This window comes from Euleptes europaea, chromosome 2 (assembly GCF_029931775.1).
Source record: "Euleptes europaea isolate rEulEur1 chromosome 2, rEulEur1.hap1, whole genome shotgun sequence".
In the NCBI taxonomy this organism is placed as follows: Eukaryota; Metazoa; Chordata; class Lepidosauria; order Squamata; family Sphaerodactylidae; genus Euleptes; species Euleptes europaea.
In genome coordinates this window covers 26,517,330-26,589,418 of record NC_079313.1, presented here as the reverse complement: position 1 = coordinate 26,589,418, position 72,089 = coordinate 26,517,330, and the positions used below count along the sequence as shown (strand labels likewise).

General features: G+C 45.3%; 1 protein-coding gene across 1 annotated transcript; it reads left to right on the top strand.

Moving 5' to 3' along the window:
- The first annotated feature begins 16,194 nt into the window (after positions 1–16,194).
- Positions 16,195–70,453, top strand: RGS8 (regulator of G protein signaling 8). Its single transcript, XM_056844335.1, has 6 exons — positions 16,195–16,302; positions 36,422–36,480; positions 53,755–53,856; positions 57,534–57,598; positions 67,094–67,260; positions 70,118–70,453. The coding sequence occupies exons 1-6, from the start codon at positions 16,195–16,197 to the stop codon at positions 70,298–70,300; spliced, it is 684 nt and encodes a 227-aa protein (XP_056700313.1). The 3' UTR covers positions 70,301–70,453.
- Positions 70,454–72,089: the final 1,636 nt, after the last annotated feature.

Below are 72,089 nucleotides of genomic sequence, written 5' to 3'. Positions count from 1 at the left end.
CAGAATTCAGCAATGATACATACAGGAAACACATGCAATTATATACAAATGTACAATTCTTTTTTTGATGCAGTCTTTATGCAATGAGATTTCCTTGTGTAGTTGTATCATATAATCAGTTGCTGGTTCCCGTATAATCAGTTAGCTGGTTCCCATAGGATACTCCCAAGTGTAGTAGCTAAGCTCGTATACGAGCTTAGCTACTACACTTGGGAGTATCCTACGGGAACCAGCTAACTGATATGATACATGATACATTTTGTAAAACTGAATTGAATTGGGGCTGAAGAAATATTCTTGAAACGGCCGTTCCCCTATCTACTGTTATCCTATGAAGATTTGAATATTTATAGAAGTACCTTATGGACTTTTTAAATGAATTTTCCTACAACTACACAAGGAAATCTCATTGCATAAAGACTGCATCAAAAAAGGAATTGTACATTTGTATATAATTGCATGTGTTTCCTGTATGTATCATTGCACTTTGTTTTATTGCATGTTTAAACATAATAATATTGTGTCTACTTTGTACTAATGTCTCTGTGCTGATTACCTGGAGGTTGGCAACCCTAGTGGACTCGGATCTAAGAGGCTCAGGTTCTAATCCCTACTCAGCCATGGAAGGTCACCTGAGTGACCCAGGGCTAGTCACTCCCTCTTAGCATAACCTAGCTCACAGGATTGTTGTTGTGATAATAAAATGGAGGAGGGGAGAATGATGTTGTAAGCCGCTTCAGGTCCTCACTGGGGAGAAAGTGGGGTATAAATATCTAAATTACTGAATTAATTAAGATATTTAAAGGATTACAACATTATGGAATGTGTAGAAAGAACTTCTAGAGGTCACTGGAGCAGCAAAGGAGATCAATCAAGCTGCTTCTGCCACTCTTAAAATCTATCTTTGCTCCTTGGATTGCATTCAATGGGTGAGTAACAACTGTGCATTTATCATGAAGGAAGTCCTTAAAAGAAAGTCATACCCAAATAGATTTTATAGCCTTTTGGAAGGAAAAGATAGTTAAGGAAAGGAAGCCAGCTGTGACTTTAAAAGAAGTAAATTCCGAAGAAACGTCTCTGACCTTTTTGGGAAGATAACATCACTGACTGAACCGACAGGAGCCAATGGAGAAGTGGCACCCTTCCAAGGAGATTTTCTCAAAGGGCCCTTGAAGGACTTCTGCGCATATTTTCCCTGAAGGCGGTGTAATGAAAAGGCGTTTTGCCCGGGAGACATTTCCCAGAAAGACTTTGCATTGGAAGAGGGTTTTTTTTTTTTTTAATCAAAAGGTAATCTTCCATGAAAACATTTATCGCAAGTGGCAGCACTCGCTAAATGAAATCAGGTTATCAGTTTTAAAGCTGGCCAGTTTTCTCAAGAACTGTAAATAATTACCTTATTCCATGAATCCAACTAACTATTGTGAAATATTTATGATTCCCATAATTTCCTGCATTTGCAAACTCCTTCTCACCTTCACTGTTTTCCACTGAATTCCCTCCCACCTTTTCTTTCTGTCCTTCTCAAAACTTGATCATCAAAACATGTCTCCGGCTGAGCCTTAACTAATGCCACATAAATGGGCACTACTTCCACCTGTGGCACCTTAACAACTAACACATTTATTGCGGCGTAAGTATTCATAAGCCAGTGTCCATTTTTGTCAGATGATGGACTCTGACTCATGAATGCTTATGCCATAATAGATTTGTTAGCCTCTGAAGTGGCACAGGCCACTGGCAGGAGGTTTTTGGGGCGGAGCCTGAGGAGGGTGGGGTTTGGGGAGGGGAGGGACTTCAATGCCATAGAGTCCAATTGCCAAAGCGGCCATTTTCTCCAGGTGAACTGATCTCTATCGGCTGGAGATCAGTTGTAAGAGCAGAAGATCTCCAGCTAGTACCTGGAGGTTTATCCAAACAATTCACAGTGCAATGCTAATAGGCTATGCAAAAACAATCCACACAAGGCTCAGTTCTATACATATATGCAAAAGGAGATAGTCTTGTATTGACTATCCCCTCCAGACTACTCTGTAGCATCAAGAAAACAACAAGGCTGAAGAAGCCATCATTGGTGAAAGCGTCTATTACCTGGAAGACGTTTCCATTCTACTATAAGTGCCAGCTTGGTCTCCCTTTGAAACACCTGCAGCACATAGCCAGTGGATATAAAAGTCTGATTTCCCACTTGGACTCTTGGAAAATCTGTAGGAATTCTTTCTACTTTCGGGACCAGCTCTTACAAAGACTGAAATTATACTGGAAAGTCTTTAAGACTCGAAGAGAAACATTGGACATAGATTTGTTGTATATATTGTTCTTTGACTTGTCTTTTGATATTTTTGTATAATGTTCTCTTGTTTGACTGTCGCTCACCTATAGATATTGCTTGCACCACGTTTTGTATTGACTATCTCCTTTTGAATATATGTATAGAACTGAGCCTTGTGTGGATTGTTTTTGCACAGTACCTGGAGGTTGGCAACCCTATAACAACAGCTTTTCATTATTACAATAGTACACAGAAGAACATCCCATGCTCCATCAGGATCTGTTATTTCCAACACGTGTATCCATTCAGAAAAACTGTTATTTGCATAAACACCAGTATGGCTGCTGGTTATCTGCCATTAATTTTCTACATACCAAAATTTAAGATAATCATCCTTATTGTTGAGTTCCCAAATGCATCTAATTAATAGAATCCATATTTTTGCCTATCAGATATGGCTCTCATCTTAAGTCTGTTAGGTTTACATTGATCATGTTGATACATACAATTTACAAGGGAATGCAATGCCATAAAAAAACAGGTTTCCATTGTGGCCTGTCAACATAATGGTGTGTGGGGGGAGAGGCTGCATGGGCTGTATAAATATCATGGATATACTAGGTCTCTTCTCTAGATTTCCTGCTTTCATTAAAAGAAATAAAGAAAGAAGCCAGCCTTTCACCTTTTGGTTTAAAGAGATATAAGGTAAAGGATTCTGCCCAGTGGCTCAGTAAGAAGTAAACCTGCTCCTAGTTTCTAGCATTCTAGCTTAGTGGCCTTCAAACCTTTGGTACCTAGGAACCCCCTTTAACCCCTCAGATGGCAGCATGGGACCCAGAACAAGAAGACAAGTTGGTTTTTATATGCCGACTCAGTTTACAATCACTTTCCCTTCACCTCCCCACAACAGATACCCTGTTGTGGGGCTGAGAGAGCTCTAACAAAGCTGTGACTTGCCCAAGGTCATCCAGCTGGCTTCATGTGGAGGAGTGGGGAAACAAACCCAGTTCACCAGATTAACCTCCGCCACTCATGGAGGAGTGGGGAATCAAACCCGGTTCTCCAGATCAGACTCCACGGCTCTAAACCACCGCTCTTAACCACTACCCCACGCTGGCTCTCATGTTCAGCCCATAACACTAACCAAGTTAGTTTAGTTAAGGGAGCAATCCTAAGCATGTCTACTCAGAGATAAGTTCAATGTAATTCAATGGGGCTTATTCTAGGAAAGTGTCTTTAGGATTGCAACCTAAACCATGGTTTCACATGATGCCTGAACTGAAGATTAAGTGGCCTGTCCTGTAGGTGAGATTCCCGCTCATTGTTCTGAGCTGGTTGAGCTACACTCTTTGAGTGTAGTGAAGCATGCCTCCAATTTTAATCCAGAAAAAAACCCCAGTCTGTGCCACTGCTATCAAGCATTTCGGAAACAATGGTCTACCGCCAATTATCTTGAATTCACCAGCAACCTAGAAGCCAGCAAGCCTCTAAAATGATAATTACAGCCTTGTTTTAATGAAACGAGAAGGGTTGATACAAAAGTTGAATTTACATGCGAGAGGAGATCACAGGAGGCTAACTGGATATTATAGAATTTTTTTTTTTAAGGCAGAACCGGTTCCTTCTGAACATTCTTGGTTCATTTCTATGAGTTGGGGAAGCAAATTGTCTTACCCAAGAGTGATTTCACAGTCAGTTGCTCCAGGATAAACAGCTGTGATCCAGCCGTTAGCTGCAGGGCCAGATCTACATTTTTTTTAAAAGGGAGACAAAAGTACCTAATTGTCATTTATGCATGGTCCTTTAACCTCCTTTATTCCCCCTTTCAGCCAGGTTCAAAGTAACCCGGGTTGGGGAAAACTGTTTGCATTGGCAGGAATGATCAGGGATGAAACTGTGTGCTAATGGAGGCATGAATACAGAAAAGCAGCCTCCCAAGTTCAAATCAAGTCCCACCCCTTTAAATGCTGCTCTGTAATTAGCTGACTTCGCAGTACTCACCCTGAGAGAAGATTTCCTTCCCCCCAGACCCAACTGCCACATAAAAAAGCATTTTAGGAACAAAAAACAAAAAATGGAGCAATCTGAAAGGGGGGGGGGGAAATCCAAGCCTCATTTTAAAAAAAGCCTTTCTTTTGCTCAGAAAGAGCTCCGAGGTAACAGGAAGCACTTGAATCCCTGCCTCTTTACACACTGCTTCGTGATTGGCTGTGAGAGAAGCCAGTCTTCTGTGCTTCCCCTGTTTGGCTATCTGGATGCTGCCATGAAGAGGGGTTTGGAAAAGGGTGGGGTCAAGCTCAACCCGAGAATAGAGTATGCATGCTCTGTGACTCCAGAATAAGCAAGGAAGAACAGTTTAATTTGGGCCAGGAATGGGAAAAGCCGGGTTCGTTTTACATTGAAACAGTGTTGCACTTCCAAGGAATGAGGTAGCGTGCATACTGAAACATTTGATCTTGGCTGAAGCGGGGAATAAAGGAGGGTAAAGCGACCATGCATAAATTACCAATGATTCCCCCCATATTTTAATTTATATATACTTATATAATCAATGTATATAACCTACAACGCTTAAATGACAGAATAAATTATGTTGACCTCTATGAACTATTACAGCCCAATCCTAAGGAGGGGGGGCGGTAGTTGCACAGTGGCCAGGGACAGAGCAGCAACGGCATAGCTGAGCCGCCTCCTGATTGGTTTACTGCACTGCGGCCAGCTCCAGAAAGGCAATATAAAAAATAAAAATATCAGGAGCCAGACACTGGTGCAGCTGCGCCAGAGCAGAGGGAGTGGAACCAGGGACCTGCTGGTCAGGTGGGCTCTAGGGGACTGGAGGGAGACTGCAGTGGAGAGGGGTGGGGAGGGCAAAGGTGGGACTAGACAGAAGAAGAAGAGTTGGTTTTTATATGCCGACTTTCTCTACCACTTAAGGAAGAATCAAACCAGCTTACAATCACCTTCCCTTCCCCATAGCAGACACCCTGTGAGGTAGGTGAGGCTGAGAGAGCTGTGACTAGCCCAAGGTCACCCAGCTGGCTTCATGTATAGGAGTGGGGAAACAAATCCAGTTCGCCAGATTAGCGTCTGCTGCGCATGTGGAGGAGTGGGGAATCAAACCCGGTTCTCCAGATCAGAGTCCACTCCTCCAAACCACCACTGTTAAGCACTACACCACACTGGAGGGCCCGAGGGTGGCCCTACCCCTACTGAGGGAGTGCAACAGAGGCTGGGGGAGGGGTGAGAGAGGGTCAGGGTCTTCCTCCCGTGGCCAAGCACCAGGGACCATGGTGGTCCGACACCAGTAACCCTGCATGCAGTGGCAGCCACTGAGGGAATAGGCCTGTGACTGCACACCACTTGCAGGTTCCGATCCTCCATCCTGCACTGCGGGTGCAACCTCCAACACCCTAGTTGCCCCTGAAACGTCAGACAGCAAAGCAGACTGGGCGGAGGGTGGGGGCAGGGAGGTCTGCAGCTGCAGAGGTGCAGGGGGAGTGGCAGGGTGTAAATGATGACCTCAGCGGTCAGAGGGGTGCCCACCTTGGTGAGGCCAACCCCTCTGGGCAGGTCGAGGCATCGTTGCCGGTGGGGTCGGGGGTGCAGCCAGCACAGGGAATCGCAGAGAGTGGGACAGGTCACCTAAGACCCCTTCTGCATGCATCTGCCCCATAGCAACACCCCGCTCCACTCCGAGCAAAGCCCCAAGGTGCCCAGAAGCCCTCGCCACAGTGGCCAAGTGAGACTCCTACCGGTGCTAGCCCCACAAGATGGACTCAAGCCACTCACGGCAGCTTTCCAGGCCCCAACAACAGTGAGGTGGTCCCACCTAGCTCAGAAAGCACTGAGCCCCAGAGAGAGAGAGAGGTTGCTGGGAATGGGCAGCCCACCAACATGGGCAACTGTTCCCCAGGGTGACAATTGGTGCCCCCATTCTGTTCTAGGTGTCTGCTGCCCTTGATTGGTGGCTACCTCTCATCCAGCACCCCAGCCCCTCCCCGTCTTTGAATGCTTGGGCATCCCCAATGCAATACCCCACCCTCCTGGGGCTTTGGGCAACTCCCACAGTACAGAGGATGAGGTCAGGTGCCAACCCCCAGGTGGTGGCTGGAGTTCTGCCGCTATTACAAGTGATCCCCAGGCGACAGGGATCAGTTCCCTTGGAGCAGAGACACTGGCCGCTTCATAAGGTGGATTCTATGGCATAACCCCCATTGAAGTCCCTCCCCTAATCAGGGGAATGCATACTGCAGAATGAGCCATCTCTTCCAGGCAATTGAGCCTCCCCCACCTCCTGCCACCACCACCCCTCTCTGCCCACCGCCCGGGGCACCGCCCGGGGCACCGCCCGGGGCACCTGGTCCCGTCACCCCCTAGATCCGGCCCTGGTTAGCTGATAAGATGATTTTAAAAACTGTATTGATGGCTAGGTGTCTGGTTTAAAGATCTGTAACAGAGACCTGTCTCCCATGATGATGGTATAGCCATGGAGACCAAAGGAAACCCCCATATTTAGAAGCAGCAAACCTCTGAATACCAGTGCTAGGAGGCAGCGCCAGGAAAGGCTTTGGCCTCTATGTCCTGTTTGTTAGCCTTCCAGAGCAACTTTTATACTACTTTGGCCACTGTGTGAAACAGGATATTGGACTAGGTGGACCACTGGTTTGATCCAGCAGGGCTCTTCTTACTTGTCTGGCAAGTCAGGCATCCCTGAATGTGAACATTGGAACTCTTGTTCAGTTATATCCCTGGCTTTTCAGATGCCAGCACTAGAAATCTGTATTTTCAGATGCCAGCAGTACAGCCAATGTGGTGTAGTGGTTAGAGTATAGGGTTAGGAACTGGGAGATGCAGGTTCAAATCCCCACTCTGCCTTGGAAGCTTGCTGGATTACTTTAGGCCAGTCATACACTCTCGCCATAACCTAACTCATAGGTTGTTGTGAGGATAAAATGGAAGAATAAAGAATGATGTACCGGTAAGCTGCTTTGGGTCCCCATTTGGGATAAAAGTAGGATATAAATAAAATACATGAATAAAATGAAGTGCTTTATTTCCAAACTGAGAGCAGCACAAATTTATTTCTAATTTTCTATCACACTCCTTTAACAAGTTTGAAACAGCTAACAACAAAGTTAAAATACAATGCCATGTAAAAAATCTCACCCCACCAAGTAATTTGTTAGATTTCTCTTTTTGTGTTCCATAACTTTTCCTGTGACTTTTCACAGTTATATAAACACCCTGACTCTCCTTTTTTTAAATGCTGTTCCTGTATCAATGTCTCGCTCTAAATTAATACCTTCACAATTTGGCAAACTGGCGTTTTTGCTGTCAAACAAGGAAGTGTGTTTGGCTTACAGGTTTTTTTAAAAAGTTGTGATGGACAGAAAAGGTGCTGTGGGGCATGAGACCAGCAGGGCATGGAGTGAAATGTGCCTAGGAGATCCTTTCAGAGCATTTTCACATAACTGTGTGCACAAATTAAATACTGTACACCAGAAGATTTATTTAGCCTTCCATCCTGTTCCTATCCAATCTAGAAGAGCATCAACATGATGGGATATTTTAAATTATTGTATTTTAAATTTTGTCATTAGCTGATTTAGGTTTGTTAATCATCTTGAAGGGGGCATGGATTCTTGACTGCTGCCTGTTTTGAATCTCCTGCTTTCCTTTAGCCCAGGGGTGGGGAACCTTTTTCCTGCCAAGGGCCGTTTGCACATTTATAACATCATTCGGGGGCCATACCAGGTGTAGATCTCCCGGCACGGGTGGGGGGGAGGCTAGGGTTGCCAGGTCTCCAGCCACCACCTGGAGGTTGGCAACCCTAGGAAAGGCTATGCAGAGGAGGGAGGGAAGGAAGGAAGGAAAGAGAGGGTGGGAGGCTTCCCCCCCACACACACACCTTCCTGGCTTCCCCCCTCCACACACATACACACACGCACTCACTTCCCAGCTTCCCCACACACGCAAGCGCGCGCGAGGCCCTGCGGCAGCAATGGCAATGGCTTCCGCGGGAGTCTGCAGGCTGCACCAAATGATGTTGCGAGCCTTAAACGGCCCAAGGGCCGGATGTTCCCCACCCCTGCTTTAGCCTCCTGCTTTTCTTTAGTCATCTCTGGCTTGAGAAATTCGTGGAGATTTGTGGGTTGTGCCTGTAGTGTAGAGTTTGTGGGGGGGGGGGGGGGAGGTCAGTAGCAAGGTGATGTCACTCTAGGACATAGAATCATAGAATCTTAGAGTTTGGAGGGACCACCAGGGTCATCTAGTCCAACCCCCTGCACAATGCAGGAAAGTCACATCTACCTCCCCCACACACCCCCAGTGACCCCTACTCCATGCCCAGAAGATGGCCAAGATGCCCTCCCTCTCATGATATACCTAAGGTCATAGAATCAGTATTACTGACAGATGGCCATCTAGCCTCTGCTTAAACCCTCGGGTGTGTGTGTGTGTGGGAGGAGTGCTTACCACCTCCCAAGGAAGCCTGTTCCAGTGAAACATCTGTTTCTTCAAGTCTCTATAGTAAACCCCAGAGTCCTCCCTCTGAAGCTACCATTTCATCCAGGGGAACTGATCTCTGTAGTTTGGAGATTTATTGTAATTCCAGAAGAACTCCAGGACCCACCCAGAGGCTGCCAACCCTACCCTAGAATGCCTTGTGGATTTGGACCTGTTTCCTCACCTTGGCCCCACTTCTACTTAATTTTGATACCTAATGTTTTTCTAGGAGGCCCGTGGTGCAGAGTGGTAAGCTGCAGTATTGCAGCCCCAAGTTCTGCTCACGACCTGAGTTCGATCCCGCCGGAAGTCGGTTTCAGGTAGCCGGCTCAAGGTTGACTCAGCCTTCCATCCTTCCGAGGTCGGTAAAATGAGTACCCAGCTTGCTGGGGATAAAGGGAAGACGACTGGGGAAAGCACTGGCAAACCACCCCACAAACAAAGTCTGCCTAGGAAACGTTGGGATGTGACATCCTCCCATGGGTCAGGAATGACCTGTTGCTTGCACAGGGGACCTTTACCTTTTTACCTTTTAATGTTTTTCTATGGGTTTATCTGGGTTCCTCACTCTGACTTTCAGTCAGACATCATCCGTGAGTTCTTTGCTGGGAACTCAGTTTCCAAGCATGCAGGAGCCTGATTTGGATCAGGACTGCGGTACCTGGGAAGAAACAATCCATGGGGCACTGTTTGTCCCATGGGGAAACCCACCTGTATCCCATCAGTGGACATGCAGGCATGTGCAGCCTCCAACGAATCATATAACATGCTCTCCTTGGGGCCATTTCAGGTTGGGAAAATAGTGCCAGGGAGTGGGCTGTCTGAATCCCCTTCTCAGCCCACACTGCAATCCTGATCTGAACAAGGCCGATGTGCACTTGGGGAATATGTTCCTAGAGGTGAACTCAACTGAAATCTGACTAGAAATCAAGAGTGGGCAGCCCAGATACCAAGTCATGCAAACACACACACACACAATATGTCATGAGGCCACATTGACTGCCCCACATGATCACTGGTCTGATCCTAGTTTAGATTCTGCTGCAACCTACAGATTTTTTGCTGACCTTGGCTTGATTCTGGACCTTTCAGTACTGCCTGAACAGCTGCATGCCTCAGTGCCTGATAACTCCAGGCATCCAAATACGGTTGCCAAGTACCCCCTAGCCACTGATGGGGGATGGAGGGTAGGGTCGCCAACGTTGTGCTGGGAAACTCCTGGAGATTTGAGGATGGAACCAGGGATGGACAGAAACCTCAGTGGGGTACAATGCCATAGCTTACATCCTCCAAAGCATCCGTTTTCTCCAGCGGAACTGACCACTATAGTCTGGAGATGAGCTGTAATCCCAGGCAGATCCCCCGGTCCCACCTGGAGGCTGGCATCCCTACAACCAAATGATGTGCAAATCATGCCATTCAAGTAGCGAGGCAAGAAACGGCATTCATAAGTCAAGATCTGTGCAACAGCCTTTGTTAGTTGTTCCCTCACATCAGCCTTTGCATTATTTATTCGTTTTGTTTTATTTAAGTCATTTATACCTTGCCTTTCTCCCCAGTTGGGGTCCCAAAGGGGCTCACAGCATTCTCCTCATTTTATCCTCACAACAGCCTTGTTAGTAGGGTTGCCAGCTCCAGGCTGGGAAATACCTGGAGGTTTTGGGGACGGAGCCTGAGGAGGGCGGGGTTTGGGTAGGGGAGGGATTCAAATGCCATAGAGTCCAATTGCCAAGGCGGCAATTTTTTCCAGGGGAACTGATCTCTATCGGCTGAAGATCAGTTGTAATAGCAGGAGATCTCCAGCTAGTACCTGGAGGTTGGCAACCCTACCTGTTAGGTTGAGAGTGTGTGACTGGCCCAAGGCCACCCAGTATGGTTCCACAGCAGAGTGGGAACCAGAGAGCAGGAGTTCTTTGTGGAACCTCCTCCGCTGTGGAGCCTGGAGCTGCATGAAATGTGAATGCTTCAGGTCTTTAGAAAGGCCTGTAAAATATGACTTTTTAAAGAAGGACTTTTACTGTACAATGTTGTAATACATATAATCATAGAATCACAAATGGCAAAATTGTGGGTTCCCCCCCACCCTGTGATTGGTATATGGGTAGGGTCGCCAGCCGCCAGGTACTAGCTGGAGATCTCCTGCTATTACAACTGATCTCCAGCCGATAGAGATCAGTTCCCCTGGAGAAAAGTGGACTCTATGGCACTGAAGTCCCTCCCCTCCCCAAACCCCACTGTCCTCAGGCTCTGCCCCCAAAATCTCCAGGTATTTCCCAACCTTGATCTGGCAACCCTAATAACCCTGGTCCTATTGTAAGGTTTACTGGCGCGTGTGTGTGTGTGTGTTGCTATTTGACAGAATTCTTTTACATATTTTGTAATACACCTTGAATCTCGGTGAAAATTGAAATGAAGTTAATAATAATATACCATCAGCAACCAGCCTGAGCGACATGTACCATTACATTTAAAAGTCAGTAAGTTTAGGATTAAGGGGGCCAAGTGCCCCACTTGCAGACATCCATGCTGATAGCATATAAATGGGAATACATCAGACTGGTACATGACCAAAATGTCAAGTGGGGAGGTGGTCCTATACCAGGCTATTGATGGCTAGGTAAGTGTACATGTGAGAAGTGCAAAAAACGATAAAATAAAAAAAATATTGCTTCAATACAGAATCAGGGTTGAATTCATGGCAAGAACATTTAAAATATATTCCCCTCTGAGCACAATTACTGAAATATTAACAATTATATATGCGGGCAGGATGCTGTGGTGACACTTCAAGGCAATCATCGTTCTCACCATGTTTTGGCCTGTTCATAATTGGTTGAAAATTAAAATAAAATTTCAATTAAGCCACGGGAACATAACATGCAAGGCTATTGTGTCATCTATTCAGGCACAGGCAGACCTTATGTGCTCTGCATTTCTGGGTAACCAAGGCAATTTCCCCCATTTGCAGGCATTATCTTTAAATGAAGGATCTGAAAGACACCTGAATGCCCCATCTTCTCAGCACAGTGTCAAAATGAAGGATGCATTTACTGGGAAGGAAGCGTATTGATCGAACTGAGGCTTCCACATACCTGGTAATTTCTTTTTCTTTTTTTTTAAGCTGGGACTCCCAGCTTGTTATCCGTTTGACCCTCCCGCTCCCTCCTGGAAGGAGTAGGAGTGGAAGGGGATGCTTCAGGCAGAATCTCTCCTACCACCGTCAGACTCTCTGCCTCTTCCATGATTAGGGTTGCCAGGTCCCTCTTCGCCACCGGCGGGAGGTTTTGGGGGCAGAGCCTGAGGAGGGCGGGGTTTGGAGAGGGAAGGGACTTCAATGCCATAGAGTCCAATGGCCCAATGCCATAGAGTCCAATGGCCCAAGCAACCATTTTCCCCAGAGGAACTGATCTCTATTGGCTGGAGATCAGTTGTAATAGTGGGAGATCTCCAGCTAGTACCTGGAGGTTGGCAACCCTACCCATGATGAGCAATTGAGCATACCCTATTGGATGCAAGCTGGAAGGCAAGTGCTGGATAGTGCAATCCTAAGCGAAGTCACACACACTTCTAAAGCCTACTGACTTCAGTGGACTTCAAAGGGTGTTATTCTGTTTAGCATTTGCACTGTTAGCTTCAGCCCATTGCAGGATTACCCCTCTCCTGGCCCTGAATTTCATCAGCTCTGTCCCACAGGTTGAGAACCACTGTTTGCGTAATGTTCTAACAATGCAATTCTAAGAACACTTTCCTGGGAGGAAGCCTCATAGAACAGACCTTCTTAGGATTGCTCTCTAAAAGACAAGTGTTTTCACACATGAGGCTCTTTCATACTGTTCATGTTAACTTCTGAGCTGGACCTTTGTTTGTGCTTCAAGGGAGGAAAACAAAGGAGGAGAGGAGTTTTTAATCCAAATAAGCATCCCTGCCTATCTTGGTTTTGCATTGCAAACCTGATTCAAGCAAGAGCCACTTAATGTTAGAAAATCCCTAGTGGTTTACTTTACTGTGGGTCTTGATGGATAAGAACGTACTTCATTGGATGTATGAAGGCTCCTTCTACACAGGGAAACCCCCCCCCCCACATACATACATACAACATGAAACACAGAAAGCCCCCAAATTAAAGGATAACATCCACATGACACTGTGCTCATTCTGAACACAGCTAGTGGGATTCTCAGGGTTTTCCTTTTTAAAGTGGATCCCCCTCCCTCTTTTGATTTGGTTCAAAGGGGGAACTGCAGGGTGGATGCAGGCAGAATGTCCATCCAGAGCCATGCAGGGGAAGGGGCTGGAGCCAAGCTCTGCTTTCAAAACAGTGCAGGGCAGCTCGCTACACCCCTTTGACCCTTTAAAGGACCTTTTTTTTTCACTTTCCCAGTCTAGCTGTGGTATAGCTACAGCTCTGTTTAGCAGGAAAAGTGAAAGTGAGAGGCAGGGAGTGGGGCTCCCAGGCTGTTGTGTGTATGTGTGTGCTGGTGCGTGTGTGTGTGTGTGTGCTGGTGTGATCCCCAATGTGTCTTTTGCTTTTGTGCAGATGCAGCAGGACAAAAAAAGGATGGAGGAGAAGCAGCAGTGAGCAATGCAAGGACAGGATGTGGCCATTCTATCCCCATCCGCTCCCACACTCCGTTGCCGCTGCTGTGTCAAGGAAGCATTTTAACACTCCATGCCTCATGCAAATGCAGCTGAAGTAAAGAGAGAAGGTGACAGATTTACATGTTATGGGATAATGGAGGGAAAAGGAGATTAGCAAGGAGAGGCTTCAAGAAAGTTAAGTTAATGTCATAACACTCCATCGGAAGTCCAATGGTGAAGGGCACCGCGGTGGGGGGGTGGGATTTGGATTCAGGGCACGATGGAATTTAGTGAATTGTATACTGTATTAATGGATAAGTAGTGCGCTGAACATGTATTTCTTTTTTCTTTTTATATGTATTATTATTTTTCTTTTCTTTTTTTCTTTTTTTTTGTATGTTTACGTTTTATTATAAAAACAATAAAAAATTATAAAAAAAGGAAAAAAAGAAAGTTAATATAAATACCAAAACACACACACACACCAGAGCCTCTCTGCAAACCTATCTCAGGCCTTTTATGCATGGCTGTTTCCCTCACAGTACCCCTCCAATTACGGGTCTTTGGTTTGAGTATGCATGCTGTTTCTAACCATCAGAGGTAACCTCCTCCTGTGTTTCTGCACGTTTTTTAAAAAGGTAAAGGTCCCCTGTGCAAGCACCGGGTCATTCCTGACTCATGGGGTGACGTCACATCCCAACATTTCCTAGGCAGACTTTGTTTGCGGGGTGGTTTGCCCGTGCCTTCCCCAGTCGTCTTCCCTTTACCCCCAGCAAGCTGGGTACTCATTAGACCGACCTCGGAAGGATGGAAGGCTGAGTCAACCTTGAGCCGGCTACCTGAAACCCACTTCCCTCGGGATCAAACTCAGGTTGTGAGCAGAGCTTGGACTGCAGTACTGCACATTTTACCCCCCTCGTTTTCAAATTCGTGATAAAACAGGCCCCTGAAAACCAGGGCGAAACACACAGAAACGCAGGGGGAGAGTGAGGTGACCTCTGATGGTCAGAAACGGCATGCATAATAAAAAAAGACCCAAAGTCATCAGAGGAGTGACGGCGAGGGAAACAGCCAAGCATAAAAGGCCACAGTGAGTGCACTGGCATGCCCACAAAGGCTGATAATGTTAACTGGAGGAGGGAGTATAACTTAGTGGTATTCCCAGGTTTATGCTGCTGTCTCTTGTTAAAATGCTCTTATGAAAAAATGTTAGGAAACACCCTGCCCAAGATCCTGGAGAAGTGCTCCCGGTCAAAGTAGAGGACTAGAAGGAGCATTGGATGTAGTACCAGGTAGAGTTATGTGAAACATCATCTTAATAAAATACCCAAGGATGCTGCTGAGAGTGCTCACTGTTTAGGAGCCCTTGCAGGTTGGATTGCCCACCTCCAACAGGGGCCTAGAGGTCTCCTGGAATTACAGCTAGGGTTGCCATCCTCCTGGTGGTGGCTGGAAATCTCCTGCTATTACAACTGATCTCCAGCCGATAGAGATCAATGTACCTGGAGAAAATGGCCACTTTGGCAATTGGACTCTATGGCATTAAAGTCCCTCCCCTCTCAAACTCTGCCCTCCTCAGGCTCCTCCCCCAAAACCTCCCGCTGGTAGCGATGAGGGACCTGGCAACCCCAAGTACAACTAATCTCTAGACAACAGAGATCAGTTCCACTGAAGGAAATGGCAGCTTGGGGGTGGGGCAGCCTAATGGTATTCCTCAGAGTGTCTAAGAGAAATGCAAGTCCTAGAATGATATCACATCCCTACTGAGCTCCCTCCCCTTCCTAAATTCCACCTTCCCAAGGCATTACCCAAGTCAGAGTTGGCAACCCTACACGCAGGCCTCTATAGGTCCAAGGATGAATACGGTTCAGACTCTTCCCTCTGCACTCTTAAAAAGAAAATCCAGCAGTAGCACCCTCAACAAAGATGATCGAGCTGAATCAAACCCCTTCTGTTTACTTGGATCAGATCAAGTTTATTGTATAAGGCCATAGGCTGTTACAATCTACAACAATATAACAACAAGTTAAAATATACAAAACCAGAACCATTAAAAGAATATGAAAATTAAGAAATTAAAATGCTTCCATTTGGCTCTATCCAGCTTTACCAGCTTTCGTGATTTGCTTCGCCCTGGTTTTCTTGGCCGCCAGGCCAAACAGTGCCATTTTTCGGGAAATATAAGGGTCCATATCTGATAACAAATAGATTAACCTGTCAACATCAGATGATAATGGTGACGCTGAAAGAATGTTTGCCAAAAATTTGTTCCAGTATATAAAGGACAGGCGAGAACATAATGGGGGAGATCTACTGAACCACCACATATAACACTTCTGTTTACTCACATATCTTTTGTTTTTGTGGTGGAAGCTTCACACGCACCACATACCCCACCCAGCAAATAGAAAGGTGATCTCACATCCCTTGCCCCTGTTCTCTTAATCCAGTGATTCACAATGGGACCGACCTCCCCTCCCTTTTCTTACTCTCATTACTCTTCAAACAACTGAATTTGAAAGGGAGCCCCCGAGGCGGAAGTCAGCGTGCTGGAATAATGTGGCGCATACTGGAATAATGAGAGCGAGACAGGCTGAGTGAGCCTCTGCTACCCTGCCCTAGCTTCTGTGCATTTCGATTCTCCGCGCACACATCTGAGGGAGCATCCTCACTCTTTCCCCTTCTCCCCCCCCCATTCCTCTCCCTTTCATTCCCCCCTCCCTCGCTCTCTACCAGCTCTTCATGAACCGCACTGCTCCGAAACCAGCCTGAGCAGCATGCTGGTGAGCCTATTCTAGACAGATCACCGTGGTCAGGCTGGCTACGGCTCAAGCTTTCCGATGTACCAGGAGGCTGCAGACTCTGTCCTTCAGAGCCTTGGTGGGCCGTGCCCATCTGGCACCTGCCAAACCCAGGAAGCTGCTGTGGTGTGGACACCTAAGAGACAGGTAAGAGTTGGGGTGTGCTGGGTTATGGGAAGGTAGCCCCCCGCCCCCGGCAGTGGGGTCTGGGTGACAGGGCTGTAGGCTTCTCAATTCTCAGAGCAGACATAATCTCCTCAGTAGGGGCTCTGGGGTTTTAGCCTGACCTTGTGTTCTGTGGGGCACGGTGGGGCATCGTGGGTGGGCAGGAAGGGGCTACACTGTCCTCCTGCAACTGTCCCCTCCGTTAGCATCCCAGGGGTGCTTTTCTCTCTGCATGCTAATTGGTCAGTATAGGTGCGGGGAGAGAAAGGGGTTGTCCATTTTGCACGCATCACGCCTCTTCTTTAGGGCCCGGTCACCCTGCTTCTTGAGGAACTGTTTTTTGCCATAAGATCAACTGTAGGCTTTTTCAAAAAAATAAGAGGAACGGTGGCGACAAGCATGATGCCGTCTGAAAGCTTGCCTTCCCTGTACTTCATTCAGATTTCTGTTGGAAGGAGGTCACTTGCTGTTTGCTTGTTTGCTTTTCCCATTGGCATGTTTGGCAGTTCCATGCTGTTGTGATAAATAGCAGTGATCAGCACCGTAATAAACTTGTGTGTGTGTGTTTTAATGGAATGGAAAGGCTGCAAAGAATGGAAGCTTGCAAATAGTAAAGAGAAGGTATGAGGACACTGGGAACTGCTTGAGTTGGCCAAACATACTAAGACTTTATTGTGTTGGCTGACGGGCAGCTAGTGGATGTGGTGTGTCCGTACAGGGGTGCAAGAAGCAAGTAAAGCAAGAAAAGCACAGCTTCCTTTCCAGTGTCAGTAGTGGGGCAGAGACTGTCCCAAAGGGACTACTGTTTGCTCCTGAATCCTATGCCAGCCTGACGCACATTTAGGATTGCTAATTTTTCTCATACTGCTCCTGTGCCTTTAATAAAGGTAAAGGTAGTCCCTTGTGCAAGCACTGGGTCATCACTGACCCATGGGGTGACATCATATCGCAAAGTTTACTAGGCAGACTTTGTTTACGGGGTGGTTTGCCAGTGCCTTCCCCAGTCATCTTCCCTTTACCCCCAGCAAGATGGATACTCATTCTACCGACCTCAGAAGGGTAGATGTGCAATAAGCGGTAAGCAGAGCTTCACAATCACTTTTCTGTGCATCGTGGGAAAACCTTTATCTGCTGAATTTCTACTTGATACTCGGCTGTCAAAAAAGCCCTGCTGGGGGAAAAGGTTAGCAAATCGACAAAAGGGCTAGAGACTTATTTTGTTTTTAAATAGCTGGAAATTCATAGGAACTAGTAGACTGTGGCAATAAATTGTAGCATTGTATAGCACAATAGCAATTGCTGATTTGTTAAAAAAGCCTTCCTATGTTGTGTCAGGCAAAATGGCGGCCATAAGGGTCTAATAGAAGGAAAAATAGCATTAATATGGGTGGAACCTTCAAAAATGATCACTTTGCCATGCAGACGGCTCTCTAATGCTCTTGGGCTACATTCTTTCTAGAATAATTGGACCAGATTAAGTTTGAGAAAGAACTTCTGAGGATGAGGAAAGCTTGGAAAATAGATGATTAGAGGATGACATTGTGTGGATGCTCGGGGGGGGGGGACGACATCCTGATGCAATTTGGAATCCAAAGTGGGGGAAACCTCCATGTCAGTGCAGTCATAGTTTATCATGGGTTGGAAGCTGGTATTGGCAGGCCTTTAAGCATTTTCCCCATTTCCCTCAATACACAAATAGTCGTCAAAATGGACCCAGAATTCCAGATGTCAGAAGGAAGAGATTCCAGGGGAAGGTCAGTGACAAATATAATTCTATTTAACAGTTCTGTCTGAATGAACGGAGATAGAATTCAGGAGCTGGAGTATAAACTGTGAGAGAGGGAGTCCCTGGTTCCAATCTCACTTCTGCCATGAATTCAAGTGGTCTTAAGTGGCTTTCATCCTCAGCCCCCATCTTAACTGTGTTTGTGAGTTAGACCTCCTTCCTCCAGATGCATGTGTAATGGATATTTTACATGGAATTTACAACCAAAATCCCAGGGGGGGGGGAATCCCTTCTCTGATTTTGGTTATAAAATCTTAATAAAATATCAATTTCATATACATCTGAAGAAGTGACTCATGAAAGCTGATGCTGGAATAAACCTGGGTAGTCATAAGCACATAAGAACATAGGAAAAGCCCTGCTGGATCAGACCAAGGCCCATCAAGTCCAGCAGTCTGATCACCCAGTGGCCAACCAGGTGCCTCTAGGAAGCCCACAAGCAAGACAACCACAACAACATTATCCTGCCTGTGTCCCACAGCACCTAAGATAATAGGCATGCTCCTCTGATACTAGAGAGAATGGGTATGCATCATGACCAGTATTCATTTCGACTAGTAGCCATGGATAGCCCTCTCCTCCATGAACACGTCCACTCCCTTCTTAAAGCCTTCCAAGTTGGCAGCCATCACCACATCCTGGGGAAGGGAGTTCCACAATTTAACTGTGAGTTGTGTGAAGAAATAGTCTTAAAGATGCCACTTTTCTTTTACTTTGCTACAACAGACTAACTACTGGTATTGATGTCCCTCCCCAAACCCCGTTCTCCGACTCCGCCCCCCAAACCTCCCGCTGGTAGTGAAGAGGAACCTGGCAACCCTATATAGAAGCTAATGCAAAAGCTGATATTTACTTAAGAGGAACTAAAATAAATAGCCGACAGGGAAAAAACAGCCTTGTCCCCTTATGCTTTTGGCAACAGTAGGCATGATAACTACTCCCCCCCCCCCCAAAATCTGGTTCTTTTGGTCCGAAAAGGATTATAGCTGGCTGACTTCAAATAGAATCGAGGCTTAAGATTAGTTCTTCTGTGACACAATCCCCAATTTAAGATCTTTCAGATGTTTCACAACAAGCTCTGTTTTCCCCCTAAGGAGTTTGCATTTAAGGCACTGATGTATTGACAGCAGCCGCACCAACAAGGAGGCTAGAAGCAGCGGGGAGAAGCTAATATTGTGCGGAATAGCTCAACTTCAGGCTTAATCGTCACACTACATGGCTTCTGTTCTGTGCACACTGGATTGTCTGCAGACATACACATCAAATCATTTTTTCTCCGTGAAGCCGAGCCACCGTCCTTGAAGGAGGCACTGTAGAACAGCATCTATCAAAACAGAATACACTAAAATAAGCAAAACAAGACCCCATTTTTAGCATTTGAATTTGACATTTGTCTGCACTGCTATTGCCACCAGGCTTGGGGGTGGGAGGACAGTAGTCAGGGAATTAAGGATCAGGTTTTGCCCATCAGGACATCTCACGGAGCAGACACGATCTATATTGTGGCAGCACTCAAAGAACAGATTCCAGTGGCATCGCCAGCTGGCTTTTTAAACCATTAGCAGAGAGGAAATTAGCTGCCGTATTTTCACTTTGGAATGGGGAGGGGCTGTGGCTCAGTGGCAGAGCATCTGTTTGCCATGCATCTGTTTGTCCCGGGTTCAATCTCTGGTGTCTCCAGGTAGTATGTCATGCAAAGAGGCTCTGCTTGAGACCCCAGAGAGCCACTGCCAGTCAGAGCAGGCAATACTGACCTGGATAGACCAATGGTCAGTCTCAATATAAGGCAGTGTCATGTGTTCATGTGCTCACCTCTGCAAGGGGCTGTCTTAGCAGCAGTGGCAAGAGAGTAGGGTTGCCAGGTCCTTCTTTGCCACCGGCAGGAGGTTTTTGGGGCAGAGCCTGAGGAGGGCGGGGTTTGGGAGGGGAGGGACTTCAATGCCATAGCGTCCCATTGCTAGGGTTGCCAGATCCCTCTTTGCCACCGGTGGGAGATTTTGGGGGCGGAGCTTCAGGAGGGCGGAGTTTGGGGAGGGGAGGGGCTTCAATGCCATAGAGTTCAATTGCCAAAGCGGCCATTTTTCCCCAGGTGATCTGATCTCTATCGGCTGGAGATCAGTTGAATTAGCAGGAGATCTCCTGCTACTACCTGGCAGTTGGCAACCCTACCAATTGCCAAAGCAGCCATTTTCTCCAGGTGAACTGATCTCTATTGGCTGGAAATCAGTTGTAATAGCAGGAGATCTCCAGCTAGTACCTGGAGGTTGGCAACCCTACAAGAGAGATAATTTGCGGGCAAGAACTGCTTGCTGGCCACATGGGGCAATTTAACGGGGGGAGGGGGGAGCCTGTCTTTACTGGTATCTATCAGGAGTTGTTAGTGAAAATGTGGCATCTCACTCCAGAATCGTACATGGTACACGTCATTAACAAGGGATGAGGCAGCTTATGGAGGATATGTGACGCCTGGCAGAGCCAAAAACTATGTTCAGGGAGGAAGGGTCTTTTATGGGAGGGCGGCGTGAGGAACAGCATCCCTGGACCTGAACTTGAGCGCTATGAGCTTGGCTCCCTCCAGCTGTCAACCACAGCCCTGACAACTTGTCCTCAAATGTCTCAGAGGTCACAGTGATCAAGTTCTACTTGTTAGAACCGCCAGAGGTCCTCTCTAGTTTACAGAGCACTACAGAAGTGTGAGACTCTGAATGCAAGTATGGATCCCTTCAAAGCTTCAGAGGGCAGACTGTGATGGATCCTTCTGCTTCAGTATATAAGAACTCAGTATGGCTCTGTCCTTTGCTGGAACAAGTGGTCAGCTGCAGGACTATCCAGTGTCCTGAAGGTAGCATCCATTTTCCTTAGGGTAGTTACCAGGCCTGCCTTCCCTGTAGGGTCTGCTGCTATAAGACCTCTGCCCTACTCATCAGGCTACTAACTCAAATGAAATGTATATATTCCGGGCAAGCAGGAGGACCACATTGAGGAGGATGTCTGCAGTGATGGGCCAGGACAACAACACTCCTCTCCCAGTGGCCAACCACAAAGCTCTTTTTCCAAAGACATCAATACCTCCTAGGGTAGCCAGCTCCAGGTTGGGAAATATCTGGAGATTTTGGGAGTGGAGCCTGAGGACGGCGGGGGTTTAAAGAGGGGAGGGACTTCAGTGGGGTATAATGCCATACAGTCCACTTTCCAAAGCAGCCATATTCTCCAGATGAATTGATCTCTGTCGCCTGGGGATTGGTTGTAATAGCGGGAGATCTGCAGTCACCACCTGGAGATTGGCAACCCTAATACCTCCTTACCACACTCATATCAAGTTGGCTGGACAGTAGAGTGATATAACTCATATATAATGTGGCCCAGACAGTGTCAGGCCTGGCTCCTATACCACTGAGGGCAAGGTGAGGGCAAGGCAGAAGAGAAGCAAGATGAAGGTGTACATAGCCAGCAAAAGCAGGCCTTGTAGTTGCTTAGATGAATGGAGCTTTTTTTATAGTTTAATGTGGGGGGTCCCCCACCTTTTTGAGCCTGCAGGCACCTTTGGAATTCTGGCTGCCCCATGACTTGGAGCCAGGCACAAAAGCTTACCTTCAGTCACTTAGTGAAGATCTTTTTGCTATGGTGGCAGCTGCTGCCAAGCAACATTTTAAAAAATCTGCACAGCCAATGAAATCTCCAGCAGCCAATATGAAGCCTCGCTGGGCAAAAGCCCCACTTAACCTCACCCACTTTCTAAAAACACTTGGTGGGCAACAGGAAAGGTGTTTTTGCCCACAGACACCAGGTTGAGGATCCTTGGGTTTATTAGGACTGACTCTCTAGGACAGCATAGATTGCTACAGGAGCACAAGCTTGTCTTGCTTTGGCCTGTTGATGCTGGGATGTCTCATTGGTACCTGAATGACTACCTTTACTCATAGTGAAATGCCTGAATCATTATATGCTATGGGAAATGTATTCTTTGATTTGAAATATATTCTTTGTAATCAATAAAGTTTAAGAGCCCCGTGGCGCAGAGTGTTAAGCTGCAGTATTGCAGTCAAAAGCTCTGCTCACGACTTGAGTTTGATCCCGACGGAAGTCGGTTTCAGGTAGCCGGCTCAAGGTTGACTCAGCCTTCCATCCTTCTGAGGTCGGTGAAATGAGTACCCAGCTTGCTGGGGGTAAAGGGATGATGACTGGGGAAGGCACTGGCAAACCACCCCGCAAACAAAGTCTGCCTTGGAAACGTCGGGATGTCACGTCACCCCATGGGTCAGGAATGACCTGGTGCTTGCACAGGGGACCTTTACCTTTTAATCAATAAAGTATAATCTGCACTTATAAACATGCCAGACTCAGCATATAAGAGTTGGCATCTATTATAAAGTCACACCAAGCACCCATAGATGTTAGCAGGCCTCAAACCTAAAGAGGCCACGTTTTACCCTCTAGTTAGAAGTTAATTAGAGAAGCTATAGACGATCTTAGTATGCTCTCATAAGCTGCTTTTCCACAGATAAAAACCAGCTAGGAACTTCCACAGTTAGAGCCTTGGCAGAAATCAAGGTCCAAGATAAGAAGGCAGTAACAGGATCAAACAGAGCAGCACCTGACACTGTAAAGTCTTTTTGCTCATTAGTGAACATGAGATCATCACTTTCTCTATAACCGCCTTCAGTTCTGTAATAGGTTATGCTAATTTGGGGGTCCCGAGTATTGGGCATTTGGGTTCTTACGTGTGTATTACGCCTCTGTAACCACCCATTATCAAAGTCTATATTCGTGCTTGCAATCCTTTGATGTGGGTGTGAATTGTCCTGCGCTTTGGGCAATTTTCACCAGGCGTTTTGTGTACTGGCCAATAAAGCAAACTGCTTTGAATCTTCAACCTCCTGCTGTTTTATTGTTATTGGGTATTGATACAATAAGACAGACATATCAATAGGTGAAACTAGGGGGCATTCCTTTGGGAACCTGCCTTAGCAGAAGCTCTGTTGGTAGGACATGGGGGAGGGCTTTTCCAGCTGTTGCCGTCCCCAACTATTGAACTTCCTCTTGCATGAGTTGAGAACTCTAAAGGCTTCCGGGTGTCTTATTAATGCCAGGGACTTCAGGTATTGGTACAAGGTATTTATTGAACGTCTATAACACAAAGAAAAGTCAACAATTCCTCCCTAGTGCCTACTTGCTCTTTCTACCTCAGTCTCCTTGTAACTTCTTGTTTGTTGCTCCTCCCTTGTTCCAACCCCTTAATGAAGACTACATTTCACGACACAGGTGGGTTTGAATCCATGTCTTTTCCTGAGTGCCTCTGAGAAGTCATTGGAATTTTGTATTTTATTGATTTGGTACTATTTATGGTACTTGGTGGTGATGGAAAGCGCTGTCGAATCGCAGCCAACTTATGGGGACCCCCTAGGGTTTTCAAGGCAAGAGACGTTCAGTGGTGGTTTGGCATTGCCTGCTTCTGGGTAGCAACCCTGGACTCCTTCAGCGTTCTCCCATCCAAGTACTAACAAGGGCCGACCCTACTTAGCTTTTGGGATCTGATGAGACCGGGCTAACCTGGGCCATCCAAGTCAGAGCATTTATGGTACTTACTGAATAGGGCTGCCAGCTCTGGGTTGGGAAATACCTGGAGATTTTGGGGGTGAAGCCTGAGGAGGATGGGATTTGGCGAGGGGAGAGACTTCAGTGGGGTATAATGCCATAGAGCCCACCTTCCACAGTGGCCATTTTCTCCAGGTGAACTGATCTCTATTGCCTGGAGATCAGATGTAATAGCAGGAGGTCTCCAGCTACCACCTGAAGGTTGGCAGCCCTACAAGATAGGCATGTCCTCAGGGGCAGCTCTCTTGCTTTTAAAGGTCTGCATTTAGAGGGGGACAGATTCCTCAACAGCTTCCTGGTAGGACTGCCAACTCTAGGTTGGGAAATTCCTGGAGATTTAGGGATGGAACTTGGAAAGGGTAAAGTTGGCAAAAAGATAGGGACTTCTGCAGAGAATAATACCACAGAGTCCCTCCAGAACAGCCATTTTCTACATGGGAACTGACCTCTGCAGTCTGAAGGCCAGTTGTCACTCTGGAAGACCTCCAGGCCCCACCTGCAGGCAGGCAACCCTACTTCCTGGCTTTCATGGGAGTACAGGCCTTCCTCTTTCCCTCCAACATCAGACAGCTGATTAGCCAATAGGTCCAGCGGACTCCTTTTCAGTTGTAACCTTATAACTACCCTCCCATTTTACTGAAAATGTAGTCTCATCCCTGCCATACAGCTCGGTGGCATGTGTGTTGATGCTACCCAATCGAACAGTAGATACAGTCGCGTTCTTGTTGGAGCCCGAATGTCGCCATCCAACTAGGCGACTGGCCTGTCCTTCAGGGTCCCACTCCTGCCTAGGGTTGCCAGCTCCAGGTTGGGAAATACCTGGAGATTTGGGGGGTGGAGCCTGAGGAGTGCGGGGTTTGGAAAGGGAAGGGAATTCAATGCCGAAGAGTCCAATTGCCAAAGTGGCCATTGTCTTCAGGTGAACTGATCTCTGTTGCCTGGAGATCAGATGTAATAGTGGGAGATCTCCAGCCATCACCTAGAGGTTGGCAACCCTACTCCTGCCCCTGTTAAGAGTTGGGAGGTGTGTCGCTTAACTGACAAGACAAACACATTATCAAAGAATTTGAAGGAGTAATAAACATCGAATACTGTTTATTATGATCTAGAACAGTGGTTCCCAAAGTGGGCAGTACCACCCCCTGGGGGGGGGGATTACCTAGGGGGCACTAAGAGGCAAGAGGGCAGCAGGGGGGCGCTAGAGGTGGGCCCCTTAAAATGTGTTGTTCACTAATTTACAATAGATCAAGCCATGGCACCATGCTGGCAAATTTGGTGGAAACCATCAGAATTTTTTTCCAGACTTTGAAGAGCTGGTACCACTGGATCAAGTTCATCCGTTTTGTTGAATCCATTTCAATTTAAAAGTTTTAATTTGATTTTGAATAGATGTGCAATTAATTGTTACTGTTTTGAAATTTTATTGTTATTATCTTCTTTAGTGAGCCAACCCCTCTTTTGAATAACGCTTTTTATAGGATAGGGTAGGGGGGCGCTGGGGTTGAGTTTGTGGAACCAAGGGGGCGGCGGCATGCAAAGTTTGGGAACCACTGATCTAGAATGAAAAAGTAAGCGATAAGATTGATCTTTTAGCTTTGCAGTTCACTCATGTGTGACTCTTTTTTTTCTCTGTATAAAAGTTGTGTGTGAAATTATTAGAAATGAATAAAAAAGAGTTGGGGGTACTATGATCCCCCGTCCCCGACTCCGTCCACATTGAAAACTTGTATGTCCGGAAGAAGGCAAGGCCAGAACACTCCTTGTTATTTAGTTTTCGTCGTGCAGGGAACTTTTTAAAATGGGGGAGCATTCTGTTATTTAATCCCCATTCCCTGTGGTCCAATCCAAATCTGACCCGCACAAGCCTCATAACTGAGTTTTAAAAAACTGGTGGGAGCTCCAAACCAGAACGCTCACCAAACAGCCGGTTTTGCTTTCTCTCCTTCAGGGAGAACTTGGCCTGAGAAGTCAAAAGGGTGATGGGGCTGAATTCAAAGCAAGGATATCAGAAGTCCTGTCCTCTTCAATGGAGTTTACTCCCATGAAAGTATTCTTAGAATTGTAGCTCAAGGATCTGACTCAGTATAAGGCGGCTTCCTTTGTTCGAATTGACTGTAGATCTGGAATGTAACAATACCGCCACCATTTCTAAAGCTGAGCAGGCAAAGCTATTTTTGTTTTAAAAGTACCTGTCGCCAGGTACTTTGGATCCCCTGAGTGCACGCTGTTCATGAGAAAGGCATCCCAAGAAATAATTTGGACCAGTGTTTTCCTGGGTCAGAGTCACATTATGACAGGAACAAAATCCTATTTATGTATGCGCACAACCACTGCGACAATGTAATTAAATGGACAATAAAGATAATTATATTTCAATCTGGCCAATATTTCAGAAAGCCTCTTTTGAGGCAGGAGGTTTATGGAAAATTCCTTCTCAAAAAGCCGCTAACGCATTTCCCCCCCTCAGCACACGTTGGAAGCGTGGCTGCTATTTAATAACTTTTAATAAAAACAGTCATTTTGATATTAGACTTGAACACCATCCAAAAATTTAAAAAACTCTTTATATTATAGTTTTAAAATAATTTCCTAGCGACCTCAAAAAACCTCAAAAAGCAAAAATCATAAATATTCACAGCCCTGGAATGAGGCTGAAAGTGAATTTCAGATTACAGGGAAAACGAAGAACATTTGGGGGAGGGGGGTCATCAGTTTGATTTCCTCTACAGTTCTCCAGCCCTGGCGTCCCTGATATCCCTCTGCCCATTTTCTGAACGGGAAGAACAGCTTTCTGCAGCTCCGCTCCTTTCCTTCCTGCTCTCCCTTTGCATTCACATCAGCCCTTTCTCTGTCGTGCTTCTTCCCAAAGATGCATGCAGTTATTCTGGATTTTATCGGTATATCAAGGAGGGCAGTGTCAATAATCAAAACTTTATGCATCTGTTAAGAGCCAGCCGTTAGAGGCACTTGAGCAGAATTAAATCCACGAACAAGTAGCCAGGCCAGGTGGGAATCTGATTTATGTGAAACCAATCAGCCCTGGTCAAAGGAAGGAAATGCAGGAACAACAACCACCTGCCAAGTTAATGTAGGTTAATTCATTTATATACCACCTTACTAGTGAAAGTCCCCAAGGCAGTTTGAAATTCAGTACAATACAATCAATAAAAACTAGTAAGGTATAATAAACATTCAGTAATAAAAACAATGAGTCAATAACATTCAGTATGGTTTACCTCCTCTTTTTATCCCTTTTACCCATAACCACATGGGAGACTTCTCCCAATGCTCTGTTTCCCTTGCTTCTCCTTTATCAGAGTCCGGCCACTTCTGTCCCCCCCACCCCCTTTCTTCTTCTCAGCTTACTGGCTATGTTAGTCTCTTCCTTTCAGGATATCTGAGCCTCGAGTTGTTACTTCCTCAGCCCTATCACTGCTGGATGGATGCCCAATTTCCTGGCATGTACTTCTGCTCTTGAAATAATGAGGATGAATTATACATGGGGCCTGGGGAGACTTCCTACTCATTGCAGAGATGCCAGGGATGTGAAGTTTAAGTAGTTCAGGAACAAGTATAGATGCTTGCCTCTCCTTATGAAAAGAAAAACCAGCATAAATTATTCAAATTTGCTTCATGTATATAATGTAATTGGGCGTCTAGATTTTCTTGGCACAGTATTTGGATTGCTTCAGCACAACGTTTGGAGTGGCACAGAATGTTTATGGGCCCTGATCTTCTGAAGTCTGGTGAAGTGAAGAATTATGCAGTTGGTGAAGATACAAAGAAGACGGTGATAGGAACGGGTAGGGAGAGTAATAAGAACTGGTGCAGAGAATAAAGTGAAAGAGATGCCATCTCCAGGAAGAAGAAGACCTGTATGTCTGGCAGAATGCAACTCCCCTGGTTGGCAAAGATCTGCAAGTCGAGTCCGAGAATATGGAAAATGGAGAATGTGTGGTGGACCTGCAGCAAGGACATTTCCTACATTTTTAAGACTGTCCAAAGTTTTAATGCACTAAAACAGGGATGGGGAACCTCAGGCCCGGGGGCCGTATGTGGCCCCCGAGGAAATTTTTTGTGGCCCTTGGGAGCTCCGGGGCCCTGCCAACGGCTGTTGGTCGGCGAGAGGAGGGCGAGGGACGCTTCCCCCAAGGCTGCCCCCTATAGCCGCAGCGTGCAGGAACTCCAGGGCACACTGTAAGCCCCTCTCGCTGCCTGTCGGCTGTTGAGCAGTGAGAGGGAGGGGGGGAAGAGGCCTGCGGCTCCCGGAGGCAGAGCATGCTCGCAGGAGCTGATTGGGGTTTGGGGGGCCTTTTGTGGACTTGGGGGAGGGCATGGAGCCTGGGACCAGGTCGCGTGGGGTCGGCAGGTGTGTGTGTGTGTGGGGGGGGGAAGGCTTTTCTCTCTCCCTCTCTTTCTGACTCTTTCTTTGGCTGTCTCCCTCCGTCCTTTTCTTTCTCCCCCTCTTTCCATTTCTTTCCCCCTCTCTCCCTTTTCCTCTTTCTCTGTTTTCCTTCCTTCCTCCCTTGCCGATCAACCGCGGGCTGTGCCCCCCGGTGCCTCGTTTGCTCGGGCCCACCGTTGGCTACCCTCCCACCTGGGAGGGGGGAGGACCGGGGGAGCGGGGGCGCCCTCCAAGCCTTCTCTGCGTGGCCTCCCCTGGGGTTGCCAACCTCAAGGTGGTGGCCGGAGACCTGGCAATCCTAGCCTCCCCCCCACACCGGGAGATCTACACCTGGTATGGCCCCCGAATGATGTTATAAATGTGCAAATGGCCCTTGGCAGGAAAAAGGTTCCCCACCCCTGCACTAAAAGGTAAAGGTCCCCTGTGCAAGCACCAGGTCATTCCTGACCCATGGGGTGACGTCACATCCCAATGTTTTATGCACTAGTGGGGGGGAAACCCTGAAAAGTAGGCAAAAGTTCAGGGAAACTAATTATCCCTCTTCATCCAACAAGAGTTCATCTGGAGGACAGAACCAAACTTTCCTGAATCTTCTTACCCAGCTTTGAGAGAGGAAATGTACAAAAGCTATTGTGCGTTTTCAGTTCTGAGCTTTAGATAAAAGAGGGGTCACCACTCAGCGAACATAAGGCCAGGAGCGCTGTGTTCCAAGCCAGGAAATATTGAATTCTTTCTCTTCAATAATGCTGAATGACTGAAGCAACAGCCGCTTAAAGCTGTGACATGCTGCTTCTCAAAGCTACTTGACAATATATATTTTAGTACAGACAAAATTGGTTGTGATGATCCTCTTTTCTTGCACTGACTATGTAGAACATAGTTTCAAGGCCCTTCATCTGTCAAACTGTTTCAAGGCCCTTCATCTGTCAAAAACAAAATAGGTTAGACTCTTATTTCAGCTAGGACTAGGGTTGCCAACCTCCAGGTACTAGCTGGAGATCTCCTGCTATTGCAACTGATCTCCAGCCAATAGAGATCAATTCTCCTGGAGAAAATGGCTGCTTTGGCAATAAGACTCTATGGCATTGAAGTCCCTCCCCAAACCCCACCCTCCTCAGGCTCCACCCCAAATCCTCCCTCTGGTGGCGAAGAGGGCAACCCTCGCTAGGACAGAGGAAAAATGGATGCTGCTTAAGGAATGTTTTTATGTAGCAGCAAAAGCAGATTTGACTTGGAGTGAAGACAGATGCTTTTAGGTTAGCAAAAGCTATTTGATAGCATTAGCACCTTCACTATCTTTACAACACAGATAATTTTTTCCAGCCCTTGAACAACCAAAACTGATAAACCAGTTTTTTAGTTTTTAAGCATCTTCTATGGGGGGAAAAAACCTCATTCCCCCTCTGAATCTGCTTGTGTCATGGCTGTAATGAATGCCTATTGGCTAGTGCATATGATGAGATCAATACACCTTTCTATTCCCATTACTACATGCTGGTGCTTCTTGGTTAAACAAAGCTCCTGCCGGTAAGGGGAGGGGGCTGGCAACCCTAGCTATAGAGTCCAGCTTCCAAAGTGGCCATTTTCTCCAGATGAAGTGATCTCTGTCATCTGGAGATCAGTTGTCATAGCAGGAGATCTCCAGCCACCACCTGCTTGAAGAGATCTCTGTAAGGAACCTTCGGGTCTAGGGCAAGATATTGCCCATTTGGCCTTTGAATTGTCTTTTAGGATTGTACAGCTAATGAAGCCCATAGCGAAACGTGGTCACATGATCTAGACAACACGTCTTGGAACTGTTGTGGATTTATCAGAGTTCTGTCCCCAGTTCTTCGGTTATTTCCTATGGAAAATACAAATAACTGTCCATATTTTTCATGACTACTTGTCATATCTTTGCTTATTTGTGAATGGACATTGTATTTCATGTCAATTTCATAATGAAGTATTAGCTGTTACTTTGTTGGCTACTTTGTGCATTTGATTAATGTATATATTGTCTGTGGTCTTTTGCATTTGTTATTGTATTTTTGTATGTTTTTGGCACCATTATACTCACTGACACCATTTGTTTATTGTGCTGTCTCTTATCTTGATTACCACCTGGAGGTTGGCAATCCTTTTGGCACATCATACAGCTGCTATGCCTTACAAATGTATATATCTGATAGTCTCACATGAATGGGTTGTCTGCACATAGGACTGCTGAGGGCTTTTCTCTTTTCCCTCTCCAAACCCTCCTCTCCCTAGGATCCATGCCCAAAATCTCCAAGAATTTCCCAAGCCAGAGCTGACAACCCTACCTGCACACAGTTTGGTGGTAAAGAATTGGAGAAACACAACAGTTCAGAATTGGTGCTGCAACTTACCAAACTGCCTACTAGGAAGTGGCTAAAAAATGTAAAGAGAGTTGAGAGATGGCTAGAGTAACATTGGTGGGCCGACTCAGCAGTGGGCCAAGTCAGGTAGAACATTAGTTGAAGGGCTGTGCGGTTGCAGTGATGGAAGCAAATAAATCATACTTCTCTGCTACTATTGCATCAGTTAGCTTACGCCTAACATAATAATTTAAGATTTTGGGGGGACATTTATTGATTATAAAGAGTGAGTCATCAGAGAATTGGATATTAGCTGTGACATTTTTGCAAAAGTTTTTTGCGCTGATAAAATCTCAAATCTGCTTCAACTTGGATGCCTTTTATTGAGTGGATCCAGTAGCACAGATGTCTGGTGCTCAGGCTGGTTCAGTTTTGGATCAATTCATTTTAATCAGGCCAATGGATGTCAACTGGATTCTTGGTGTTGTTACTATGGCCACTAAGTACAGGCTCAGAATGGAGACCGCCATGTCTGGTGGTTTAGACAGTGAAATATAGAGCTGGGTGTCATCAGCATATTGATGACATTCAGTCCCAAAGCTATGGACATTCTCACCCCAAGGGCCTCACATAAAGATTAAACAACAAAGGCATCAAAACTGAATCCTGTGGTGCTCCACAGTACAGATCTCACAGTGCTGATTAGGATTGTGCATATAGATATACCCGAACCCAAAATAAACCTGAAATTAGCCATTTCAGTAAATTTTGGGATTCGGGTTTACTGGGTACCAAAACCTGGGGATAAAGCCGAAGCTGAATAGGCGATTCCCCGAAAAAGCTGAATAGATATTTGGCTTTTTGGGTTTGGCTATTTGCCTTTGGTCAGAGGCATGGCTCTGTGCTTTCTCCCTTTTTCCCCCCACTGGTTTTGTTAGTGCTTTGGTCTGGATACACCCTCCAACTAAAAGAGCCGGCTTCAACAGCCGCCCACCAGGCTTCCGAAGGAGATTTCTTCGTCCACATGGATGAGCAATCTTCTTCAGACAGCCTCTGTGGTCATGACTTCAGCCGGCTCTGATATCACCACCACCCCACCATGAAAACCTGCTTTCCAAAAGGTTGCCCTGAGTAGAGGCTTTGTTTCCCTGCACCATGGCCATCTCTTGGAATCAGATTTTTCAAGACCATAATAAGGGACTGCTCATGGGATATCATTTGCCACCAAAAGGAATGTTTTCCATGCCTTATTTCTCTTGCATTTAAGCCGTTTTTCTCTGTTGGAAGCTAATTTGCATGGGCATCATGCAAAGCGACCCAGAAACAAAGCCAGCCCCCAGACTTTGAGGTTCCAGCCAAGTAATTGGCTCTTTCCGTTAGTCCTCGGCAATGCTGAACTTTTAAACCTGAAAACCGATGGACAGCTCGGCTCGCAGATGCCTGGAGGATGGGGGCAACCCCTTTGCGGGCCCATGAAATTGGACCCTCTGTCTCAAAGTTCAACAAACTTTGGTGACCATCTAAGGAGAGTCCCTTACAGCTATACTGCACATTTGGGGATACTACCTCAAAAAATGCCCCCCCCCAGGAGCTTCGAAAAAATCCCCATAGGAAACCCCAAAATAAGCCGAATACTGAAATATACTGGTATAGGTATTTGGCTTATTTTGGGTTTACTGAAAAAAAATTGGGCCCAATAAACCCAAACACAACATTTACAGAAAAAAAAAAATTTTTTTGCACAACCTTAGTGATACCTATTGTCCCACAACAATCTTATGCATGCAGCCAGACTATGATCCAGACTATTTCAGCACAGAAGTCCTAAGGCCAATTCTTACTTCCAACCACCTTAACAAAACTTTAGGATCCACAGTCAAGTGGCTAAGAGCAAACAGATTGAAGTTGAATGATTGGAGGTGATGCCGGTTAGGAATGCTGTCTTGGACGGTATTGTTTTCCCCGCTTTGGATGGGGTTCAGCTAGCCCTATCTGAATCTGTATGAAGTTTTGGAGTCCTATTAGACCCTACTCTGCTACTGGAAAAAAGGGTAATGGTTGCTATGAAAAATGCCTTATTCCAGCTTTACACGGTAACTTTGAGGGTAAGCTATTGTAGTAGTTTCTGCATGGGATCTGAAGACAGCCCCAAACCTTCAGTACGATCAAAGTGCAGCAGTGAACATACTATCAGGAGTAAAGTATAATGCATATATTACACTACTGTTGTAGACTCTTCATTGGATGCCCATTACTTTGCAAAGCTGAGGTCTCCAGGCAAGAATTTTTAATGAAACATGTCAGACTAATCTTATCTCCTTTTTTGAGAAAGTTACTACCTTGCTGGATCAGGAGAATGTTGTAGACATAGTTTGTCTCGATTTCAGTAAGGCTTTTGATAAGGTTCCACATAGTATTCTAGTTGACAAATTGAGAAAATGTGGTTTAGATCCTAGTATTGTTAGGTGGATCTTCAACTGGTTGACAGATCGTACCCAAAGAGTGCTAGTTAATGGTTCCTCATCCACTTGGAGAGAAGTGACTAGTGGAGTTCCTCAGGGATCTGTCCTGGGCCCTGTGTTGTTCAACATCTTTATAAATGATTTGGATGAAGGAATAGAGGGGATGCTTATTAAATTTGCAGATGATACCAAATTGGGAGGGGTAGCAAATATGGCAGAAGACAGAGTCAAGATGATCTTGACAAGCTGGAGAAGTGGGCTAACAAAGACTACAGTCCACAATAGCCATGCAGATTAGCTTCCTTCCAGGTGTATCTGGAAGGATCAAAACTCCCATCATAACAAAATATTGTCGAAGGCAGTGTCTGAGACACTGTCCTTCAGTGTTACTCCTCTGAAGATGCCTGCCACAGCTGCTGGCGAAACGTCAGGAAAGAAAATACCAAGACCACGGTTACATAGCCCAGATAACCTACAAGAATCAATGAACTCTGACCGTGAAAGCCTTTGACAATATTCTGCATTTAGGTAGGAAAAATCAAATGCATAATTATAGGATGGGGGAGACTTGTCTCATCAGTAGTGTGTGCGAAAAGGATCTTGCGGTCTTAGTAGACCAAACACTGAACATGAGTCAGCAGTGTGATGCGGTAGCTAAAAAGGCAAATGAGGTCTTGGGTTGCATCAACAGAAGTATAGCGTCCAGATCATGCGAAGTGATGGTATCGCTTTACTCTGCTCTGGTTAGACCTCACCTAGAGTACTGTGTTCAGTTTTGGGCATAACAATTTAAGAAAGGTGTAGACAAGCTGGAACGTGTCCAGAGGAGGGCAACAAAGATGGTGAGGGGTCTGGAGACCAAGTCCTATGAGGAAAGGTTGAAGGAGCTGGGTATGTTTAGCCTGAAGAGGAGAAGACTGAGAGGGGATATGATAACCATGTTCAAATACTTGAGGGGCTGTCATATAGAGGATGGTGTTGTTTTCTGTTGCCCAAGAAGGTCAGACCAGAACCAATGGGTTGAAATTAAATCAAAAGAGTTTCCGTCTAGACATTAGGAAGAATTTTCTAACAGTCAGAACGGTTCCTCAGTGGAACAGGCTGGTAAGCTCTCCTTCCCTGGAGGTTTTTAAGAAGAGGTTAGATGGCCATCTGTCAGCAATGCTGATTCTGTGACCTTAGGCAGATGATGAGAGGGAGGACATCTTGGCCATCTTCTGGTCACGTCTGGGTGTGGGGGGGAGGTAGTTGTGAATTTCCTGCATTGTGCAGGGGGTTGGACTAGATGACCCTGGTGGTCCCTTCCAACTCTATGATTCTATGAGGGCCTGCATTGTTGAAGCCAAGCAGTACTTAGTAAGGATCTGTGTTGTGATTTTAAGTGGTATGTATTTGTTTTTATTCTGATGTTTATGATAGTTGGTTTTAGCTTTGTAATCTGTTTTGGATCCCTTCAGGGACAAAGGCAGAACAGAAGCAAAGTAAATTAATGAACTATCCAGTCATAAGAAATATTTTTATGTGTATCCAGCCACAGAAAACGGTTAACATGTGGGTGCAAAATGTTACAGTATGGCAGGACGTGGGCAACCAGATTGGCCCTGAGCTCTGATTCTGTGTTGAATCAGATTGTTTTAACAATGCACCCAAGCTACCAGTTATCATTGGCGGACTGACTTGCAATTTGTGATTGCATAGGAAACACATGAACACGTGAAGCTGCTTTATACTGAATCAGACCTTTGGTCCATCGAAGTCAGTATTATCTACTCAGACCAGCAGCAGCTCTCCAGGGTCTCAGGCAGAGGTTAAAGGGACTACTTGCCTAGTCCCTTTAACTGGAGTTGCCAGGGATTGAACCTGGGACCTTCTGCATGCCAAGCAGATGCTCTACCACTGAGCCAAACCGACAACCAGTTTAACTTGGATTCAAAACTTGCTCGGTACCCAGTAACTTGCTGTCAGGGACTCCAAGGCTTGTACTGTGAAACCCAATGGAAGACCTGGCTCGGGGAGCTAAACTGGATGTCAGAAGTCAGTAATCACCACCTGTCTATTTAAATTTCTACAAATACTAGCCCACAGGGGAAGCATTTGAATCAGGACTGTATTGCTGGCCTGGGTGTAGGTGTGTTTCAGTGTTTTACCCATGCCCTTTCCCTAATGTGAATAAGCCCTCTGGAGGTGCTGCTTGTTCTAGTAAGAAAACTGCTGGACCAAACAGCATTTCTAGAGGGTTGATTCACATCAGGAAACGCATGCAGAGGAAGAGACCCCTCCCCTTCGCCCAGGCCAAACCACCCTCTGTAGCCACTATTTGCAGCGTAGGGTACTCCAGATCAGCTCTCTTAGAGCCCTCTCAGCCCCACCTACCTCACAGGGGGTCTCTTGTGGGGAGGGGAAGGGAAGGTGATTTTAAGCCGGTTTGATTCTCCCTTAAGTGGTAAAGAAAGTCGGCATATAAAAACCAACTTTTCTTCTTTTTCTTCTACTTCCAGTGAGGCAGCCACTGGAAAAAGCCCAAACCTACACTGTAGCAAAATGTGCCCTCAGCAGAAAAGGCACAGCCATAGTCCCTGCTGGGAAGAGTGAAGCTGCTGCACCGAATGGGATCGGTTGGCTATTTTAATGGTGGCCTTCAGAGTTTGTTCTTGCTCTAGAATTTACCTGAATCCCGGGCGAGGAAGAGGGGGAAGGAGATGAAAACATGAGAAGGAAGTGTGCTTGGAATGGCAGGAGATCCGGAGGGAGGATGATAACTAGGTGAGAGGATGCAGGAGGAAATGTGTGATAGCACCAAGGTCAGATGAGTCGAGGTGGAAGAGCAATTCGCACCTCTCTATTTTAGTTTGCCTCTGTAGCTTTTTTGGGCTGTGCTTTTATCACATAGTTGCACCCAATAAGAAACCTGCCTTGCCATTTAACGGAGGCAATTTGACTTCACTGGCACCGATGCTCTTTAATTAAACTCCCTGATGTCATTCGGTCCACCCTCGCTCCACAAGTTGCCTGCCTCACCTAGAGATCCTTGGGGATGTACCAACCCAGCCAGGGAGCACTTTGAAATAATGCGGACTCGTGTTTTGTTCTAACAACCCCGGGGCAAAACCCACAAGGATTATTTACAAAGGCAGGACAATCCTATTTGAAATTCTCCTTGCAAAGATTTTTCCCCACATGCGTTTTCCACATACCCCGAGCGGCGGATTATTACTTTAATTTAGTAGAAGAGAAGGGGCTTTGCCATCAGGTTAGCGAGGAGGAACAGGATGAAGGCGGATACTCCCAAATGCTCCGATCAGGTGGGCACTCTGCAAATCCTACCAATGAGCCAGCTTGGCAGCACTAGCCAAGCCTCAGATCTGCTGGGCTAGACTGCTTTCGTGTTTACTGGATGTGATATGCAAAAGAGATGAGAGCTTTGAGCTGAGCTGTTGCTTGGGGGAAATTGAGAAGGGGGGGAGAGACTGGGAGGTGTGTCCCTGTGTGTGCTGCTTCTGCCCCCTCTTAAGAGGTTGCTCTCTTCTCTCTATAGAGCCTCTCCGACCACACAATTGGCAAAGACCTCCAGAACGCGAGGACAGGTCAGAGGCAGTGAGTATCTTTTCTTAGTCTCTATGTTTGTCTGTCTATCGGAAACGCACAATCCATATTTAATTTGTCTGCTCTCTCTGTCTCCGTGATGGCTTTGTCCTTTGAAAAGGTTGTTTCTGTTCATCCAGTTTATCCCTTGATTCCCACCCCCCCGGAATAGCACCCTTCGACTATATCGGATAATGTGACACCAGATGTACAGTGACATCTTATTCGAGTCAGATGCTTCAATGTGCACGTAAATTCTTTCTTCCCCCCTTTTCTGGGCTTCAAAGGCTGTTACCTGAACGTGCTGAAAAAAGTCTTCCTTGCACCTCTTCTGTATATTGCAAAAGAGAGAAGAAGAACAAGAAGAACGACTTTCCTTGCATGGAAGGAAGTGTCAGGGAGATGAGAATGTGCTGATGATCTCCTGTACAAAGTCAGGTGCGTCTCTTTCCCCTTTGGGCTGTACCTGCTGTTAGAATTCACCAGTACTTCGGTTAATTTTTGTGGCAGCCATGGATTCATGACTGCAGACATCCTTCTGGAACGGGAGATTAGAAATTGTTCGCCCGTACCTTAATAAAACAGGAACTGCTGTGGCTGAAGATAGGGGAAAAGAGGAGGGCGAAGACAGACTGCGGAGCAGGACCGAGTAGCGGTAGGTCAGAAGTCCCAAGAATGAGGCAAAAGGAGCATCTGGGGGGAACCGTGAAGTGTCTGCAGGTACACGGGTGCAGAGAGCAGGTCTGTTTTGCACTCCCTGTTCTCCTTCAACCAGCATCCCAGGGAAGAACAGATCTCTTGGTGTGCTGCAGAAGCTGGTTGGTGTGTGCACAGGCAGGAGTGGAGAGCCCAGATGAACCTGTTGTTCGGAAAATTCTGATCAGTGGGATCCAGGGAGGCAGCGTCATGCGTTGCAGCCCTGCGTGAGGGTGGAATGGGGGCTGCGACTGTGTTAATGAGGAAATTCAGAGGGGCTTAGAGAACGGCAGGGATTGATTCCAGCTAAAATACAGCGCAAAGGCAGACAGTTGGGGTAGGGATTAAAAAAAATGCACTCGCTGGCATGTACTGCAATCCCTGGTCCATTAGTTAGAAGAGAAAAGGTTTTTTCCCCCCCTCTCTCCCTTTCCCTGTCTGCATTTGTGCATCTGTGTTTTAATGTAATCGGATTTTTAAACGGATGCCAAGATTAGCTGCTGGCCCCAAATTCTGAAGGTCTTCGGGTCCATCTCTCTGCTCCTGTGGGGTCAGTCTTTTCAATCTCCTTTCGTCTTTTGCCTTTCCTTTCAAAGTAATCTCGCCTGCGGTGGGGGAGGGAAGGCCTGCAGATGATGCTACTTGTGTAATGGATGCATACATAACTACAGCCAAGGCTATAAGCATACTTCCAATCAACTAATTTGTGGCAGAGATGAGATTTGAACTGGAGGCTTTCCAGATCACATTCTTACTGGTTCCTGTGCTACAGGAGGGGAGTTGGTGTGGTTTACCTAAAGGCCAAATTAAACTTGATTGAGGGGGTTCCATGTGCATTTGAGTCCTGTGTTGCTTGTTCACAAGGAAAGCAGATTATTTGTTCACACAAAAAGGAGTGCCTCTACGAGGGGAGAAATGTCCTTCTTCGCTGATCTTCCTGCACTGCGTAGCTTTAAGTGTTTTTCTTCCCTACCTTATGTCTGGCTTCAGAGCTGGCCTGGGCCAAAAAACCAATGACGGAATTAGTGAAATGAAGCAAGAGCAGGGGGCAGGGTTTAGCTCTACTCGCTAGGGTTGCCAACCTCCAGGTACTAGCTGGAGATCTCCTGCTATTACAACTGATCTCCAGCCGATAGAAATCAGTTCCCCTGGAGAAAATGGCCGCTTTGGCAATTGGACTCTATGGCATTGAAGTCCCTCCCCTCACCAAACCCCGCCCTCCTCAGGCTCCGCCCCAAAAACCTCCTGCTGGTGGTGAAGAGGGACCTGGCAACCCTACTACTCACCCTTGTACCCCAATTTATAATAAAAATTAGAAACATACCCTTACTTTACACCCAACCCTTGAATGCCCATTCGCATCTAACTGGGTCATCAGAACCTGAACATAGGTAAAAAACACATGGTTGCTTTGTCAGTTTTAGACTGAGGTTCCATATTTCACTGCACTATGGGATCTGCTTTCAATGTTATTTATTTATTCGGTACATTTTAATTCCACCCTTCCTCCAAGGGGTTCAGGGCAATGTACATTGTCCCGTGCTCCTCCATTCTATCCTCGCACCAACCCTGTGAAGTAGGATGATGATGATGATGATGATGATGATGATTTCAATTTTAGGCTGCTCCAAGCGGCTTGCAACAACATTATACAATTAAAACCCAAGCAATATATAATTTACAACTAAGACATCATTCAAAAATGATGATAGGCTGAGAATGTGTGACTGGTTACCCACCAAGCTTTACAACAGAGCAGAGATTCAAACATGGGTCTCCCAGATCTCAGTCTAATTGTCTAACCACACCACCCTGGATTTCATGCATGCCCATCTTTCTCTGAGCACGAGTACAAAGGAGAAAATGATTCCTTTATTGGGGGAGGGAGTAGACACAGCTTGTGCAAGGTGAGAAAAGGTCTGCCTGCTGAAATTCCCTCTTCTACACAATGTCAAGGAGTTCCATCTTCCGGTTAACCCCTTGCCCCATCTCTGTTCCAGTGGCCAAGGTAAATATCCTGGAATAGAAATGCAAGAACTGAGGAGAAAGGTGTTTGCAGGGGAGAGCGGGATGCCATTTTAGGCCCGTTTTCTCTCCTACTGAGCTTGCAAATTAGAAGTAATTCTTGCTGTAGTAGAGAGGCATTTTCAGGGCTGGAGGTAACAGAAGGATAAAACTCCCCCTCCTCCCACCTGCAAATGCCTTCCCAAGGCTGTTTTTCCCCCTCTGACAGACTTGCTAGTTCTCATCCCTAAGCTTGCCAACCTCCAGGTACTATGGTAAACCAAAATTAGCGTGCTGTAGTTAGCTAGCAAACCAAGGAACAGCATACAATTGCAAAAGAACAAAAATTACTTCTTTATGCTACCATAAGCATATAAGAATACAACCAAACTTTGGTACAGACATTGATACTGTCCACAATAGAACAATTGGCCACACTACAAGGAGAGGTCCTAGAACATGACTAGGAGCATAACTTTCTTTCCTTTTCCAAGAGGTAAGGAGTGATGGAACAGTCAACAGAAGCCCGGTTTCCTTTCTGTTTCGGCTTGTACAAACAGCCTTCCTCAGGCTATATGAACAAAATAGACAATATGCAATATATCGGCATATAAAATAATCATCGCAATATGTTGTTACATTTAAGAAAAAGTAAGGTACTTACACGCTAGCTGTAAATTACAATGCTTCCGCGTTGGCAAAAATGCCATGTTAACATCTCATTTAAATAATCCCACATCACATGGGTAGGCGTGACACAGACATAGCCGCTTAAAGTTACAGCATTCCAATATCTTAACAGCAGTAATATAAGAGTAACAAAACAAGCATATAGAGCATTATAAATAGCAAGATAAATCAAGCGCAGTATTTAGACCTTTTGGAGATAGTGTATCAAAGAACTGGATGTATTTAGATTCCTGCCGTCTAAGGACTAGATCCAGGACAATTTTATCATGATTGTGTGTGCTGACAAAACGCCATAGAACAAAGAAGGAGAGATCTTCATCAGAGTGATTATGTTTAATAAAATGTGGCGTCAGAGGGGCCTCAACTACCTGATTCCTCAATCTCGATCTGTGCTCGCTGATACGGTATTTAATAGGTCTAGATGTTTTACCAATGTACCAGCGTTGGCACGTACAGATCACACAATAAATAAGATTGCGAGAGTCACAGTTATTAAAACTGCGTATGGAAAAGGTTTTCCCTGTATTGGGATTAGTGATTTCCTTGACAGTTAACATGTACTTGCAACTCAGGCAAGATCCACATTTGTAGTTGCCAGCTGGTAGATTTGAACGCACCTTGTCCTGTTTAGTAGTATTCACTAACATATCTCTGATGGATCTAGTTCGTTTGTAAGCCATTCGAGGTGGCAAAGAGCATCCTGGAAGGTGCTGAACCAAATGCCAGTGTTTATAAATAATTTGGCGAATTAGAGGAGACATCGACGTGTATTGCAATACACATGTGAGACGTGTTTCCTTTTGTGTGTAAGTGTCTTTGAGTAGCTCTACTCTCGATTTGTGTTGAGCTCTAACGCGTGCCCGTTCAATCACCTGTTCAGGATAGCTGCGATGTTTTAGAGCCTGAGTGAACTGTTTCATAGATTTTTTGTAATCTGCCTCCTCAGATGAATTTCTTTTCAGCCTTAGAAGCTGACTGAAGGGGAGGTTATCCTTCAGGTGAAGAGGATGGAAGGAATCATAGTGTAGCAAGGTGTTGCAAGCCATGGGTTTGGAGTAAGGGCGAACGCCTAAATTACCATCAAGTCTCTTATAGACGGTAACATCCAAAAAAGGAATTGCGTTATAATTGCAGGTGCCACTAAAGGAGATATGAGTGTCCTGGGAGCCAATCCATTGATGAAAGGCATGAAAGCTCTGTTCATCCGACATAACAATAAATAAATCATCTATGTACCTAGTATAAAAAATGATGTTGGAGCTGAAAGGATTGTTATGGAAAATATATGCATTTTCAAAGGCTACCATGAATATGTTGGCTATGGATGGCGCGCACGCGCTGCCCATGGCAACGCCATGAGTCTGTAAATAAAATGTATTATCAAAAACAAAATAGTTCTTTTCAGTTACGATATCTAACAAATTAAGAAGAAATTGAGTAGGGGGTTGTAGAGAAGGAAGGGGGGCCAGCAATGTCGCAACAATGGTGCGAACATCATCTGTAGGGACATTTGTATAAAGAGCATTAACGTCCAAGGTACATAGTACTGAGTTTGGCGGGACTCTCACTTGCTCGGTCTTAGTTATGAAGTGTCTAGTGTCCTCGATGTAAGAGCGTGTTGTTACGCTAAAGCAATGTAAAAAGGACTCCAGGTATTGTGCCAGTGGTTCCAGAACAGACGCCACCCCTGCTACAATGGGTCTGCCCGGTGGTGGACGTGTGGGCTTATGTATTTTTGGTAAGACATAAAATCTAGGAATTTGGGGAAATTCGTTGTACAAAAAATCAGCTGTTGTTTTAGATATGTGGTCACAAGCCAGAGCTTCATTGATTACTGTGCGGATGATAAGTTGAATTTCATCCGTGGGATCATGAGATAATTTCCTATAGAATTGGTCATTGTCAAGCTGCTTGTGGATTTCATTATTATAGTCATTGGTAGACAAGAGCACAATGGCCCCGCCGGTTTCACCACTATGTCAGATTGATTTGCCAATTTATCAATAATGTCAATGTCAGATTTAGGTAAATTATGTCTTCTATGTAGTTTGCGTTGTTCCATCTTAAGAATATCCCTATGTACCACATCATTAAAAGTAGCGATATGGTGGTCATATGAGGAAGGGATGAATTTAGATTTCGGTTTAAACTTATTGATGGTATCAACATGATCACTGCCAAATTTTTCTTTGAGTTTTAATGATCTAGTTAATTTAAATATATCTATTTTTGTTTGTAGTGGTGAATACAGCGGGGTAGGGACGAAGCCTAAGCCATATTGCAAGACACGGATTTCATCCGCAGCGGGTTGGTAGTTGGAGAAATTAACAACTACCTGTTGTTCCTTCCGCCCCTGCGTCTCTGAAAAGGACGTGAGTTCCCCTGCCCTCTCACATATCTAGAATGTAGGTTGTATTCCCTATCGGAAGCGCAACTCGACAAGCTAGAGGATTCGCTGTCGTAGTCACGTTGTCGGTTTCTAGTGCTACTCCTAAAGGAGGAGGATGCAGCTGCTGCCGTATCATTATACCAAGGGTACACTGCATCTTGGCTGTAATCATTTGTATCCCTTTCATATTTCCTAGACTTGTACGTTCTAACATTTTCCTTAAAAGCATTTAGGTCCAATTCTAACTGTTTAATTTTATTGTCAAAACTGGTTGGGGTCGTGGCTGGTTTCAATTCTTCCTTAAGTTTGTCAATGTCTCCTCTAATGATTTCAGTTTCCTCATTTGCCTGATTGATGATTAACAACATTAAATCATAAGCGCATTTATTAAGAATGGCGACCCATTTGTTTTTGAAATTAACATTATCCTTAAAAAGAATGGGGGCTTTCTGTATACGAAGCCCCTGAGGAATCATTCTATTGGTCACATACTGCGTCAGAGAAGAGGCATGCATAGAATATTTGATTTGTTTCTTACACATATTCATTAGCTTGTTAAAGTCTGGGGTGGGTTCAGTATCAGATGTAGAAAAGGGCAGGGCAAGACCCAATATCTTGTCCCTTTCCTCCGTGGAAAAAGCGAACGATTCTTTCCATTTTGCCATGCTAAACGGAAATATGGTAAACCAAAATTAGCGTGCTGTAGTTAGCTAGCAAACCACGGAACAGCATACAATTGCAAAAGAACAAAAATTACTTCTTTATGCTACCATAAGAATGCAACCAAACATTGGTACAGACATTGATAATGTCCACAATAGAACAATTGGCCACACTACAAGGAGAGGTCCTAGAACATGACTAGGAGCATAACTTTCTTTCCTTTTCCAAGAGGTAAGGAGTGATGCAACAGTCAACAGAAGCCCGGTTTCCTTTCTGTTTCGGCTTGTACAAACAGCCTTCCTCAGGGGCCACTATATGAACAAAATAGACAATATGCAATATATCGGCATATAAAATAATCGTAGTCATGTTGCTTATGGTAGCATAAAGAAGTAATTTTTGTTCTTTTGCAATTGTATGCTGTTCCTTGGTTTGCTAACCTCCAGGTACTAGCTGGAGATCTCCTGTGATTACAACTGACCTCCAGCCGATAGAGATCAGTTCACCTGGAGAAAATGGCTGCTTTAGCAATTGGACTCTATGGTATTGACGTTCCTCCCCTCCCCAAACCCTGCCCTTTTCAGGCTCTGCCCCAAAACCTCCCGCCGGTGGCGAAGAGGGACCTGGCAACCATACTCATCCCAGAACCTTTTTTTTTGGGGGGGGGGGGAGAGAAATGGCCAGGGGCACAGCTGCAGGGGAGACAGTGTTTTGGTAAAGTTAAGCACTCTCTTGCTACTTCTCCCTAATAATGTCTCTCTCTGGCCCCACATGACCGCACCGGATACATGTTTATAAGCATACTTGTGTAGAGAGAATCTGTCATTCAGACCTAACCGCTATGTTACAGTGATGTTCCCTCCCTTTCCTATTTGACTGTTTAGTTTTGCCAGCAGTTCCTTGCTAATTTCTATTGGCAAAAGCAGCCCAGGGCTCAAGCAGGCCCAAGTCCCATCTGTTCCCCCTTTGCACTTTTCTTCCTCTCTCGCTCTGTGACGCTAGGGTTGCCAACCTCCAGGTGGTTAGCTAGTAATCCAAAAACAGCATGTAGGCTCCAAAACAATTCAGTATGTCTCAATATTGTTTATTAATTCATAAACAATGTATTTGAATTTCAGTACTAATCCTAATCTATTCTAATCTATTATATACAAATCATATTCATCATTGTTCAGTCCGCTGTACATTCACCATAAACACTACAGGAAGCACAGGTCCTGCTGAATACAATATAGGCAACATAAATAAATCTTGGCTGCGTTTCGTAGAAGCCTTCTTCAGCTCGTTGATTAATGTTGCTTAATAGTCCAAGAATTTTGTAGTAGGGACTATGTCTCAATGATAGTTGTCTTAATATTTATGGCAAATTGCCAAGGTAACCACATGCTACAAAGACAGACATAAACTATTATTTTACATTTATAATTGTATGGAAATTTTAACATAAATTATACATTGCATCAATATATACATACTGTTTCTCCACATTTCAGACATTCCTTTCGACCTCCGAGGGTTCCAAAATGTAATTCAATGAGTGGATGTAAAATCCAATTACCACGAAGTTTAAATAGTCACGCTAGTGGTGAATAATGATCCCCTTTCAGTTAATTTTAAAGTTACAGGATTGTGATAAATTTAAAGGACACATGAAAGGTCAAACTCTGTGTTCAAACCTCCCGGAGCCAGTGTTTTAAATAAAAAAATAAATCTCATCTCGTATTGTAGTAGAATCTTTTGTATGTTGCGATGTTCATATGGGGCTGGTTTGTATTGCCACAGTACAAAAAAGGAGAGATCGTTCTCCGTGTGGCGTGTGTTTAAAAAATGCTCCACTAGGGGTGCTTCTTTAATTCTTGCCCGAATGCGGGAACGATGTGCTCCTATCCTCCAGGTGGTGGCTGGAGATCGCCCGCTATTACAACTGATCTCCATCCAATAGAGATCAGTTCACCTGGAGAAAATGGCCACTTTGGCAGTTGGGCTCTATGGCATTGAAGTCCCTTCCCTCCCCAAACCCTGCCCTTCTCAGTCTCCGCCCCCAAAATCTCCAGGTATTTCCCAACCCAGAGCTGGCAACTCTACTCTATGTGGATCAGCCTTGCTTGCAGGACCTCAAACCACGAGGCAAGTGTTTTTGTTTGTTGCTTGCTTGAGAGAACTCTTGAGTCTGTAAAAAGCACCAGCATTGACAACTGCGTGAAGTTATCCTGTTGCTTTATTTACAGGCCAGTTTTAATGCCTGCTTTCCCAAAGTGACTGTCCAGCAGTCTCAAGCATGACATGAAGGGATGTCAGGGGGCACCAAAGTAGATTGTCCTCCTTAACCTGTTTCAGCCCTGAGCCAAGATTGGCTGAATGACGTTGTGCTGCAACCTCTCAGCTGCATTTCCACAGGTGACTCGGAAGCTGGATCTTGACCTCAGTGACGGGGGAAGGGGTAACCCTTATACTTTCCTGCTAGAACCAAACCTCTGTTCTGAACCACTTCAGCAAAACAGTTGCTTCCAGGAAGCAAGAAAGGTTACTGAGTCCAGGACAGTTATGCCTTATGCTAAGGATTAATTAATTTTTTAAAGCGACAGAACACAGCATTGTTATTATCTCTTCCCTCAAGCCTTGGCTCCTGGAAACCGCATGGGTCTAGCTTGCTTCCAGTCCATGAAAACATTAACTAACTGGGATGCCTACCTGGCAATCTACTGATGCCTCAGAGGCAACTGTTAAAAACTAACCCTCTCTCTTGAATGCATCTCTCCTTATTGCTCCAGTTCTTTGCCTGAAAAGACTGAGTTGCTTTGCCAAGGCACACCAGTGTGGAAGCAAGGCCCATTGATTCCAGTAGGCTGGATCAGCACTTGAAGCATGAATATATAAATAAATAAATCTTTAAATAATTATATAAATGCCCAGCCGTTCCTGCAATCAGAGAGCCAGCCCGACAGCCCATTATACCACCTTGGGATTTATTTATTTATTTGATTGATTGATTTCAATTTTTATCCTGCCCTTCCTCCAAGCAACTCAGGGTGGCTTGCATGGTTCTCGCAAAAGGAAATCCACTGGCACTTAAAGACTAACGTCGTTTATTTCAGCGTGAGTTCTTGTGAGTCACAGCTCACACACACAGTTCATCCCTCCTGTTTTATCCTCCCAACCACCCTGCTGAAAGTGTAGATCCAACTTTATTTTTCCTGATGATACTTCTGAATTGGGTGCATGTACCGAGCCCACTGTAATGTTCTTCCTCTTCCCCACCCCCTTACCTTACCTTTCCATTATCCACGTGATTGTCTCTCCTGCATCCCAACTTGGATGCTACGAGCTCCTTCCCTCTCACGGTGAGATCTGCACATGCTCTGTTTTACCGCAGTCTCTCTGCCTAATGTGTATTGTCGTTTTCTCCTGCAGTCCTTTGCTCTCAGACTCCACAGGAGTTTAGCCAGCATTGCATTGATGCATGTAATATACCTGAATTGAATGATCTGTGAGTTTCTCACTGTTGTTCGCTGGAACAGACCTTGTGAGCAAGGCAAGTTTTTGGGGTGGCTAGGGTTGCCAGCTCTGGGTCGGGAAATTTCTGGAGATTTGGGGGCAAGGTTTGGGGGATGAGGTTTGGGGAGGGGAGAGACTTCAGCAGGGTATAATTCTGTAGCCTCCGTCCTCCAAAGCAGCCATTTTCTCCAGAGGAACTGATCTCTGTAATCTGGAGATCAGTTGCAATTCCTGGATATCTCCAGGCCCCACCTGGAGGTTGGCAACTGTAGGGGCACCCCATGCAGACACATCAGCAGTTGAGATTCAGTCCATGGTTTTGAGTAAATGTGCCCCAGGGTCTTCAATAATTGTATTTAACAGGAGCACTGGATGTTGTATTTAATGTGTGTGCACCAGTAGGTGGAGTCTTGAAGGAATTTTGCCCATTGGCATTAGGTAGCATGTCCATATATAGGTGTTGCCCACAAAGGGCACACCCTCCGTGTACCCTTTTAACAAATATGGTCATTGCTTTCCTGCTAAGTGAACTTGCTTCATTCATGAACACATGAAGCTGCCTTGTACTGAATCAGACCCTTGGTCCATCAAAGTCAGTATTGTCTACTCAGATCGGCAGCTGCTTTCCAGGGTCTCAGGCTGAGGTCTTTCACATCACCTACCTGCCTAGTCCCTTTAACTGGAGATGCCGGGGATTGAACCTGGGACCTTCTGCATGCCAAGCAGATGCTCTACCACTGAGCCATGGCCCCTCCCCAAATTCACATTACAGTGGTGCAATATGGCTGACTTTCCATGTAGTGGCACTCCTATCTGGGTGGCCAAATGTAATCTGATCTGTTTGTGAGCTGAATTTCACAGCTCTGCAGCTGCTTACTGATCCTTGAGGTCCTGCAGACATTTGTAGCATTTTGCAAGATGCTGTGTGTCAGAAAAGGGGGAGAAACTTGTGATATCTATATGTGGAAAATATAAGGGCTGCAAGCCCTTAAACAGTTTAATTGGTAGATTAACCACTGCAGCTTTGGATGATTATCACTTGGGAAGCCAGTGTTTAATTGGTAATGGCTGCTTTTCATGAGTTCAGTTAAAGAAATGCTCACTTATTTCTTTGAAGCTATTTTAGTCGTAATATGTTAGAATATTTAGGAGTGAAAATGAAAATATGATGCCCTTTCCTTACATAACAGCAGCTGTACTAGATCTGACCAGTGGTCCATTTAGTCTAACATTCTGTTTCAAATAATAGCCAACTTCCAGATACCCCTGGAAGGCCTAGAAGCAGGACACAGAGCAGGGTTGTCAACCTCCAGGTACTAGCTGGCAATCTCCTGCTATTACAACTGATCTCCAGCCAATAAAGATCAGTTCACCCAGAGAAATGGCTGCTTTGGCAATTGGACTCTATGGCATTGAAGTCCCTCCCCTCCCAAAACCCCACCCACCTCAGGTTCCACCCCCAAAACCTCCTGCTGGTGGTGAAGAGGGATCTGACAACCCTAACACAGAGGCCTGATCCTTCCCCCTGTTGTTGCCCCAGCGCTGGTGTTCATAAAGTTGAAGCTGCTGAACATGGAGGTTCTGATGAGTCATTGTTGCTAACAACCATCTGCCAGCCATCTATGACTTTGTCTAATCCCCATCCAAGGCTGCGGCTGCATCTTGTTGGATACTGTGGTATGATTGCCCCATAGCAGTAATTTGCAACTGGTTTGTCCTGTGTGAGCAGGGCAATCCAGGAGGCGAAAGATGGCTATAGTGCAATGAAAGCATTTTTCATGTCTGCAGACATTCTGATAGTGTTCCATTCACATGATGTGGGAGCCCAGCAGGTGTGCATATTGAGAGTGCGCAATCACATTGCCCGTTTCAGTTGAGATTGAATGTATTGCACTCCCCAAACGTGTGGCTAGTAGGCTCCTGCATTGCACTAACAATACCAGTGTAATGCCTGCTAACGGCTGTTGAGTTGACATTTCCATCAAACTGTTCACCATGGCCCCAAAATATCTCTCCTTATTAGTCACTACTAGTTCAAATGCCATTCACATATAATTATATGAAGATCCTTTTGGAATTCCTTGCTGTCTGTTTTCACCATCCTGTATAAGTAGGTCTCCTCCACTAACCTGGTTGCTGCTCAACCCCAGTTCCAGTTCTTTTATGAACAAATAAGATAGCACTGGTTCTAATACCAATTGCTGTGGATCCCCACTGCCTACATCCCTCTTTTGAGAGAACTGTCCAAGAGAGAACTTTTACTCTCTATTTCCAGTCATTTCACTACTTCATAATCTGTTGACAGACCTGTCTTGTTAGCCCATGACTACCAAGGAGCTTTTTGTAAAGGACTTTATCAAAAAGCGTTTTGGAAGTTAAAGTATATAATGTATACTGGGGCCTTTTATGCACAGGTTGTTTCTGGGGTGATCACACACACACACACACACACACACATATCCCTACTTTGAGGCTTTGTTTTCATTATGCACGTCTTTTCTGACCTTTAGAAGTCACTTCGCTTTCTCCCTGTATTTTCCCTGGGTTTTCTGGATACCGCATATTTGTTGTTAGCAGATCAACAATGTCCCATTTAACTTTCTCAAGAACCCTTGGGTTTCTGCTGTCCTTGTTACTTGTGAGCTTCTTGTCAATTAGAACTAATATTAATTCTCTCGTCATCTCTATTTGATTCAGTTCTTTCCCTGGAACAGCAGCTTCTTCTAATAACGAATAGTGGTTTTTCTTAATTAAGCTAACAGTTATCACAAAAAGTCAATAGTGCTAACACACTGGTAATGTGCATATTTATTTAACTTAATTGGTTAAAAGGCAGATGATTCATCTACCCAAAATTCTTTAATTGGTTAACAGCTCCCCACACCCAAAATCTTTTGCCTTTGTAGCAGAATGAATTCAGTTACCATTTTTTTAAATCCTCTAATGAGAAAGGAGACCAGATTGTATTGCTTAGTCATTTGTCTTCCCCGCTCCTACCTTGTGCACATCTTAGACCATCCAGGTACTTACTTCCCTCCATCAAATGCTGGCGGGCATGCTAAAGGTTCTCCTGTTCTAAATGTTACGAGGCTGGCTGCATGGCGCCAGGGAAAGAATCATCTTATTCAGCTAACATTTAGATTTGCTCTAAAATTACATTAAAAATTTTCAATAAATAGAAGCCATCCAAGAGTGATTATAACAGAAGGGAGAAGTGGGCACTGTGCAAATTATCTCAGGGACAGTGCCAAAGCTTTCTGCAGCATCTTCCCATATGGCACTGAGAAATGTCACTTTATATTTAACTGTGCAGCGAGGAAAAGCTTTTGCCGGCTGTTTCATGGTAAAGTTAACAAGGAAGTCTTATGAAGCTCAAAGGATAATCGAGAGTGCAGGCAGAATTACTGTTGCGATTTTGGATTTAGGGAGAGGGCGTGGTATAGTTATAGTGGTTTTAAATAGTGTGTTCTAGGAAATATTGGGGATTCTATACTGGAAATGTACTGAAGGTTTCACAAAGAAAAGGTGCAAATAGCAGACAAGTTTCCTTGAAATGTAGTCGTCCCCCCAATCGTTCTTCCTCTGCAGTGTGAAGCCAATCATGGTTTTGTAGGACTTGCCTGAAGGGTTGCCAACCTCCAGGTGGTGGCTGGAGATCTCCTGCTATTACAACTGATCTCCAGCCGATAGAGGTCAGTTCCCCTGGAGATAGGGTTGCCAGCTCTGGGTTGGGAAATACCTGGAGATTTTGGGGGTGGAGCCTGAGGAGAATGGGGTTTGGGGAGGGGAGGGACTTCAATGCCATAGAGTCCAATTGCCAAAGCAGCCATTTTCTCCAGGGAAAATGATCTGTGTCGCCTGGAGATCAGTTGTAATAGCAGGAGATCGCCAGCCACCACCTGGAGGTTGGCAACCCTACCTGTAGAAAATGGCCACTTTGGCAATTGGACTCTATGGCATTGAAGTCCCTTCCCTTTCCAAACCCTACCCTTCTCAGGCTCCATCCCCAAAATCTCCAGGTACTTCCGAACCCAGAGCTGGCAACCCTACTTGCCTGGAATGCATTTTTAGTGGAAGAGGGTCCCTGTGATGTTCTGGTTGGCATCTTTTAGTTGTTACCCTGTTTAAAATGGCCCATTCAGCATCTAGAGCCTGTTCTTCTCTGCATTGGCTCCCAGCTTGTGAAACATAGAGATGTAAAATTTCTGGGAAATGTGAAGCCAGATGGGGAGAAAAACTGGGAGGAGGGTTCGCAGGAATTTTTGGTTTAAGTAACAAGAAATTTAGGGGAAAATGGAAATATATTCGTTACTTACTTTAATTAAGAAAAATAATTCTAGGGATTCCATGAAAAAAAATAATTCTAGGGATTCCATGACCCGCATGGACAAAAAGCCATGAGAACTCAGGGGCTGCGGTGAGGAGGGGGCACAGGGTGAAATCACATCTCCTCCATATTCTGCCAGCAAGCGTTGGAAACTCTGTGAGCAGGAGGAGGGAACAATTTCACGTTTGTTCATGTGGGGCCTACAATCTTCTGCATGAGCTTTTGGGGAATTTGAAGGGGAAGGTGGGGAAGATCTGCATCGGTAGCACATTACCACCCAGGTGCTTTTATTTTTTCTGTCTTTTTTCCCTGCTGAAGCTAATGGCAGCAGAGGGGTGGGCGAAAAGTTGGGAGATTCAGGCGGTGATTCTAAGCAAATACACAGATGATGAAATACACCACTGCTAACACAGATCTAAACCACATTTCATTTAGCATGCCTGCATTGTTTAATATGCAGAGATGTAAAAGTTCTCTTGATACCACCACAAAAATCAGCTGAAGAAGATGGTTCTCCTTGAAACGGGAAGATTACTGGACCCTTGTTACATAATTACATTTTATATTCTCTTAAAGTGTGAGCATATGTTAGTATGGTTTAGATATATTTTTGTAGTAGTGTTTTTCAGCAACTGCATTTGGTTTTGGTTGGTACACTGTTATTGCTTTGTGATGTTATTGCAGTCCTAACCCCCACTTGCTAGTGTGAGAGTCCCGTTAAAGGGCAGCTGGATTTATTTCAGATTGCAATGTCAATCCCTGATGTCCCATGTATTTTGTAATTGAGTCACTAGGTTAAAAACAGACAATGGCCATTGTATGGGTAAGGGGCTGGTTTTTTTAAAAAAGGAGGTAGAAAACTGTACAGTGCAATCCTAGACAGCCCTTTCTAAATCCGCTGAAATAAAGGAGTTTACAAGGATGCATCTGTGTTTAGGATTACACTGGTAGATGACCGTATGTCACTTGTTTTTGTGGTTTCAGTAAACATTTTTTCTTGTACTACTGTAGCTGAAGTGGAAATGGGACTGAGCTCTAATAAGCTCATGATTCATAGTCCTACCAGGATAGTAGCAAGTGCATTTATTGTAGAGGTACACACTTCAGGGAGCTGTAAATGGTTGCAGCTGTCTGCTAAGTATACACTTAGTGTGAAATCTGGGTGTACCCCTGCAAAGTGTGTGAAATGGGTCATTGATCATATACCCTGTAAGCTCTTAATTACCATAATTAACACTTTTAATGGGCCTAGGCATCTTTAATTTTTGCTTTAGTTTTTCTTTCTTTCCACAGGGGAAATATATCCCCTTTAAAATATGCTTTTGTTAATTCATTTGCCTCCCTTTAGAAAGTGTGCTTAAGCTTTCTGAATCACCTTTATGTAATAACTGTGTAATAACCTGAGCCAATCACTGTGTCTGTTCAGTTCAGGTTGGCACCAAACAACTCCCAACGCCTGCTGAAAAGGTTTGCATAAAGTTTTTGCAAAACATCCCATATGTGAAAACACCATTAATGTCACTAAGGACCATTTAGACGAGCACTGAATGATAGGATTTTTAAGAATAACATTTACTTATGAATAGGGTTGCCAGGTCCCTCTTCACCACCGGTGGGAAGTTTTTGGAGCAGAGCCTGAGGAGGACAAGGTTTGGGGAGAGCCAGGACTTCAATGCCATAGAGTCCAATTGCCAAAGTGGCCATTTTCTCCAGGGGAACTGATCTGTATCGGCTGTAGATCCGTCATAATAGCAGGAGAGCTTCAGCTAGTACCTGGAGGTTGGCAACCCTAACTTATGAATGATTTGTAAAATTGTCCGCTGAGTGGAGCTGCAGTGTAGCAAGGATGGGGGAGGGGAGTAGGACTACAAGCTCAAATCAGGAAATATTTGAGTCCCCGCCCCTTGAAATGCTGCTTCATAATTGGCTGTAGTGAGAGAAAAGTTCCCTCCCCCACAAACCCAATTGCATTTTAAGAACAAAAAACAAAAAACAGAGCAATCTGAAAAGAGGGAGAGAAATCCAAGCCTCCGTTTTAAAAAGCCTTTCTTCTGCACAGAAAGAGCTCCCAGGAAGCAAGAAGTATTTGAATCCCCGCCTCTGGACACGCTTCTTTGTAATTGGCTGTGAGCAAAACTAGGGTTGCCAGGTCCCTCTTTTCCTCCGGCCACACTTTTAAGCGTGTGCGCGTGCGCCGACGCACACGCGTAGGGTTGCCAACTGCCAGCTAGTAGCAGGAGATCTGCTAATTCAACTGATCTCCAGCCGATAGAGATCAGATCACCTGGAGAAAAATGGCCGCTTTGGCAATTGAACTCTATGGCATTGAAGTCCCTCCCCTCCCCAAACCCCGCCCTCTTCAGGCTCCGCCCCAACATCTCCCACCGGTTGAGAAGAGGGACCTGGCAACCCTAGACACGCGGCACTTCTGGTTTAGAACCGGAAGTGCCTCCTCGCAAGGGGCCTTTACCTCTTAGTTTGAGTGGTAAAGCAGCCCTTTACCACTCAAACTAAGAGGTAAAGACCCCTCGCGAGGCGGAACGTCTGGTTCAAAACCGGAAGTGCCGCGTGCGGTATGCACGTGTGCGTGCACATTTGCCCACCGACCTTCACGTGGTCGGCGGGCAGAGGGGGCAATTGCCGGGGGGTTGCCTGCCACAAGCGGGCACCTGGCAACCCTAAGCAAAACTAAGTTTGCATGTCCCACACTTTGCCTTATGCACAGAGATTTCACCCGGGCTGAGCTCAGAGGAAAGGGAAGAATCGGGTTAACAGAGGAATGGGAGGGTCCTGAATTTGTGAGGGCTGACAGTGAGGGCTCGAATGGAGGGAAAATTCATGCGTAACGCCACGGAACAACCGAGACAGACAGGGTAGGGGAGTGAATGTGAGTGAAAGTACCCAAGCATAAACAACCTTAGTCTGATCCAGCAGGATTCTTCTTATGTTTGTATGCTATTTAATTTGTTACCCCTTCTCCTTCTCCCCCATTTGTTCCCCTACCTTGCATGACTGACTGCAGAAACAGAGGGATGAGGACTCGCCTAGGTTGCCTGTCTCACAAATCAGATTCATGCAGCGACTTCACAGCGATCCTTCCGGACAAACCCAACCGGGCTTTGAAGTAAGTAGAGAAGCCGCCTGCTTTCTTCCTTTTCGTAGTTTCTCTCTTTCCCGTCCTGGTGACATCCACCCTCTCTGTTTATGCTTTGGAGTATGGGAAGAGCTGGTTAAAGATATTTTGTCACCCTCAAGCAAGATATACCCATCATTTCCTCAGCCCGCACTGCTAGGGTTGCCAGGTCTCTCTTTGCCACCGGCGGGAGGATTTTGGGGTGGAGCTTGAGGAGGGTGGGGTTTGGGGAGGGAATATGCCATAGAGTCCAATTGCCAAAGCGGCCATTTTCTCCAGGTGAACTGATCTCTGTTGGCTGGAGATCAGTTGTAATAGCAGGAGATCTCCATCTAGTACCTGGAGGTTGACAACCTTACGCACCGCCACCAGCGGGGGACCAAGTGAAACCCCTGTGGCAGCAATTCAGGGGCTTGCTTGGGACATGGTTAGACGTGGCTTAAGCCCAGGAGGAGATGTCAGTCATCCCCCACCATGCCACTAATGGCTGGTAGTGCTTTGAACCCCTGTGGTACATCAGCACCCTCCTCATTGTGGTGCCCCAGTCAGTCGCTGGCTGGAGAATCTGTCCTGAGTGTAGGTTAGAACCCCTGAGAATTTTTTTTCATTAAATCACTTTTTGACAAGTGGCGTTCTTAACCAAGCAATCCTGAAGGGAGAGGCTGAAGCGCCGGAAGAGCTGGCGTAACCCCACACCGACATACGTGCCACTTTGCACCGTAATAAGTGGCCCAGATGCCGGCACGGTGCGGGGGCACTTACGCTGGGGAGCAATGCAACAGTGCAGGCCTCAGTGACCAGCACTGCAGCACAGGCAGTGAGTGCCCGGGTCAGCGTTGGGGGGGCATTTCCAGGGGCAGAGCTATCTTTAGTCAGTTCTCAAACCCCTTTTTGGCCCAGGAATGCCCCTTTATGCGGCAGCATTAGTACACCATCAGAAGAGCTGGTGTAGCCCCGTGAAACTCCATGGGAGAGTTTCACAGGGGTTTTGTGCAAAGGCATTTTGACTTCTTTTTTTCCAGCCGGGAAGCCTCTCAGGAGACCATGCAGCTGCCCCGTCCCTGGCCATCGACGATCTACTCCCCCCCTTCAGGGATGGGCTGCCCGTCTTTATCAGACCTATGTTTGTTTATTCATTTAAAATATTTATAAGCCTGATTTTCTCCGGAGCCTCTCAGAAGTCATGATGGATCACAGCAATATAAAACAATTTAATAAAACAAACAATGGTTGGTAGGACATAAAGTATTTCCCTTTTGCTCAGGCTATTATTTATTATCATTTTTTATGGGCGTTTGTAAGGATTTCACGGTTTTAAGCTAAATTGAAATGGGCTGTGAGAGGGATTTTAATTGCTAGTGTTTGGTTTGTTTGTTTTTTTAAAAAATGTTACTGTTATTACCTTAGTGTTTATTAATGTTTTATACTTATTTATTTATTTGATGCTATTATTTTTATCAATTAATTAATCAAAATAACCAAAAACGAATAAAACAGGACAAACTTAAAACCTACACAGCTTGCTGCAGCCACAGAAGCTTTTCTATGAGAAATATTGGTTCACTGACAGGCCAGTGCAAAATGTTTTCCCAGTTTCACATACCTATGTCCCATCTCGTAAACCAGGGCTCAGCAGCCTTGTTTAATTCAAGAGCCACACTATGTTACAATTCTCAGCAATCGACGAACGAAGAGTTAGTATCAGAAAGCCCATTTGCATAACAAAAAACATACAGCTTTACATGACTGGTAATTAATATGTTGATTAATAATCATAAAGTTGCTGCAGCCCAAACACTTCTTTTTTTAGGAAGTGACACAAGAAAGATCTTGCAATAAGTCATTAAATATAAAGTCATAAATAAGTCACGCTGGCCCATTTGGTAAATCACCGCATGCTTGGCATTTGGATTCCTGCCAGCTGCTCGCCTCTATCATTTTCCTTTTCTCTAATAAACCCAGGTTCCATAACTATAAGAAAGATCATCTTAGAGCTTCCTATTTGGTGAACCTCACGTCTCAGAACCTTAGGGTGGCTTTTACCTCCCTAAGATTTCAGACCATGCCTTCAGCCTTTCTGACAGGATGGTATAATAAAATCCCAAAGGAACATTGCACATGTATCTGTGGATCTTTATCACCGGAGGACATTTTTCATTATGTGTTATTGTGCCCGTTGTACAGGAGGCCTAGAGCCAAATTCTTGGATAGAATTTGGAAGGGAGTAATATTTTGTTCGGAAATCGATAAATTGGTTTGTTTTTTTCCTACTGACTTTAATTCGCATGTCACCTTCAGAATGTCTCAGTTTGTTATTGCGGCCAGGAAGATCAGAGCGCTTGAAGCTATTAAAAAAAAATTCTGTACAGGAAAGCAAATGAGTATGATCTTTGTTTTAATAGAGATTGTGTATGAAATAGTTTTTAACCAGGCAATGTATATCGATGCAATTTTATCCTTTTTAGATACCATTTTCGGCTTTTTGTACATATGTAAGGATATTTGTAATGGCCTATGGCTAAACAAATAAATGAATTCTATTCTGTTCTAATAAACCCTCGAATAAGTCCCATAAAACTTTTTGCCTCCCATTCCCTTCACATACTAGTTATTCTAGCATCTCACTTGTGTGTGTGTGTAAAGTGCCATCAAGTCACAACCAACTTATGGCGACCCCAGCAAAGGGTTTTCAAGGCAAGTGAGAAGCAGAGGTGGTTTGCCTTCTTCTGCAGAGTATTCCTCGGTGGTCTCCCATCCAATTACTGACCCTGCTTACCGTATTTTTCGCTCCATAAGACGCACCTGACCATAAGACGCCCCCCCCCAGCTGGCTGTCGGATCGGGGAACGCTGGCTCGCACCGTCCCGACGCACCCAGAGGGCTCTGTGCGGGCCACCCACCTCCCAGCTGGCCGTCGGGGCGGGGAACTCTGGCTCGCGCCCTCCCGACGCACCCAGCTGTGTGCGCCCCGCCCGCCTCCCAGTGCGCCGTCTCAACGCGCCCAGCTCTGTGCGCCCCGCTCGCCTCCCAGCTGGCTGTCAGGGCGGGAAACGCCAGCTCACGTCGTTCCAGTGTGCCCAGCCAGCTGGCAGGAGGGGAGGGGGTCCCTCCGCCTGGCTCTGGGAGTCCAGGATGGACAAGGCTTGGGTCCATAAGACGCACATTCACTCCATAAGATGCACAGACATTTCCCCTCACTTTTGAGGAGGAAAAAAGTGCGTCTTATGGAGCAAAAAATACGGTAACTTCCAACATCTGATGAGATCGGGCTATACTATGCTGCCTTCCCTCCCAGCATCTCACTTACCTCTCCAATATACCTTAATTTAAAGATTTTCTTTTCTCTTTTTAAAGAATATATTTGGTTCTATCCTGAGCCATGTTTGGCTCAAGAGCCATAGATGGAAGACCCCTGCCCTAAACCAGTTCTGCGTCTATAATCTATTCTGCAATTCAACAGTTCACACACACAAAAACAGACTTCTAAAATTGTACACAAAAAAGATGGCGCCAAATGAAATATGAACTGACCTCTCATTTTGCACATTACAGAATTTGGGCTTTCTGACAATGGCCTTTGGGTATTCTAATAATTGGGTATTATTCCCAATTCCCTCTTTTCGTGTTCACACCATAATTGCTCCTGACTGTCTCTTTATTTCTCACAGAAGGTTATCAACGGAAGAAACTACAAGATGGGCAGATTCTTTTGATATTCTGCTGTCCCATAAATGTGAGTAGAATCCTATTTCTCAGGCAATACATTATTTGCCTTCCTTCCTAAGCAATGTATCAGTGGCTGATGTTACTGTTAGCTTCTTTGTATAGGTCTCAGGCAGCAGTGGGATTTAGCTAACACACAGTATAGTGGGTTTTACACTGTGGATATCTGGACGTGTGAGTCTCAAATGGAATTTGCTTTAAATCGAGCGTAATGTGAATGTAAAACCTTTACAGACAAAGAAAATACATTTTCTGCATAACAGTGTTCAAATGCGTGTATTTAGAAAATGTATATGCCATTTTTCCAGAGGTCTACTCAAGATGTCTCACAAGGTAAAAATAACAAAATAAAATCATATAGATCAGAAGATAAGAATGATCAATATTAAAACAAATAATAAAAACAATCCAGAATCATAGAAACATCAGAAATCAACAATCATCAGCAGTATAAAAGGAAAGTAGTAAAACAGTCCTCAGGCTATTTTATGATAAAATAGCTTTAAAAGATGGTATCCTCCCACTAAAACGTCTGGGTAACAAAAAATATTCAGGTGTGGCACCAAAAGTCAGTAAGGTAGGCACCTGGTAATCCTCAAAGGTAAGGTTGTCAGACCTTCTGATTGTCTCCATGGGAGAAAGGGAGGTGGGGTGGGAATGGCATTTGAACAGGTCGGCAGGCAAGTGGATTAGTGGGCAAATGTCTGCTGGGGACGGGCAGATGGCAGCCCTACTCAAAGAGAAGGGCATTTCAAAGGCAATGTGCCACCACTGAAAAAACTGGCAAAAATAGAAAACTGATTGAGTTTGCCATTCCCCCCATCTCTAATTCTCCTGATATCCCAGATTCAGCAGTGAGCTTTGATATTTTTAAGCTGTCTAACAAGTTAATTAAAATAAATGGAAACTGGAAATCTAGATTTTCAGATCTCCACCCACAGCAGTATTCTGTAAGAAAAAGCCTTTTATCTCTGTTGCTAAACAATATAATTTATAGCGGGAAAGAAAACCCACAATCTGTAATTTCCATATAAACTTCTATATAAATCTCCCACACCATATAATCAGCATTCTTTCTGCCACTTAGAACCAATCAATTATCCCAGCACAGTTCTTGCAAACATTGGTCTTTTCTACTGATGTATCACCCTAGGGATATTCAGATGTCTGCTGTTACTCACTATACTTCGTAGCTATGATTTTTCTTAAGTCACAGTGCATTTTAGCTAGCAGTAGGTATTGTCTCTCTAATCACACTCCTTAACAAAAACACACACGAAGGTTAGGGTGGAACCTTGCTGTAGGAGAAATAACCAGGGCTTTCTGCTGCATTGCAGCACTAACCTATCATTTTATCATAATATTTTCTTAAAAACAAAGCAAAACAGAATGTATTGACTGTGCACACCCCCTCACCTGCACTGGAGCATGCATCTTTTATATATTATGTATTTTATATATTATGTATTTTAAAAAGAAAACTTGATGATACAAAGTGGTGGGTTAGTGCTGCAAAGTACAAGGAAGCCTTGCAGGATTTGAAGGACATTGAGTAGCAAGACGGGAGCCAAACTAGACGTGATAGCATGGTGCCAGCGTGGTATTGTGGTTAAGAGTGGCGGACTCTAATCTGGAGAGCCGGGTTCAATTCCCCACTTCTCCACATGAAGCCTGCTGGGTGACCTTAGGCAGTCACAGTTCACTCAGAACTCTCTCAGCCCCACCTACCTCACAAGGTGCCTGTTGTAGGGAGGGGAAGGGAAGGCGATTGTAAGCCTGTCTGAGACTCCTTCAAGGTAGAGAAAAGCAGGGAGGAAAAGCCAACTGTTCTTCTTCTTCTCATGTCTGCCATGGGGATGCCACCACCATTTTAAAGCAATTTAAAAATTCTGCAAGGGCCTGAAAGCTGATGCTCTCGTTTCCTTGCCCTGCACCTTTCCAAGTGCTGAAATGGCCACACCCCCTGTTTCAGCACTTGAAAAGTCATGGCCAAGGGGAACAGGCGCTCCTCTGCCCTCTGTACTGCAAGCCTAATCAGGATCAGTCTCACAACATTTTTCAATAACTTTAAAATGGTGGTGGTGTCCCCATGGCAGACACGAGGAAACCAACTAGTTTGCCCCAAGCAGCTAACCCTTACGCTTTGCAGAGCCAGGCTATGATCGCATAGTATGTGTCCAAAATAACAAGTCAATTAGGATGTTCTTGATGGTTGAAATGTCATCATAAACCATCCTTTCTGCATTGCTGTTAATCAACTTAGAAAATGAGTACAGGCTCATTTAAAAGTGGTTGTTTGCCAAATGCCACGAAGCTGATATTGGTGCATTTGGAACTTCCTTCCCGTTTTTCTCACATGGACAACTACAATGGAAAAAAGGATGAAAACTAACGTGGCACATGTGAATTCCATTTAAGGTGACTTCATATGGTTTAATTCCTGTAGCCCAGGGTCCCCAGCGGTAGGGTTGCCAACCTCCAGGTACTAGCTGGAGATCTGCTAGTACAACTGATCTCCAGCCAAGAGAGATCAGTTCACCTGGAGAAAATGGCCGCTTTGGCAATTGGACTCTATGGCATTGGAGTCCCTCCCCTCCCCAAACCCCACCCTCCTCAGGCTCCACCCCAAAAACCTCCCTCGGTGGCAAAGAGGGACCTGGCCCTACCCAGCAGGCACCACTGACACCTTTCTTGATGCTTGCCAACTGTTTTTAGAAAGTGTGCAGGGCCCAGTGGTGCTCTTGCTAGGGTTGCCAGGTCCCCCTTGGCAACTGGCAGGAGGTTTTTGGGGCGAAGCCTGAGAATGACAGGGTTTGGAGAGGGGAGGGACATCAATGCCATAGAGTCCAATGGCCAAAACGGCCATTTTCTCCAGGGGAACTGATTTCTATCGGCTGGAGATCAGTTGTAATAGCAGGAGATCTGCAGCTAGTATCAAAGGTAATGTGCTAATCATTGTCCTGTAAGTATCAAGATACTTTTGATACCTTTGATACTTTTTGCAGGACAATGATTCAGCTCAACCCCCCCCCTTTCTGACTATATATTACTCTTCCTACACACTTGACACTGAGAGACCCTGTCCTTCAGTGTTAATCCTCTGAAGATGCCTGCCACAGCTGCGGGCGAAACGTCAGGAAAGAAAATACCAAGACCACGGTCACACAGCCCGGATAACCTACAAGAACCAATGAACTGTGACTGTGAAAGCCTTCGACAAAATCCACTAGAAGGTTTCTAGAAATCTAAGGAGGGGCTGTTTTGTATGATGTAATGGGTACTGTCCAATAAAGGCATGTGACACTGAGCGTCCTTTTACATGCAGGTTTTCCCATAGTTTCGGTGATGAACTACAGCTGCTTTTCTCCAAGCTTCCTCATGACCTCATTTTTTAAAACAAATTTGCCTTTATGAGTTTTCCTCATTATTGTTTCCCTGCGCTTACTCAAATGGGATCCAAGGGGATTTAAGAAAGCACAAGGAATCCTTTGAAAGACAACAAATGGAAAACGAGGAAGTGAGGAATCTTGAAGAAGAACCACGACGTATCAGCAGCCAAACCCCAGGAAAGCATCCGTGTGAAGAAACCCCCACACAACCACTGATAACAGCTACAGTTCACACTGCAAAACTGTACATCATCATAGAGATTGCCAGGATGGGGCAACATTACAGGGGTCAAAGGTAGCACAATTCAAGCATCATTAAGAAAAGCATCCCAATCTGTAGTGGTAAAGAAACGTTGCGGAAAGCAGAGATTAAAAGTCTGTTTTTCAAGTCATGAAGCTATGAGATAGGCATAGATAAACAAGGGATTTCACATTCAGTCGCCTTCCTTTAAGGCACTGGTTCCCAACCAGGGGTCCATGGACCCCCAGGGGTCCGCGAGAACTAAATTAAGGTCCGCGAAACAAAGTTATAAACCCATAATAAATTAATATTTTCAATTAAAAGTTCTCTATTATAAAAATATATATTCAAATATTATTCTAAGTTTAATGTTTAACTAACAGTTATGATTAAAGTTTATTTTCAAATTCTCAGAATTTTTATTTTGAACCTTGGGGTCCCTGCACCGAACAAAAAAGTCCTAGTGGTCCCTGGTCAAAAAAAGGTTGGGAACCACTGCTTTAAGGCTTAAGCAAAACCTATTTTAGTCATAACTGGAGGTGGAAGGGGAGTGAACTCAGCGCTGTTACATATTTCCTCACCTAACACTTGTGTTTGCAATGTATCTACTGGTATTTGCTGCCCTAGAACTGGTGTTTTAAAAACTCTCACATGCTCATACAGTCACCAGGTTGTTTGTACACTCTCCCAATCCTGGGGGTTGGGGGGGAGGTACATTGTCCATGAACCGTTAGTTATTAAATATTCCATACCATTAGGAGTGGCTTTTTCAGCCATATGTTCTTATAATTAACTTATGGAATATACCATCACAACATGTGACTTCGATAGATGTAACATTTTCAAAGCAATGGGACCAATTTGGATCTGCATTGAGTTCAAACATACGTTTACCTCTCCTGGGGCGAACGCTTTTTTTTTTAAAAAAAATGGTCCTATGAGTTTGCAGAAAGATTCAATTAGAACAAAAGGGGGGAATGTGGCTGCAATGGGCTTAGCCCAGTGCCTGTGATTTTACAAAAATGCCTCTCTCTCATTTTTTAAATAAGATGAAAATTAATATATAAAGAAATACAGAAGCAATTTTTTAAAAAGACAGCATCCCTCAAGCACAGTGGGGAGGGAGCATGATTGATAGGTAAACTAACATGTGAACATGAACACATGAAGCTGCCTTATACTGAATTAGACCCTTGGTCCATCAAAGTCAGCATTGTCTACTGAGACTGGCAGTGGCTCTCCAGGGTCTCAGGTAGAGGTCTTTCACATCACCTACTTGCCTAGCCCCTTTAACTAGAGATGCCAGGGATTGAACCTGGGACCTTCTGCATGCCAAGCTGATGCTCTACCACTGAGCCATGGCTCCTCAAATGTTGATATGTAGGGTGTGGATCAGTTCACCTGGAGAAAATGGCTGCTTTGGCAATTGAACTCTATCGCATTGAAGTCCCTCCCCTGCCATACCCTGCCCTCCTCAGGCTCCCCCAAAAAACCTCCCACTGGTGGCGAAGAGGGACCTGGTAACCCTATGCATGTGTGCAGTGACCTTTTACACTTGCTGTTGCTTGGTATCTTTCCTGTATGGATGCAGAAAGAAGAATAGTTCCTAGGAAATGAAGGCCACGATCCTGTGCATGCTTATATGACAGGAATCCTCACTGAACATAATGGGACTCACTTCTGAGTAGACAGGCAGAGCCCTGTGCCGTATATTTCTGTCTGGGGGTAGTGTGAGGGAGAGAAAGAGAGATACACGGAGAGACGTGACCACGAGATGACAGGAAAGGTTCATTCTCCCTGCATATTTCATGCCCAGGAGAGATGGACTGGCTTGACAGACAAAGATTCTACTTGACAGAATGCTGGAAGAGACATGAAGCAATGGCATCTCTTGAACGGCGTGCCTCCCTGGGTTGGGCACGTGGCTCATCAGTTGTTCAACGTCTGGCAGGACAGCTTGTCCTTCGCCACAGTCAGACACAGAGGAAAAAAACCCTGCTTGCTTGTGCTAGCTTTGGGAAGATCTTTTTCACCTGCCTTTAAACTTCCCACTTTCATTTGTGCGTGTGTATGTGTGTGTGTGACCTCTGCTTTCTTCTGGCAATTCCTCTTTCTATCCCCTTCATTCATTACTGTAAACGTTGAGAATTTTCCCACATGATAACGCTGGAAATTCCCATTCCCCCCTATAGTCCCTCCCCACAGTCCCTTGTGAAGCTGGAATTGCATCAGTTTTATGTGGCTACCAAAATATGTGATCTAAACTGCATCAGTGTCATTAAAATGTCAAATACCTGTCCTAGTTTTAAGCACTGGTTGGTTGGCAAGCCAATCTGACTTTGATCCCAACTGAGCAATGGGGCAGTCCTGTTTAGCACAATCTAAGCCCATTAATTTCAGTGGCCTTGGTGGGGGTGGAAAGTGCCATGAAGTCACAGCCAACTTATGGTGACTTCATAGGGTTTTCAAGGTCAGAGATGTTCAGAGGTGGTTCAGAGGGAATTTTTTTAAAAAAATATGTAGGGAGGGAGCCTGGGAAGGAGAAGAATGGGGGTAGAGAAAGGGAGGAATGAGAAGCGCAGTAGAAAAGAAGGAAAGTCATAGCTCCCCACAGTAATCCTGTATCCACAATTTATTTCCTTTACACATCCACTGAATATAGGAAACACCAGGAGGCTAGGCAGAGGTCCATGTAGGATCTGGGGCTTCCAGCTGCTGAGCCTTCCTTCTGACTCCTCCAGTCTGCTTTCTTGGCAAAGGGGAAGTAGAGGTCTTTCTCAGAGTATCAATCATGAGAAAGTGCCCTCCTTTCATTAGACACTCTGCTCAGCTCCTCACGTCTTCTGGCAAGCATTCAGTTTTCAGAAAACAAGTAAAAAGGATGTTGGAAAGCTGCAGAAGATGACCAATAGGCACATGACAAGAAACTGTTTTCAATTTCTCCAAAACAAAAATTCCCAGGAGGCAAGACAATAATAATCTGTGGGATCAACTAAAGCTCTTTCTCTTGCAGTGTTTTCTGTTGCTGGGTCCTGGTTTGAAGTCTGATTCTGGATCCCCTAATCGTTTTTTGCAAAGATTTTGGATTTTGGTAATTGTGAAAGGCCCTAAATGACATCTTTGGATACTAAACAGACAACACATCTCAATCCATTCAAAAAATGCAAGTTGTAGGTTCATAAAGCCTCCGGTTGCCTTGAGACCATGCTGAGAAGGGAGAGGAGGCTCGACTCTTCAACCATTTTAAAAGGGGGGAATGGGTAAAGGACACGAGGGACAGACAGCTTCTAACTGCAAAATTGAGTGGCTTCAGACTGGTTTACCTGAGCAACACTGACAGAATCCCAGGGGCTGTGAAGGCCTTGACCCTTGCCCACCCAGTTGATAAAACCTTGATAGAAGAAGGTAGGTGAACTGGTGATATGTATCATTAATGGCTCTCTAACACAAGGTCCCCACCGCCATCACTATGTATTCGAGCAGGTGGCTATGCGCTGATTGATAACGAAACCTTCCTTGGACAAGAATGATGTAGCTAACTACAGACCAGTCTGAAATCGGGGTAGGATGATTGAGAGAGTTGTAGCAGAGCAACTCTAAGGTTTTCTGGATTACTCTGCTGTACTTGATTCTTTTCAGTTCAGTTTCAGGCTTAGCTATGGGAGGGAAACAGCTTTGGTCATCTTAATAGATGGTCTCAATTTGTATATGGATAAAGGTTGTGCTTCTTTATTGCTTCTGTCAGATCAGTTGGCACCCTCTGATATGACTGATCATGCAATCTTTCAGAAATAGAAGTAGGAATGAGAAGCAACGCCTTGGAATGGGTTGAATCAATCTCCATTGACCATGTTCAGAAGATTGTTTTTTTGTGACATGGAATCAGCAGTATGGGAGTTGTCCTGTGGGGTTCCTCAAGGCTCACCATTATCCCTGATTCCTTATAATCTCCAGAAAGATCTGATGAAGAGAAAAGTTATTTCTCTAATCTAGGTCTGTGGTTAAAAATCAATATTCGCTTGAATATATGATGAAACTTGTGTGATAGTCTTTTTCATTCTGCAGGATCCCAGGCAGAATAAGCAGGGAAGTTTTGTTTGAGGTTGCTGTAGCAGTTAAGATCAGCAGGCTTCTGATGAAATAACTCAGTTCCTCAGAGAACTGTTCAAAAAACTCAATTTTACTTCTTTTATTACATTCATGTAGTTAATTGAACTTACAGAAACAATGTAACTTTTCTTACACTTTACAGGCAGATATAATAATGTCTGAACTGATTGAAACATACATTCTTAACAGAGGGAGAGAGGCCGACAGAGAGAGCTTAATCAACTGACCTCCTTCCAATAGAAACAACACCCTCCTTCCAATAGAAACAATGGTCTTATGCAAGGATGTCAAATCCCAACAAGACCATCAGTAGCTATGGAACTGGGTGTCATCACTATGCTGATGACACCCAGTGCATCACTCTTTCTTAGCTACCAAGAACAGATGCTGGCCTAAAGGAGAGAGAGAGTAACCTGTTAGCTGTGGTCAGTTGGTTGAGGGAGAACTGTCTGAAGCCGAATCCAGACAAGACGGAGTTAATTCTGCATGGGAAGGCTGAGATGCTAGTGGGTGTTAGACTCTCCATACTCAGTGAGATACAGTTGAACCTGGCTCATTCAGTAGGCGATGGGGAAAGCTACATTGGACCCTGCGTTGTTGTTAGAGAAGCGGGTACATAAGAACATTTTTTTAAAAGCCATGCTGGATCAGACCAAGGCCCATCAAATCCAGCAGTCTGTTCACACAGTGGCCAACCAGGGGCCTCTAGGAAGCCCACAAAACAAGACAACTGCAGCAGCACCATCCTGCCTGTGTTTCACAGCACCTAATATAATGGGCTTGCACTTCTGATGCTGTGTAGAGAATAGGTGTGCATTGTGGGTGAATTTTAACTTGGCATTCTCTGGCTGAAAATGAACCTTTGTACCCTGACAAGTTTTTATGCTGGCTTTGCTATTCTTCATGACTAGTATTCATTTTGACTAGTAGTCATGGATAGCCCTACACTCCATGAGCATGTCCACTCCCCTCATAAAGCCTTCCAAGTTGGCAGCCATCACCACATCCTTGGGCAGGGAGTTCCACAATTTAAATCAGCGGCAAGAAGTGCCTTTGTAATCTTCCTTTGGTCCACAAGTTGGCCTCCTAATTGGACTCAGCTGATTTGGCCATGTTAATTCTGGGCACAGTATTCTCAGGGCCGGATCACAGTATCATTCTCTACTTGAGGCTTCCCTTGAAGTCAATTCAGACACTTCAGCTGGTGCAAAATGCAGCCGTTCAGATATCGGTTGGTTTTAGGCATAGTTTGCATGTTACACCTATTTTGGTAACCCTTCCCTGGCTGCCTGTCAGCTTCAAAGTTTAATTCAAGGTGCTAGTTATTAGCTTTTAGGCCCTTCATGGAATAGGGCATGCATACCTTCAGAATCGCTTCCCCAGATATTGTCCTTTGTGGCAGCTCCACTGTGTGGATCAGGCCTTATTGACAGTGCCACCTTGTAGGCATCTGAAGACAACTACTTCTTGGACCGTAGCATTTCCCCTAGCAGTCCACATTTTGAATGGCCTTCCTGAGTCATCAAGAAGGCTCCCACTTAGTCAATTCTTTGTAAGCTATTCTAGGCCTCATTGTTTGGGCATACCTTTTAATAAAAACTTCGACAATTTGGCTTTGGAGCTGGGATTCTGGAGTGTTTGATTGTACTGTATAAGTGAGTTAGTTGTTTTCTTTTAATCGATGTGATAACTCTTCTTGTGTCCCTGATAGGGAGAAAGGCAGGCTAAAAATGTCATAAATAAATAAGCTGTATTCTTTTTTCAGATGGAGTGGCTGCATTTCGCGCCTTCCTGAAGACGGAATTTAGTGAGGAGAACCTGGAATTCTGGCTGGCCTGTGAGGAGTTCAAAAAGACACGGTCAGCTGCCAAACTGGCTTCCAAGGCCCAGAGGATTTTTGAAGAATTCATTGATGTGCAAGCACCACGAGAGGTTAGTAGATGCATGGCAGGTTTATTTTGGCAGAATGGATCTTAGAAACAATGAAGTGGAAAGGGACCAGGAACTCAGCAACATTTAGGCCATCTCCGTGATCTCTGGTCATTTATGCATGGGAGTTTTACCTGAGGTTCGTTGCTGGCTGGACCCACACTTGCCAGTTGGGAATCCCTGCACCAGCAGTCTCCAAGCTCAAATCAAGACCCACCCCTTTAAATGCTGCTTTGTAATTGGCTTACTTTGCAGTGCTCGCTGTCAGAGAAAATTACCCCCCAAAACCCAATTGCCACCTAAAAAAGCATTTTAAAAACAAAAAACTGAACAATCTGAAAGAAAGTGGGGGAGAAATCCAAGCCTCAGTTTTCAAAAGCCTTTCTTTTGCTTAGAAAGAGCTCCAAGGAAGCAGGAAGCATTTGCATCCCTGCCTCTTTACACACTGCTTTATGATTGGCTGTGAGAGAAGCCAAGCTTCTGTGGCCTTTGCTTTGCCTCCTGCACAGAGATTTCAGCCGGGCTGAGCTCAGGGGAGAGGGAAGAGTCGGGTTAACAGAGGAATGGGAAGACCCAGACATTGTGAGTGCTGTCAGCGAGGTCATTTCTAATGGACAGAAAACTCATGCAGAACTCCAAGGAACAACTGAGTCAGACAGGAGGCGAGCGTGAGTTCAAGTACCCATGCATAAATGACCTCTGTTGATCACCATGCCTGGAGGTATAGTAAAAAAGAGGAGGGGTACACTGGGGTGGGTTTGGACTATGGCTAACCCCTTCTTATCCCTGCATGTGGCACCTTTGTCTTCTTGCTGCCCTTTATCTCTCCCCAGTAGTCAAAAAGGTAGTGCTCATGCCTGCTCTTATATACCTTACATCCCCCCTCCCCCAAATCCATCACAAAGAAAGCAGCATCCTGCTATTTGGCTCATCCTTCTACTATTGGGACAAATTGCACTCCTCCAGCATCTCTGAGTCCCAGATTCAGAAGCTGTCTTCTCTGGGAGCCTCAGTTTTATGAGGTTTAACTAATCGAACGAAATTACTCTTTCTTTAGCCTCATATGTGTGAGGATTCCACATCAAACAGACGTTAAATTATCCTCAGTTAGTGACACTGATTGTTATCCAGGTTTTCATTTAAGCTCAAAAATACTGTTTTCTAGGGGACCAACTGCCCCAAGAAAAACTGCTACACAAACTTTTTGCCATGGCTGTTGCCCATTGTTTCCTCCATTTTCTCTCTCTTTTGCTTCTGCTCAACTGATCCTAGCTAGTCAGGGACACGGTGAAATCACAATGCCGTGTAGTCAGATTTGATTATTGGGTGATGTTACTTAAGGGCAATGAAGGTCGTTTAAAGAAGGGGGCGGTTCTTCCTTATTTAGGTAATTTGAGCTTTCCTGGCCGATCAGTGATCCCTGAAAGATTCCCGGAAAAGCTGGGAAGGGGAGGCTGCCTGGTTTTGGAGAAATGGGACTCGCACACCATTCAGTTCAACCTGAGAACACGCTTATGCAGTCCATAATGTGCACATGTGGTTACGTCCTTTAAGATAATGGGAGTATATAGTCATAGCAGAGTGTTCCCTGTCAAAAGCAGCAGTAATACGGCTGCAATGTATTATGCTGTAATCAAGATAGGAACGGTCTGGGATAGTTTTCCTTCCTTCTGCAGAGCAAAACGTTTTGCAGGTAAGGCCTGTGTATTTCCAAGCTTCTGATTGTGTGTAGCCAAAGTTTCACAATATTCTGAAGATAGAAGAATTGTATAATGGGTTCTATACAAACTATCCCATTTTGTCGGGTTAATGTTTAATCAGCTTCCATTTGTGAATTCCAGTGCCACCTCAGAGGAGTACATAGGAACCCCAGACTTATAGGTGTAATAATGGCTCTGCCCTGACCTGGATGGCCCAGGCTAGCCCGATCTCATCAGATCCTGGAAGCTGAGCATGGTCGGCCCTGATTAGTACTTGGATGGGAGGCCACCAAGGTAGTCCAGGGTTGCTACACTGAGGCAGGCAATGGCTAACTACCTCTGAACGTCTCTTGCCTTGAAAACCCTATGGGGGTTGCTATAAGTTGGCTGCAACTTGACAGCGCTTTCCACCTCTAGGGTGGAAAAGTGAAGCCTAAACAGCACTCACAAGCATGAGGGCTGCTTTTTAGTAGCTGCTTCCTTCACTAACCATGGCTAGAAAGTTGCTTTTGGGGACAGGGAATCAGCGGCATAGAAGTTGTCTTTGGACTCTGATATCCCTGATGCACGGCTGCAATAATGTTGGAATGAAGGAACCCAGTGGGCTGGGCAGTAACATGGGAAAGAGCCACATTTGTGTCACAGTTACCCTCTAGTGGCTGGTGTGGTTCTTCCCTCATGATCCTATGCTTTCAGGGGGGCATGGGAAGCTGGCAGAGAGCATTGCTCTCAGGGCTACTTGCCTGCAAATGTGAATCGCCTCTGAACTGGACAGTGTACCCAAAACACTATAGGAACCAGCGTGGTGTAGTGGTTAAGGGCTGTGGACTCTAATCTGGAGAACTGGGTTTGATTCCCCACTCCTCCACATGAGCAGCGGACTCTAATCTGGTGAACTGGGTTTGTTTCCCCACTCCTCCACATGAAGCCTGCTGGGTGACCTTGGGCTAATCCCAGTTCTCTCTGAACTCTCTCAGCCCCACCTACTTCACAAGATGTCTGTTGTGGGGAGAGGAAGGAGATTTTAAACTGGTTTGATTCGCCTTTAAAAAGGTAGAGAAAGTCGGCATATAAAAACCAACTCCTCCTCCTCCTCCTCCTCCTCTTCTTCTTCATGAAACCAACCATCACATAAAACCACTTTCTTGTTTCTTTTTCAGGTGAATATAGACTTCCCGACACGGGAAGTGACAAGAAGAAACATACAAGAGCCATCACTATCCTGCTTTGACCAGGCCCAGGGGAAAATCTACAGCCTTATGGAAAAAGACTCTTACCCCAGGTTCCTGAGGTCCAAAATCTACACAGACCTGCTGTCTCAAACCCAGAGAAGGCTCAGCTAGGGCAGGGAGGAGGGGGGAATCCCCCCCTTAGACAACGTGAGCTTCCTGCACCAGCCAAATCCATTCCCATCTGTGAAATTTCATTGGTGTTGTCGCAGCCAAAGAATGCAAATAGGGAAAGGAAGAAGCATGGAGAGGCAGGGGAAGGGTATGTGTGGAAAACACATCACAGCAGGAGTCCCATGCTCTTTCTGGATTCCAGTTTGTGCATTAGCATACCTGTGTATTTAAGGCATACCTGCCCACATGAGACCCATTGTAGTTGATGCTCTTCTTCAGGAGCATAAAGTCTGGTCTATGTTTTATGCTGAATTCACTTAACACAAAGGTGGGCTTCCTGAACTGTTTCTCATCTGTAAATAATGCTTTGTACTAGGCAGTCAAAGCTGAGCGAGAATGAGTAGCTGCAGGATCAGGGCCTTGTGTTGCCAGAGAGCCCAAGAACCAATTACCAGAGGTTTCAGGCACCAGGCAGAAAGGACGGGCCAAGACACAGTCTTACACGCATCAGAATCAAAGCCAAGGAAAAGCATGAAGAAGAGAGGTGGCAGGTGCTGCAGGAAGGCAGAGTGCCAGACAAAGCTAAATACTACATGTTGCTCAGGCATAGATGCAAGCCTGACCTGGAAACATCTTTAGGCTTGCCATGTTAGAGGTGGAGCTGAGCAGGAGCCTTTAAATGATAATACTGTAATATTACCATTCAGGAGCCATGGCTTGGTGGTAGAGCATCTGCTTTGCATGCTGGAAGTTCCAGGTTCAATCCCCAGCATCTCCAGGTAAAAAGATCAGGTAGTAGGTGAGGGGAAAGAACAGTCCCTGAGACCCCGGAGAGAGCCGCAGCCAGTCAGTGTAGACCACACTGTCCTTGATAGGCCAATGGTCTGATTCAGTGCAAGCCACCTTCATGTGTTCGTTTCACTGCCTTGCATGGCTCGCTTCAAGAGAAGAAAGTTCTGGGTTCGGGGGGAAAACCAATCCCACCAAGAGGTTCCCTGGCACAGCTGGAGGGTCACTATGAAATGGGTGTGGAATACAAGATTCCAAAGACTGCTACTCACTTAGATAGCATGCAGAAAGCCTGCCGAAGCTGGGACACTTGACAAAGTAAAATGGGATCTAACTCAGTAGAATGAAGCTTGTCCTCCCTGGCCCCTCTGTATAAATCCACTTACATTAAAATCAGGGCCAGACTCTGAAAATGATGCTTTCATTCTGACCAAGGTATAGGTTTTTTTTTTTTTAAGACAAGCATAGATGAAAACTAAAGATAGAAGAAATGAATCTGTCTCTGACTAAAACGATGGCTTTGTGTTGCTTCGTGGTAAGGCTAGCCCTGCATCAGGCAAGGGACTCTGAGTACACTGGCCTATAACCTACCACTCCGCACAGCCAAGTCTGAAGCTTTCCCCCAGCTACCTGTTGGATGGCTCCTTAGGCTGGAGGAAGGCTTCAAACTTCAGCGTGTGGAGTTGCAAGATACCTGTTCATATTGGAAGTACCAACCTTAAAGTTCCTTCAAAGTCAAGCTGGGCTTCCCCCCCTTTCTCCCCCTTTATTTATTTAGCTACCTCTGATACAGGATAACAGGAGCAAGTGTCCAAGCTGCTAAGTTTCTAAAAAGGTGGATAGCTGTGTCAATATATGTGTCAGTATATGCCAAAGTTTGAGAAATGGAGTGCATGAAGATAGGAACAGGGTTAGAGGCAGCAAAATGGGAGGGGGGTGTCCAGGTTAGCAACTTATACTGCTGATATGTCCCTTTGGGAATTGCCTGTCAACTGTGGGT

What these genes read in the sequence shown, in the direction of transcription:
- RGS8 (XM_056844335.1), top strand. Translation starts at nt 16,195, where the DNA reads ATGTACCAGGAGGCTGCAGACTCTGTCCTTCAGAGCCTTGGTGGGCCG. An exon ending in TGTGGACACCTAAGAGACAG is followed by an intron (nt 16,303 to 36,421) that starts GTAAGAGTTGGG and finishes TTCTCTCTATAG; the next exon opens with AGCCTCTCCGACCACACAAT. An exon ending in GCGAGGACAGGTCAGAGGCA is followed by an intron (nt 36,481 to 53,754) that starts GTGAGTATCTTT and finishes GACTGACTGCAG; the next exon opens with AAACAGAGGGATGAGGACTC.